The sequence below is a fragment of the Magnolia sinica genome, chromosome 11, assembly GCF_029962835.1.
Source record: "Magnolia sinica isolate HGM2019 chromosome 11, MsV1, whole genome shotgun sequence".
NCBI lineage: Eukaryota > Viridiplantae > Streptophyta > Magnoliopsida > Magnoliales > Magnoliaceae > Magnolia > Magnolia sinica.
Window position 1 is genome coordinate 84,958,247 of NC_080583.1, and position 72,089 is coordinate 85,030,335.

The 72,089-nt window shown below is 40.2% G+C and overlaps 3 protein-coding genes across 4 annotated transcripts; all 3 read right to left on the bottom strand.

The window, feature by feature from the left end:
- Window positions 1-1,503: 1,503 nt before the first annotated feature.
- On the bottom strand, window positions 1,504-15,604 carry LOC131219603 (triacylglycerol lipase 2-like). Its single transcript, XM_058214842.1, has 9 exons — window positions 14,962-15,604; window positions 14,488-14,595; window positions 5,788-5,928; window positions 5,589-5,699; window positions 4,992-5,135; window positions 4,866-4,906; window positions 2,648-2,727; window positions 2,461-2,556; window positions 1,504-2,123 (listed from the first exon to the last, which is right to left on the bottom strand). Exons 1-9 carry the CDS (start codon window positions 15,151-15,153, stop codon window positions 1,795-1,797), a joined length of 1,242 nt encoding a protein of 413 aa, XP_058070825.1. The 5' UTR covers window positions 15,154-15,604; the 3' UTR covers window positions 1,504-1,794.
- Window positions 15,605-17,062: 1,458 nt separating this feature from the next.
- LOC131219602 (triacylglycerol lipase 2-like) lies at window positions 17,063-31,302 on the bottom strand. 2 transcript variants are annotated; one of them, XM_058214841.1, is made up of 13 exons: window positions 31,021-31,302; window positions 30,746-30,818; window positions 29,674-29,738; window positions 27,040-27,149; window positions 23,907-24,020; window positions 21,390-21,498; window positions 21,168-21,308; window positions 20,971-21,081; window positions 20,449-20,592; window positions 20,325-20,365; window positions 18,160-18,239; window positions 17,973-18,068; window positions 17,159-17,634 (listed from the first exon to the last, which is right to left on the bottom strand). In XM_058214841.1, exons 1-13 carry the CDS (start codon window positions 31,132-31,134, stop codon window positions 17,306-17,308), a joined length of 1,527 nt encoding a protein of 508 aa, XP_058070824.1. In that variant the 5' UTR covers window positions 31,135-31,302; the 3' UTR covers window positions 17,159-17,305. The 2 variants fall into 2 exon arrangements, with proteins under 2 accessions (XP_058070823.1, XP_058070824.1); XM_058214840.1 differs by lacking the exons at window positions 23,907-24,020; window positions 27,040-27,149; window positions 29,674-29,738; window positions 30,746-30,818; window positions 31,021-31,302 and adding an exon at window positions 21,878-22,121 and having other exon boundaries at window positions 17,063-17,634; window positions 21,390-21,497.
- Window positions 31,303-44,397: 13,095 nt separating this feature from the next.
- LOC131219604 (ethylene-responsive transcription factor 3-like) lies at window positions 44,398-45,546 on the bottom strand. Its single transcript, XM_058214843.1, has one exon. The coding sequence runs from the start codon at window positions 45,309-45,311 to the stop codon at window positions 44,700-44,702; it is 612 nt and encodes a 203-aa protein (XP_058070826.1). The 5' UTR covers window positions 45,312-45,546; the 3' UTR covers window positions 44,398-44,699.
- Between the last annotated feature and the right edge of the window lie 26,543 nt (window positions 45,547-72,089).

Here is a 72,089-nt window from a genome sequence, read left to right on the forward strand (position 1 = left end):
AAACAAGTATCGAACTCAGTTTGTATGTCAAGCCTTTGTCTACGGCACTACGGCCACCAATAACATGAAATAGGTTGGCTATTTCATCTAATACACCATTTGGAAACCTAAAACAGATTAGGGTTAGGATTTCTTACCTAAGAATGGAACCAGAATCACCGGTATGGTGACACGGTAGTGGTGTTTCGATACTTAGAGCGGCAGGGATCTCTGTAGCAAAACCCTAACTTCCCTCACACTTTCTCTCTCTTTCCTTCTCTCTATCTTTTTTTTTTCTTCTCTCACCTGGGTTAGCAAATTCATATGGAGTGAGAGAGAGGGGGGTTTTAAGCCTTTATATAGGCCCAGGACTGATGGAAATGGCCCCAGGGCCAAAGTATACTTAGGTTATATCCAAAGGGCGTCTGTTTCAGTCCAACGGAGTACTTCTGGTGGCCCTTTTTCTGCATGCGGTCGGACTTAAGCTTCCTGACGTTGGATCTAGGTCGAGTTAAGTTTTCGGTCCGATCGGATTTACAGATCGACCGTGGCGGATCAGTTTCAGTTCAACGGTCACCGGTACTCGATTAGGGCCACGAGTTCACTGACACGTGTTGAAAATTTTCCCTGATCCGAGAGTATAATTGGGTCTGAATCCTTATATTTGGCCTGCAAGTGAACGACTCAATTCACTTAAATCTGGGTTCGTTTTCTAAAGATATTCGCGTTTCTCACACACTTTGCTCTGGGCTCAAGTTGTGCGTTTCTGAATACTATTAGGACTTGATTTCTAATGTGGATGTCAAGTCCAGTAAGGCGGTCCTAACCCTATGGTTTCGCAGTAATCGGACTTTCGATGCGTGGTCCAGGTCCAATACGGAGTTTCAAGGTGCTCCTGAGAGTAACTGGGTCTAGAGATTGATTCTAGATTTCAGGGTAAAGTAGCGACAATGATTCTGCACGTTTTGGGTCTTGTAGATCATATTTAAAGTGATTAGTGCTAATTTTATAGGTACTCTAGTGTAGCACTAGCTAATTCTCGTCTAATTTATAAAGGATTTGGTCCTGAGTAATTTCTGCCTGAGGTGATACTCGGGTCCTTGTACGGATTTTTTCGAGACGTTACATTATGCCTAACCTTAGATAACTATTTTAGTATTTATTGCCACACTAAATATAATTAAATACGAGTTGATTCTTTGAGTTAACCTGACAGACTAGACATTGAATCAAGTTGAGTTTTTGAACTATGTTTTCAGGAGCACCGTTTCCAACTTTGGTGATTAATTTTCTACAGATAGGGCTGTGTAGATACTAATTCAGCTAACCCCATTTAGCTGGGAGAAGGATAAGATGATGCCGACACCGATAGTGATGATTTCGTAGATAAGCATTCATGTTCAATTTATGGGTTCAACACATGATCATAAGGGTGCGGCGTTTCGGGCCGTGGCTAAGTCAATGAGGTTACTCATCCTGCTCTTTTGATGCAGCTTTTCCATACAAGCAAATCAATACAACACTTGACTATTTTTTAGAACTAGTTATTAGAGAAGTAGCTTTCCTAAGAAAACAATACATTTAGGTATTGGATTGCAACTTTGATAGTAGCTGTTGGCAAGTAATGAATACAAACAACCATGCTAATAATACAGGGACTGATATTTGCACCCTTTCCCTTCCCATAAATACACCTTCTTATCTAGTTTCCTGCATACAATAATTCTTGTTTGTACTGTTGTATTGCCAAACTTGAAACCCGGTGTGTATATTGAAATGGCAGCTCATATAACAATTACAGATGGAAGACGATAATTACTTTGACAATTGGAGCTTGAAGAAGGCAATCATGGGCTCATAAACGACTTGATTAGCATTTACACCCATAACAAAATCTGCATGAGCGTAGTCATCCCGATACTGAACCGTGAGCTTGTCACTGTTGTGAGATTTGAGGATTTCCAGTAAGAGCTCGACGTCTTTGACGTCAGAGAGTGCATCTTTCCCTCCATAGCTGAGGAAGAGAGGGATGTTGTGCGGGATGTTGGTCATGTCATAGACAGGAGGCTTTGGCTGTCCATAGCGTTTCGTGTTATTATCATTGTCACCGTAATCGTACATTGCTATTGTGCCGTCTCGAATCACTATAGAGGGAGGAAAACCATGGTTAAATCGTCAGCTCGGGAGGCTGTATCTTTTATAAGTGAGAATGCCATTGTTTACACTAATAAGTATAGATTTAGTTGCCCATCCAGCTTGTTCAACATTAGTTGCTTGACAGGGCACACATAGCTACATGGGTCAATGATTTGAACCGTCCATCTGATGGGTACTATAAAATATCAGCCATGGTCCAAACATCATGTGAATTGGACATAAGATCAATGACAATTCTCCAGCAAAATGTGGACCATTTACTATTACGACTCCATGCAACAGCCACCCAACTCAGGCAATATGTATTGAAGCTTTTGGACTTACTCTGAGAAATGTGGATAAGGTTCTTTGTCGCCGTCGGCTGAGGCTGGTGGTCGAGGAAAAGTTCAGCGGTGGAAGAGTTGAGGCAGCAGTTCGGACCTTGAATCAGTGAGTTGAGCACAGGGTCAATATAAGAGGAGGAAGAAATTGAGTTAGGTAGTAAACGGAAGAAGGGATTTGTGCATATTACCTGTAAAACCTGTCATCAAGTCGTAGCAATTGACGCCCTTTTTCTTGCAATAAACTTTGAGATATTCGCCTATACCATTCCTGTACGTGCAGGGAAAACTACAATTTGTAGTACCAGAACTAACCGACTTTTTTTTTTCTTTCTTACACACGCACACAGACCCCCACACACTCACCCTGTATTGGGATTTCACCACCTATGGATACTCGAACCCTTGACTGGGTGTTGAAACTCCTAAGAGTCTACCACCCGAGCAAGAGTAACTTGACTAATGAATTTCGAGTCAAGACCCCCAGCTAGGACTCGGTCAATTCAACTCACCAAGACTCGACTGTCTTGTTAGGTTCCCACAGAAAGAGGGTTTTTTTTTTCCTATACCCACAAGGTATTGTGGTAGACCCTTAAAAAGTCACTTTAAAAAAAAAATTTCTTTATTTTTCTACACACCTGGCACCTTTTTGAAATTTGTTGGGACAAAAATGCCTGGCATCGAGCCTTGCGTTTGTAAAGACTATTGGACCTTGTTTTATTACTACTCCAACTAACCCCTTTTACTACTACATATCAGTGATTTTCCGTGCTTTTTGACTATTCTTCGACAATTTTTTGTGCTTTTTGATTGCTTTTTTTGGCATAAACTCTTACTTCAGAAAAATGAGTTCTGTAACTTGTTCAGAAAGAAAATGTGAGGAAATGAAATAAAAAAAAAATTGCAAAAATTTCAATTTTAAAAAATGAGTTCTTCTTTCTTTAAAAGATTCTTTTTAGATGGATATTTTGCTAAGAACAAGATAGAAGGAAAGAAAGAGAAAGCAAAAACTCCACTTTCTGACTAACATGCTCGGTTTGTGAGCTGAGCTTTGGCTTTAGTTTTAAAAGGTTAAACGGTGTCCATATGAGATGATTCCGGACTCATTTAAAAACTCGTCTAATTATCTTTCCAATGAGCCTAAAATCACCCCGATCCATTTTGTAACGAGGGAGTTATGATTGTTTTTGTGAGATATTGCGATGTTGAAAATGATACCGAATAGTTCGCGAATGCCATCATGAATTTTGGGCTCACTTTTAAAAGGTCAAATGATGTACAAATGAGATGATTCCGGTCCCATTTAAAAGGTTGTTGAATTATCTTTCTAATGAGCCCAAGATCACTCCGATCTGACTTGTAACAAAGGAGTTATGACTGTTTTCCTGGGATCGTGTAGTGTTGGAAATGAATGCGAAATTGAATGTGCACACAACGCAAGTGCTCGCATCACACGATCTGACGAAAATGGTCATAATTCCCTCGTTGTAAGTCGGATCAAAGCGATCTCAGGGTTATTGGAAAGAAAATTTGATGACTTTTCAAATGTGTATGGAATCATCTCATTTGGACAACATTTGATCTTTTACAAGTTGCACAAAGTCCATGATGACATTTGTGAACTGTTCAATCTCATTTTTATCATTGCATGTTTCTATGAAAATAGTCATAACTCCGTTCTCACAAGTTAAATAGGGGCGATTTTGAACTCGTTGGAAAGATAATTTAATGAGCTTTCAAATCGGATTGGAATTATCTTATTTGAACATCGTTTGAATTTTTAAAACTAGGCTCAAAATCCAGCTCGTGAACAATACATGCTAGTCGGAAAGTGAAAATTTTGCTCTCTTTTCTTTCCTTTTATCTATTTTTTGACAAAAGACTCGTTTAAGTAGAATCTTTTGAAGAAAGAAGAACACATCTTCTAAAATTAAAATATTTGCAATATTTTTTTTAAATTTCACTTTCTTTCCAAACATGCTCAAAACCAATCTTCCTGAAGTGGGAATTTCTGCCTAATAGAGTAGTTAGAAAGCACAAAAAAATTATCGAAGAATAGTTGGAAAACATGAAAGATTGTCTGAGTGCAATGGTAAAAGAAGAGTTAGTTGGAGAATAGCAATGAAAAAAGATCCAAGGGCTTTTATAGACACAAGGCTTGATGCAAGATGCTTTTAACCCAACAAATTAAAAAACGTGTAGAAAAGTAAAGATTTAAAAAGAGTGGCCAAAAAAAAAACAGTTGAAATTTTAAAGAAGAGAGACTTATTTTGAAAGAATTTAAAACAAAAAGGAAAAAAGAAAAAGAGAGTTAAGGACATGCTATAAATAAAGGAATAAAACTATAAATCCAATCGACACCGATTCGAGTTGGGTTTTCAGTTTGTAATGAGACAGGCGACAACTCACCCTTTTAAATCGAATTCAACCATACCCGTCTTGTGTAATGTCTGTGAGAAAAGATTATTGTTAGAAACTGCATTCAATGAGAGACTGGTTAAAACAATGGTTTTTTTTTTTTGGGTATGCTTTTACCTCTGCAACAAAGTTCTTAGCGGCAGACACTGTGACAGGAGATGTCATCTGACCCACGTAAGCAATTGGGCTCAGCAAGGCTGTTGATTGGATCATGTTCAACAACTTCTTCTGGGAGAAGGATGCCAAAGCAAGCAAAGTTCCCTGAGAAATGATACCCATGTTACAAACTCTGTACCACTACTACAATGATTGTTTGAACTAAACGGCGTCTTGTTTCTCGATGCAGTGACCATACATTTGGGGCCCATTGTTCATCTGGTGGCCCCATCATGCATTAACCATGCCACAAAAATCTCCTACACTGGATGATGTTTGCTCTTTTATCTGGGACCTGCAAATGAGCAGTTACCAGAGAAAGCCGAATAACAGTACACTGAGGATTCTAATAGGAAGGAAGAATTTTGGGTTATGACTCATTTGAGATGGGGCCCACCAAAGACACAAGGTGAATGGTCTTGATCACAAAAGAATGTATAACAACATATACAGTGGTGACCCGAAAAAGAAAAAGAAAAGCCATTTTGCTCTATGGAAACGTTGTAGATTTTGCTCATATTGCATATTTAGAGTGACCCAAGGAGCACAGGAATTCACCAAGGAGTGTCCAACATAGTTCAGTTTCTGGCCCGTCTGGTCATTAACATACGTGACGAAAGCGGGAAGATCGTATGCGGCCATTTCATCCCATGTCCAATCCCAATAGGCCTACAAAGAAACCCACAAAACAAATTAATCTCTGGAAGAACACAACATCATGCAATGAAGGATCATGATATGCAAAGAGTATACAAACCGGATCATTTGGACCGAGCGATGTATGACCTCTACTCCATTTGGTCCCACGACTATTGGCGATCCACACATCGAACCCACTATCTGCTAGGATGAACGATAAGGATTGGTCCGGGGAATTGAGAAGCCATGTTATCCCATCCTGCCACCCCACCATACTTTCTCAGTGCATCTATTGATCCATACATTCATAAACAGATGCATTTGCAGAAGTCATACTTGTTGGACGTAGGCCGGTGGGGCCCACTGGTGAGCAATCACTAGTGGGTGGGTCCCACATGTTTAGGCATCTTCCGGCCTTTCTCCTTTTCTGTTATATTTCAAATTCAAATTGAATTTGATTTATGATAGGAGATAGGAATAAGACCAGATGATATGGTCTCATCCAAACTCCTCTCCTTTCCTATAAAAAGGCATGCGCTCTCTCTCGCATAAAGATATATATACAAAATACTGAGAGTATACGGAGAGAGAAACATTGTGCACGAGAGTCTGTCCATCTTAGCTTGTCCTTGGGACGATCTGATCCATAGATCGCAATCCGGGACCACTATATACCGTAGGATCAGAGGTGTGAATAGTTCCATCTGCTCCAGTAGTAGATAGGCGGGCCGTTGGAGTACCGTTCTTCTGCTTTGTAAAGGTTCCAAACATCGTGTAGACCGTCAGATCTTGAGGGCTCACCTTCCGCGCTTCCCAACATTGGTATCAAAGCATATTTAACGGCGGATCTCCGATTACATTCATCTAAAAAGGTAAGTAACCCATTTTTTTTGGATTGGAATCCATGTGTATGGTGGATTAGATTTGAATTTTGTATACACGTATGCCATGTTCAAATGAACCCGACAATGATGGACCAAGGTGATCATGTAGACCTTTAAGATTCCATACACCTTGTGTACACATATGGAGTACTACATGTGGACCTTTCCATAAACAAATAACATGGCATACATGAATTGCTTGTGACATATCTCCACTTAAATACGTGTAAACATAAATACTTGAGTGATGTGCACGTGTACACAACAGACCCATGTGTACACGTGTTCACACATCAGTCCCATGATTACACGAATTGGATATTGTTGGATGATGTATACATGTGTTGGCAGCTGTACATGCACATGAATTGGCTGCTGGATATATGCACATGAGTTGGCAGCTGTATACATGTGTTGGTGTTGGCAGCTGTACATGCACACGAATTGTACATGCACACATATATGGCTATACACGTGTTATATATGGCTGATGTACAAGTGGGCCCATGTGTCATATATGATTGTCGCATAGGCTGATATGCTTATCCATGTTGTATTGAACTACACCACTGCTGTTGTACTTATCCATTTGTATTGAACTACACCACTGCTGTATACATGTGTTGGCAGTATCCATTTGTATTGCAGTGATGGACAATGACATAAGTTGTATCCATACCGTCCATCATGACCAATGGATACAATGGTATAAGTTGTATCAAAACAGTCAAAAGATACACATGTTATTCTATATACGTGTTGTTTTGTACAGACGGTACACACGTTGGCTGTACATGCAATAGTACAAGCAATAACTAATCTGTACACGTGTTGACATATGTGTGAAGCAGATCTGCAATAGCTAATCTGCAAGTACCGTGTGAAGCAGATCTGCAAAAGCTAATCTGCAATAGCTTATCTGCATTAGCTAATGTTGTACACGTGTTGTACACGTGTTATTTATAAGACTCATGAGATGCCAGATTAGCTAATGTTGTACACGTGTCTTCTAGATTAGCTAATGTTGTACACGTGTTATTTAGCTACCATACATGTGTAAGCTTCTGTACGTGCATTAGCTATTGTACATGTTGTACATGTGTTGTACACATACAAGTTAACACGTGCTGTACATGAGCACCGTTGTACACATACAAGTTAACACGTGTTGTACAAGTTAACACGTGTTGTATACATACAAGTTCACACGTGCTGTACATGTTGTACACGTGTTATACATGCTGTACATGTTGTACACGTGTTGGTACTATACATGTGTTAGCCACTGTACATGTGTAAGTTGCTGTACGTGCATAAGCTGCTGTACATGTTGTACATGTGTTGTAAGCTAATGTAGATTACATATGTACATACATGTGTACACATGTTGGCTACCCTACATTTGTTACCTACTGTACATGTGTTGTAATCTGCATTAGCTAATGTATACAGTATACACATACAAGATAGCTACTGCATACATGTCTAATAGAATCTGCGATACACATGTGTACACGTGTTGTCTTATGTACACATGGCTTTTGTACACATGTTAGCATGTATACACATATCAGCCAATCCGTAGCTATTTTTTTTAATCTAATTCTTTATGAGTAGATCTGTTGAAGGATGATGGACTCATATCAAAAATATAGTTTCCTTTATAATATCTTCTTCACTGTTGATCTATTGCTCATTAGTGAACGAAACGATCATCAACCATGATGATCAATGTTGATGAAAGGATCCATCATCAACAATGATCATTATCGGTAATGATCGGATCCATCACTAATAGTCATGATCACAGGTGAAGATTGTACTCTCTTTATATCTAAGCACTTATTTTTTCCTTTCTGATGATGATGTTAATATGCATGAAAGTATTCGGCTTGATGTGTTTAGATCTAAGCCCCCTTATTTTTCATTGGAAAATATAGAAAAACTTAGTACTTAGGTACTCCCTATACACAAATAAACCTGAGTGGGAGTTTATTCTCCTACACCAAATGATGCATGCAACCATGTAATGGAAGGTTGCACGTTATATAAATTTATTCTTATAAAAGCATTAAGTCTCATCTTAATTAGAGAACTTGATTGTTCTACACCGCCCATACGGGTATGTGGACTTTCAGATCTCATTAAGATGTGTTAACTGCTTTTATACTTTGAAATTTTATATAACATGTAGAAATGCTGATGATTAATGTCAATACCTTAGATCATAGCTAAGTAGTGATACTCATGCAATGTAGAGATGACCACCAAAGCGTTAATCGCTGAACAACTAAAAGGACAACATTTCGATGGCAACAACTACGAAGACTGGTCTCGAGCAAAGCGATGCCTTCTAGACGAGGACGACATATCTCACACACTCGATGTAGTTTAAGAGGAACCCATCCTGGCTGAAAACGGAAATTTACAAGAACATAGGGTTGCGATGACTCGCTATAATAAGTGGCGAAAACAAAATCGTTCAGCCCGTAATGTCCTTCTTAGCACTATGCATAAAGAACTCATACCTACGTATGAATTGCATGAAACCGCTAAGGGAATCTGGGAAGCACTGACAGATGCCTATGCGTAGAAGTCAGATGCGAGAGTTAGGGCAATGAAATTGGAATTCCAGGAGTACAGGATGCCTGTTGGCTACCCCATCAAAGATCATATTCGTAGGATGGAGCAAATGATAGGTGCCCTTAGGAATGTTGGGTGCAAATTGACTGAAAATCAGAAGATTATAGCCATGCACCGTTCCTTGCCTGAATCTTGGGCCCAAATCAAAAGAATTCTGAACCATACTGATTCTATCACAACGTTCAGAGACTTTTGTGGCCACTTGGTACGTGAGGTTGAAATGAATGCAATTCAGCCAGGTTCGGCTAAGGCCTTTGTAGCAGAGACCCATAAGCGAAAAGCTAATAATAAACGGTCCAAAGCTCGCAAGAAGGCGAAGAAGAATAATCAAGAACAGAAGACCACAACACCTCCTCCAAATCTCAAGAAGGGGAATGGAAAGAAGAAGCAGAAAAAGACAAAAATAATCTGCTTTGTCTGTGAAAATTTCGGCCATTATGCTCGGCAGTGTGCCCACATTTCTCAGTCACAAGAGACTTTGTATGTAGGCGTTTGTTCTGAAATCCTTTCCGTTAATACTATATCTAACGAGTGGATTTTAGATTCAGGCGCAACAAAGCACGTGACACAGAGTCGTCGAGGACTCGAGGAATTTCAGTCTGTAACCAAAGGAAGTTACAAGCTGTACATGGGCACTAACGCTGTTGAAGACGTACTAGGGATTGGCGTTCTTCATCTCCGTATGCGCATAGGGCAAACAATAATCCTTCGTGATACTCTTTTTGCACCGGGGATGCGTCGAAATTTAATTTCTATTTCTAAGTTATTATTTGATGGTTTCGATATTCGATTTTCTGGGACTAGAGTTTCTTTGAGACAAAATGACCTCATCTTTGCATGGGGAAATTTAATTTCAGATTTATTTATTCTAGACGTAGATTGTGATAATGCCCATCTTGCTTTATCTGCTATGTCGAATAAAAATGTAGCATCTGAATCTCAAAAATGGCACGCGAGGTTAGGTCACATCGGAAAGGATCGTATGACAAGACTAGTACGTTCTGGTCTGTTAGACTCCTTATCCAAAGTTGATTTGCCATTTTGTGAACATTGTGTGTTCGGAAAGACATTGAAGATACCATTTCCCAAAGCGACTAGGTCTAAGGGCACACTAGAGATAATCCATTCAGATATCTGTGGACCCTTTAATGTACATGCCAGAAACGGATGTCAATACTTTGTCACTTTCATTGACGATTACTCGTGCTATGGATATGTGTATCTCATCTCACATAAATCTGAGGTTTTTGATTGTTTTCTTAAATATAAAGCTGAAGTGGAAAATCAGCTTGAGAAAAAGATTAAAACCCTTCGATCTGATAGAGATGGCGAGTATACATCTGAAACGTTTAAATCATATTGTGAAAACGTTGGAATTGTTCGACAGTACACAATGGCTTACACTCCACAATAAAACGGTGTTGCAGAGAGAAGGAATAGGACACTATTGGACATGGTTAGATCGATGATGGCACAAGCCAATCTCTCTACCATATTCTGGGGAGACGCACTGTTAACAGCCGTCTACGTCCTTAATAGAGTCCCATCCAAATCCATTCCTAAGACTCCATATGAGATGTGGTCTAGGAGGCCTCCTTCTTTAACCCACCTACGCCCTTGGGGATCATTGGCATATGTTTTGCTACCTACTCAACATAGAGGTAAACTTGATAGTAAAATCATTGAATGCGTGTTCATTAGGTACCCTATGCATTCAAAGGGATACGTTCTAGTTTATGAGGACCATGGACGATGGATTGAGATAGAATCCCGAGACGTGACCTTCGTTGAAGATAGATACCCAAGCCGAATGAAGCAAAAGGTTCCAATAGAACTTTTTAAAATACCTGATGTATCTCAGGAGAGTGGGAGTTCTGCTCCTCAAGATGAAGATGCTCCTATAGTTCACCAGGACAGTGGGAGGACATCTCAGCAGGCTCCTGAGTTACGTCGAAGCGAAAGAGGATTGATTCCCCGAAGATACTTCGATATTGAGGGGCAAACATTTTCTTGCGTTGCAGTTGATGATGATGAACCTAATTCATATCATGATGCATTATTATCTTCTAACTCGGCCGATTGGGTAAATGCTATGGACGAAGAGATCGCCTCCATGGAGAAGAATAAAGTCTGGGAACTTGTTGATCTGCCTTCCAATCGCAAAGCGATAGGTAATAAATGGGTACTTAAGATCAAAAGAAAGGCAGATGGTACAGTGGACAAGTATAAAGCACGATTAGTTGCTAAATGTTTTACACAGCAAGAAGGCATTGATTACGAGGAGACCTTTTCACTTGTTGCAAAGTTCTCCTCAATCCGCATGATCTTGTCCATTGTCGCAAGTTTGAACTTAGAGTTATACCAGATGGATGTAAAGACCGCATTCTTAAATGGTGACTTGGATGAAGAGATATACATGCAACAACCCATGGGTTATGTGGACAAAAAGCATCCAAAGAAAGTCTACAAGTTGTTAAAATCTATCTATGGGCTGAAGCAATCTTCAAGACAGTGGTACATGAGGTTCCACTTGGCCATTACCACTTTTGGATTCACGATGAGTGAAGAAGATCATTGTGTATACATGAAACGATCTGGAAGATCTTTTCTGATACTATCTCTATATGTAGACGATATCCTATTAGCTGGTAATGACATGCAATTGTTAATATTGACTAAAGATTGGCTATTCTCGAACTTTGAGATGAAAGACCTCGGTGAAGCCAACTTTATTCTTGGGGTAAAAATCATCAGGGATCGCCCTAAGAAATTTTTAGGCTTGTCTCAAGCAACCTATATACAAAAGATCTTAGAGTGGTTCAGGATGAAAAATTCAAAAGCTGTTGAAACCCCAATGGATAAAGCTACCAAGCTAGACAGGAAATCGTGTCCCCAGACTGAAGCCGAGAAATTGGCTATGTCCTCAGTACCTTATGCAAGTGCAGTAGGGAGCTTAATGTATGCTATGCTTTGCACCAGACCGGATATTAGCTATGCAGTTGGCATAGTCAGCCGTTATCAGAGTAACCCGGGACAGTCTCATTGGCAAGCCGTCAAACGTATATTCCGCTATCTCAGAGGAACAAAAGATCTAATGTTGTGTTTTGAAGGAACAAGCCTCGAGCTCAAAGGATATTCAGATGCTGCTTGGGGTAATGACGCCGACGAGGGAAAGTCTACTTCAGGATATGTATTCTTACTCGGAGGAGGAGCTATCTCATGGTTGAGTAAGAAACAGACATCCACAACTCTTTCATCTATGGAGGCCGAGTACATTGCATGTTGTGCTGCAGTTCAGGAGTGTGTATGGGTTCGCAGATTTCTAATGAGTCTGGGTATTGTACCGAGTGTTCGTCAGCCTATATCGCTGAAGATAGACAATACTTCTGCCATTGACTTGACTAAGGACCCAAAACACCACCAGAAATCTAAGCACATTGAAATCAAGTATCATTACGTCCGTGATCAAGTAAGAGATAAGAAGGTCGCCCTCAGCTACATTCCTACTAAGGAGATGATGGCTGATCCCATGACGAAACCTATAGCTAGAGATCTATTTCAGGTTCACGTCAAGCAGATGGGATTGAGGAAAGCTTGACTGATGTACTTGTTTTGTAGTACCTTTGAGCTTTCATTAATGAATATTATATTCCTTTTTATTCACTATTGAACTCTAATATAACTAGGTATGAAGATCATCAGCATTTACCTTGAAATCATGTAGGATTTCTATTTTTTTGTCGGCAGGCCGGTCACCCACTCGCACGGGTTGACCAACCTTGAATGTACAAGAGAGGTACATTTAGGGCTATGTTTATACATTGATGTATGAACTTCCCTTTATTGTGAATAATAAAGGATGAGGATATGAGTGAGTCGTATCCGCCTACAATCTTATAAAGATTGAAGATGAGACTGATAAAGTCAAATAACATAATCGCACCATTCCGTTACATGCGATCAATGTTATGGCCTGAAATTAAAGCCAGGTTATGAGGTTATGAGATGAGTCGTACTTTATGTAGAATGACCTGCGTATTGTAGACCCGACATTCACCTAGTATTGTCTACTTTACGACGTGGATTGTAGCCACGTGCTGGGACCTATTACCTACAGATTGCTTTGATTCGATCTAATCATTGCAACGTGCGAGTAGCCAGTCCCGTAGGTGACTCTTTGTGTCCTTAGCTACCCTCCTCTTGTGTATATGAGGATAAGATTGAGTGTTGCTACTTTAGTGTACGATGACGAAAGGTCCTTGATTGGCCAGACTCAGTTACGCTAGGAAAGCAGCTTGATTAATTCCAAATTACACATCTGCGTGGGGAAGATCCCGTGACAGCTACACCAAGTTTCTAGAACTATAAATATGCACTTGAAGACTTATCCGCCGGCAGTATCGAGTTATTTTTATTAGACTTTTACAAACAGTATTTTTCTTAAAAAGCATATATATATAAGTATTGCTTTGAATTGGTTTTATTCGAAGTTTGTGAAAATCAAGTTTTCAGAATAACTCAATAAGTTGGATAAGTGCGTATGTTGGCCGAGTACTCCAGGTCGGGAGTTAACTCCATCCGGTGTGGTCATGCGGACTAGGACAGGCATTGCAAAGCTTGGATTATTGAGTACTAGTCAGGTGGTCACTTAGTACTTAAGCACCTGTGAGAAGATAATGGTGATCCAGCTGGTCTCACGCCTCTGATTCTTTTGATCGCGATGTTTGGTTTTATGATTGTTATTAGGCAAGTTAGATGGACAAATTTATGTGCCTATCCCACAATGTGATTGAGTGGGAGATGTTGGACGTAGGCCGGTGGGGCCCACTGGTGAGCAATCACTAGTGGGTGGGTCCCACATGTTTAGGCATCTTCTGGCCTTTCTCCTTTTCTGTTATATTTCAAATTCAAATTGAATTTGATTTATGATAGGAGATAGGGATAAGACCGGATGATATGGTCTCATCCAAACTCCTCTCCTTTCCTATAAAAAGGCATGCGCTCTCTCTCGCATAAAGATATATATACAAAATACTGAGAGTATACGGAGAGAGAAACATTGTGCACGAGAGTCTGTCCATCTTAGCTTGTCCTTGGGACGATCTGATCCATAGATCGCAATCCGGGACCACTATATACCGTAGGATCAGAGGTGTGAATAGTTCCATCTGCTCCAGTAGTAGATAGGCGGGCCGTTGGAGTACCGTTCTTCTGCTTTGTAAAGGTTCCAAACATCGTGTAGACCGTCAGATCTTGAGGGCTCACCTTCCGCGCTTCCCAACAATACTTACCATCAAGACCCCATGTTGTAACAGGACCGGCGGCCGGCTTCCTGTTGTCTCAGAACAGCCCTTTGGGATTCTTTGCATGCTGAGAATGTAACCGTCTTTCATTGTAACCTGTAAAGGCCAACCAATAGAGGTGGTATGCTCCACATCTGAGCAAAGGGGAATGGTAAATGTGGGGTCCACTTGAAAGAGAAAGGTGTGGACCCAGCCATCCGTTCATTAGTTTGGCCCCACCATGTATTTTCCTGGCTCGAAAACCAGGCTAGTCTGGTCATCAGTGGTCTGAATGTATCTGAGAAAAAAGGACATTTAAAAAGGATTGATCAACAGTTCACATTGGAACATCAGGCCTTGCACACCTGATGATTGGACGAGCCTGATTTCCAAGACAGCAAAGTGGGGTCCACCAGACGAACGGTCAGGGTCATGGACAGCCTCCTACTCTCAAGAAAAATATAGGAGGGGCAAGCACATTACAGTATGTTCTTGACATTCATAGCCATATCTCTCCACCATGGATGAGCATGTGCCATTAGGACCTGGGGCCAATGCACCCACATCTTTCAGGCTATCGTTCGACGACGGCCCATTCCTTGCGGCAAAACCACATCTGATTGCCAATCCCAAACATAGAACCACACCAAAAACCCATGTCAAACTGCTAGCCATGTCAGGCTGTGTTTGTTTCACTTAATCAACCATTCAATTCCCCTCCATTTTAAAGAAGGGTAGATACCTTCAAAACTGAGAATATGCAATGGTTAGCTGAAGCTTTCTATGTGAAGCAAATGCATTTGTCTGTAAGCGTTTGCACCAACGACTACGGAATCCGCTGCCTCATTCTCATCACCAACCAAAGAAGATTAAGCATAGATATCGACGTTGAAACTGATCATGTTTTTAAAATGGATTTGGGACTGCTCAAAGAGGTTTAAATACAATCTTCACACTTTTGTCTCTACCAGCAGATGTTGAGAGAGTAGTTCCAAGACATAGTAATATAAAACTAAGAATCATTGTTCTGCTTTATATAGATTTTAATTAAAGAAAAAAAGACAATGACTTCAATTTTGAGAACATGATTGAAACAGATATAAAGATTCAAACAGAGTGAATAAATCAAGGCTATTAAGATTCCCATTGTTATTATCAAATGTTTAGCATAACATTCGATGGAGATGGGATCATAGGTGGTCCGTCGAATCCCATGTACCAATGTAGCACACATGTGACATCTGAGCCATACAGCAGGTGGGAACCGCCATATAGATGACCGGGCGAGTACGCTTGTCAGGTGGGCCATTTCGTGTGAAATGAATAGCTGCTTTAAATAATTGGTGTAGCAATGTATTTTGTTTTATACTCTGGCCCATCTGATGAGTGGACCTTGTCGATCTTTTGGGGCCCACCCTGTATAAGTCGGGTGTTCATACTTTGGACGGCGAGGATACCATGAGGCACACAAATTGGATCTTATGTCTTACCTGAATTTTCAGGGGTAGTTTCAGTATGTAAGGTACGGGAAAAACTGTGCAATTTTAAGACCAAAAGATATGGAGTTGCATTGGGACACTTGGATAATCCAATCGATCAATCTAGACTGTTCGTTGAGACCAGCACGGATTTCATAGGATACCATGCCTATGGTAACAATCTGATCATTAGCCTATAATATGGATGGTCAAGATCATTTACACAAAAAATAGGTCCAATCAAAAAATTGACCAATCTACTAATTGGGGAAATAAGGACAAATCAGGGATGTGTGTAAAATGTTAAATGGAGTTTTCTTTGTAAAATGTTTCTCATTTTCTTGCACTGTGCCAGAACTGTCTGTCCATTTGGTTAAAATATGATTCAGGCATAGTTCTAAAACTCGGTGAGTCGACTTGAAACTTAGCTAACTCGACTCGGGAAGATTTCGATCCAAGTTACTAGAAAGTTGTTCTTGTAGTTGACTCGACCTCGATTCGATAAGACTTGTTGAGGTGATCGGCCAACTCGACATGACTCATATCAACTCAAATAACTCTAGAAAAGTAAAAATTTGAATTTCAGAGCATGATTCAAACCTTTAACTACCCTTTTGAGGACCATTGAATCTAACCAAGAGAGAATAATGAAGTTTCAATGATTCTTATGCCTAACCTTAGATAACTATTTAAATATTTATTGCCACACTAAATATAATTAAATAGCAAGTTGAGTCTTTGAGTTAACCTGACCGACCAGACATCGAATCAAGTTGAGTTTTTGAACTATGTTTTCAGGAACACCATTTCCTACTATGGTGATTAATTTTCTACAGATACAGGGCTGTAGATACTAATTCAGCTAAACCCCATTTAGCTGGGAGAAGGATAAGATGATGCCGATGCCAATGGTGATGATTTCATAGATAAGCATTCATGTTCAATTTACGGGTTCAACACATGATCATAAGGGTGCAGCTTTTTGGGCCGTGGCTAAGTCAATGAGGTTACTCATCCTGCTCTTTTGATGCAGCTTTTCCATACAAGCAAATCAATGCAACACTTCCCTATTTTTTTTTTTTTTAGAACTAGTTATTAGAGAAGTAGCTTTAATAAGAAAACAATACATTTAAGAATTGGATTGCAACTTTGATAGTAACTGTTGGCAAGTAATGAATACAACCATGCTAATAATACAGGGACCATCCCTTAAATACACCTTATCTAGTTTCCTGCATACGATAATTCTTGTTTGTAATGTTGTATTACCAAAACTTGAAACCGGGTGTGTATATCCAATCGGCGGTGAAATGGTGGCTCGTATAACAATTACAGATGGAAGTTGATAATTACTTTGACAATTGGAGCTTGAAGAAGCTAATCATGGGCTCGTAAACTACTTGATTAGCATTTACACCCATAACGAAATCTGCATGAGCATAGTCATCCCGATACTGAACTGTGAGCTTGTCGCTGTTATGAGATTTGAGGATTTCCAATAAGATCTCGACGTCTTTGACGTCAGAGAGTGCATCCTTCCCTCCATAGCTGAGGAAGAGAGGGGTGTTGTCCGGGATGTTGGTCATGTCGTAGATGGGAGGCTTTGGCTGTCCATAGTGTTTTGTGTTATCATCATCATCACCGTAATCGTACATTGCTATTGTGCCGTCTCGAATCACTATAGAGGGAGGTAAACCATAGTTGAATCATCAGTGCCAGAGGCTGTATCTTTCATAGGGTTGGCATTTTTTTCACACTAATAAGCATATGTTTAGTTGCCAATCGGGCTTGTCCAACATTAATTGTTTCACAGGGCACACACAGCTGCATGGGTCAATGACCTGAACTGTTCATCTGATGGGTACTATAAAATATCGGCCATGATCCAAAAATCATGTGAATTGGACATAAGATCAATGAAAATTCTCCAGCTAAATGTGGACCATTTACTATTAGGCTCCATCCAGCAGCCACCCAACTCATGCATGCAAAATGGATTGAAGTTTTTGGACTTACTCTGAGACATGTGGATCATGTTCTTTGTCGCTGTCGGCTGAGGCTCATGTTCGAGGAAAAGTTGAATGGTGGAAGAGTTGAGGCAGCAGTTCGGGCCTTGAATCAGTGAGTTGAGCACCGAGTCAATATAACAGGAGGAAGAAATTGAGTTAGGTACTAAATGGAAGAAGGGATATGTGCATATTACCTGTAAAAGATGCCATTAAGTCGTAGCAATTGATGCCATTTTTCTTGCAAAGATCTTTGAGAATTTTACCTATGACCTTCCTGTACATGCAGGGAATACTACAGTTTTTAGTACCAGAACTGACCGACTTGCTCATGAATTTCTAGTTTGAATCCCCCTGCCAGGACTGGGTCGATTCAACTCACCAAGATTTGACTCTATCTTGTTAGATTCCAATAAAAAAGGGGGCTTTTTCCCTATATATCCCTAGGTATTGTGGGAGCCCCTAAATAGTTGCCTTTTTTTAAGTCTTTACTTTTCTACACATCTGACACCTGTTTGAAGTTTGTCTGGATGAAAATGCCCTGCATTGAGCTTTGTATCTATGAAGGTTCATGGACCTTCTTTTATCACTACTCTCCAACTAATAATTTTTTACCATTACACTCCGGTGATCTTTCATGCTTTTCGACTATTCTCTGGCAATATTTCATGCTTTCTGACTACTCTCTCCAACATAAACTCCTACTCCAGAAAAATTTGTTTTGAACTTGTTTAGAAAGAAAATAAGAGAAAATGAGATGAAAAAAATATTACAACTATTTTAATTTTGGAAGACGAGCTCTTTTTTTTTTTATTTTTCAAAAGATTCTTCTTCGATGGATCTTTTGCTAAGAAATGAATAGAAGCAAAGAAAAGATATAGTAAAAACTTCACTTTTTGACTAGCATGCACTGTTCGAAGGCTGGACTTTGGGCTCAGTTTTAAGAAATGATGTCCAAATAAGACGATTCCGGTCCCATTTAAAAGTTCGTCGAATTATCTTTCCAACGAGCTCAAGATTGCCTTGATTCATTTTGTAACAAGGGAGTTATGACCATTTTTATAGAATTGCATGATGTTGGAAACGAGACTGAATGGTTTGCGAATGCTATCATGAACTTTGGGCCCATTTTTAAGAAGTCAAATGGTGTTCAAAAGAAATGATTTCAGTTCTATTTAAAAGGTTGTCGAACTATCTTTTAAATGAGCCCAATATCACCCTAATCCGACTTGTAATGAGAGTTTTGACTATTTTGTGGGATCACGTGATGCTGGAAATGAACATGAAAGCGAGTGTGTATTGAACGCGGGTGCTTGCATTTGTGTTCATTTCTGGCATCGTACGATTCCATGAAAACGATCATAATTCCCTCATTACAGGTCAGATTAGGACAATCTTAGGCTCATTGGAAAAAGAATTCGATGACCTTTCAAATGTGTCTGGAATCATCTCATTTAGACATGATTTGATTTTTCAAAAGTGGGCCCAAAGTCCATGATGGCATTCGCAAACTGTTCGGTCTCATTTTCAGCATCGCATGTTTCTACGAAAATGGTGATATAACTCCCTCGTTATAGGTTAGGTAGGGGCGATCTTGGGTTTGTTGGAAAGATAATTTGACAAGCTTTCACATGAAACTGAAATAATCTTATTTGGACATTGTTTGACTTTTCAAAACCAATCCCAAAGTCCAATTTGCAAATGGTAAATGCTAGTTAGAAAGTGGAGATTTGCTCTTTCTCTTCTTTCTTTCTATCTATTCCTCGACAAAACACTAATTTAAGTAGAAGCTTTTAAAGTAAGAAGAACAACCCATCTTTTAAAATTAGAATATTTGTAATATTTTTTTTCTCATTTTTTTTTTCCTGAACAAGCTTAAAACCCATCTTTCTGAGGTGAGAGTTTCTACCGAGTAATTGGAAAGCACGAAAGATTGTCGGAGAATAGTCTGAAAGCACGAAAGATCACCAGAGTATAGTAGTAAAAGAAGAGTTAGCTGGAAAGTAGTGATAAAAGAAGGTTTTAGGGGTATTTATAGACACAAAGCTCGATGCAAGGCACTTTCGTCCCCCGCTATGTAGAAAAGTAAAGATCTAAGAAGGGTGGTTATTTAGGAGCTCCCGCTTGGGAGTATATAGGGTAAAAAAAAAAAACTCCCCCCCCCCCACAAAGGTTAAAATTTTAAAGGAGATGTATTTTGAAAGAATAAAAAAAGAGGGTTAAGGACATGCTGTAAATAAAGGAATAAAACTATAAATCCAAATACTTATATAGCGAGTTTGAGTCTTGGAGTCCACTCAACTCGAATGGACACCCATTCGAGTTGGATTTTCAATTTCTAATGAAAGAGGCGACAACTCACCCTTTTGGATCAAATTCAACCATACCCATCTTGTATAATGTCTGTTAGAAAATATTATTGTAAGAAACTGCATTCAATTGAGAGACTGCTTAAAAGAATGTATTTTTTTTTGGTATGCATTTACCTCCGCGACAAAGCTCTTAGCGGCAGCCTGTGTGATGGGCGATGTCATCTGACCCACATAAGCAATTGGGCTCAGCAAGGCTGTTGATTGGATCATGTTCAACAACTTCTTCTGGGAGAAGGATGCCAAAGCAAGCAAAGTTCCCTGAGAAATGATACCCATGTTATAAACTATGTACCGCTACTACAATGATTGTTTGAACTAAACGGCATTTTGTTTCTGGATGTAACAACCGTACAGGTGGGGCCCAATTCCATGTTCTATATTGTTCATCTGGTGGCCCCATCATGCATTAACCATGTCACAAAAATCTCCTACACTGGACGAATTTTGGGATATGACCCACTTGAGATGGGGCCCACCCACAGACAACAGGTGAATGGTCTTGATCACAAAAGAATGTAACAAATTGTATGGGTCCGACCTAAACAAAGAAAAAAAAATGCCATTTTGCTCTGCCAAACATTTTAGATTTTGCTCATATGGTATATTCAGAATGACCCAAGGAGCACATGAATTCACCAGGGAGTGTCCAACATAGTTCAGTTTCTGGCCCGTCTGGTCATTAACATATGTGACGAAAGCGGGAAGATCGTATGCGACCATTTCGTCCCATGTCCAATCCCAATAGGCCTATGAAGAAACCCAAAACAAATTAATCTCAGGAAGAACACAACATCATGCAATGAAGGATCATGACATGTGAAGAGTAAACAAACCGGATCATTTGGGTCAAGCGACGTATGACCGCTGCTCCATTTGGTCCCGCGACTATTGGCGATCCACACATCGAATCCATTATCTGCCAAGATGAATGCTAAGGATTGGTCCGGGGAATTGAGCAGCCATGTTATCCCATCCTGCCACCCCAACATACTTTCTCAGTGCATCTATTGATCCATACGTCCATCAATGGATGCATTTGCAGAATTCATACTTACCATTATGACCCCATGTTGTAACAGGACCGGCTGCCGACTTCCTGTTGTCTCAGCACGGCCCTTTGGGATTCTTTGCATGCTGAGGATGTAACCGTCTTTCGTTGTAACCTGTAAAGGCCAACCAATAGAGGTGGTATGCTCCACATTTGAGCAAAGAGGAATGGTAAATGTGGGGTCCACTTGAGAGAGCAAGGTGTAACATGCTTGTGAGACCCAGCCATCCGTTCATTGCGGTTGGCTCCACCATGTATTTTCCTGGCTTGAAAACCAGGCCAGTCTGGTCATCAGTGGGCTAAATGTATATGAGGAAAGAAGGACAGTTAAAAAGGATTGATCAACAGTCCACATTGGAACCGCAGGCCTTGCACATCTGATGACTGGACCAGCCTGATTTCCAAAACAGTAAAGTGGGGTCCACCAAATGAAAGGCCATGGTCATGCACAGCCTCCTACTCTCAGGAAAAATATAGGAGAGGCAAGCACATTACAGTATGTTCTTGACAGTCATAGCCATGTATCTCCACCATGGATGAGCAAGTGCCATCAGGACCTGGGGCCAATGAACCCACATCTTTCAGATCATCGTTCGATAACAGCCCATTCCTCACCGCAAAACCACATCTGATTGCCAATCCAAAAAATACAACCACACCAAAAACCCATGTCAAATTGCTAGCCATGTCAAGATGTGTTTGTTTCACTTAATCTCTCATTCAATTCCCCTCCATTTTAAAGGAGAAGGGTAGAAACCTTCAAAACTGAGAATGTGCAATAGCTAGCTGAAGCTCTCTATGTGAAGCCAACACATTTCTGTCCATAAGTGTTTGCACCAATGACGTACGGAATCCGTTGCCTCATTCTCATCACCAACCAAAGAAGATCGAGCATAGATTTCGACGTCCAAACCAATCATGGTTTTAAAATGGATTTGGGACTGTTCAAAGAGGTTTTGGATGTTGTAAAAACACTGAAAACATAGTCTTCTCACTTTTGTCTCTACCATAATATGTTGAGAGAGTAGTTCCAAGACATAGTAATATAAAACTAAGAATCATTGCTTCTGCTTTATATAGATTTGAATTAAAAAAAGGACAATGACTTCAATTTTGAGAACATGATTGAAACAGATATAAAGATTCAAACAGAGAGAATAAATCAAGGTTATTAAGATTATTCCAATGTTTAGCATAACATTCTATGGAGATGGGATCATAGGCTGATTGCCGAATCCCATTGCCAATGTGGTACACATGTCGACATCTGAGCCATACAGCGGGTGGGAACCGCCATGTAGATGACCGGGCGAGTATGCTTGTCAGGTGGGTCATTTCATGTGAAATGAGTAGCTGATTTAAATAACTGGTGTGGCAATGTATTTTGTTTTATATTCTGGACCATCTGATGAGTGGACCTTGTCGATCTTTTGAGGCCCATCCTGTACAAGTCAGGTGTCCATACTTTGGACGGTGAGGATAGGCTGAGCCACACAAATTGTATCTTATGTCTTATCTGAATTTTCAGTGGTAGTTTCAGTGTGTAATGGGAAATTTTTGCGATATTAAGACTAAAATATATGGAGAAAGTGTTCCTAGTTGCATTGGGACACTTGCACAATCCAATCGATCGATCTAGACTGTTCATTGGGGCCAACACAGATTTCATAGGCTACCATGCCTATAGTAACAATCTGATCATTAGCCTTTAATATGGATAGTCAAGATCATTTATATGAAAATAGGTCCAATCAACAATTTAACCAATCTATTTGTTGGGGACCATCATAGATTGCATATGATTCTATAGAGTCATTTTTGTTAGGCAATCCTAACCATCACAAACATGCTCGGCAAAAAAGGATGGATTGGTTCATCTGATCAGTGTGACTTTTGCATAACATCCATAAAACGTGTTTTGGACTTGATAGACGGTTCAGATCAATCTATTGGACTGTCCAAGTGGCTAGATGCAACTAGCAGCACTATAACTTAATAGTACTCTGAGTACACTGGAGCATCTCTCAAAGATATGAAAGCATCATTTTGCCTCTTAACAGTAGCATAGATATCCATAAAAAGAATTTTCAACTGCAACTTTGAAATGAAACAATTCCCAAAATACCTCTCCATCGGATTGCCACTATGCAACCCCATCTGATTGTTTATGTTGTTTATTCCCAAGATACACTAATCCAACAGATTACAAATATACCATTTACTACCAAAATTGTTAATTTCCAAACTGTTCATAACATTTCTACCATGTTCACTGAATTATCGATATGTGATTTGCGACATGTAAAAGGTTGGTCGATCTCAAAATGGGTTATGGCATGTAAAATTGTTATCATTTACAAATTTCTTTTTGGCCGCAAGCAATACAAGTATCTGAACATTGTAATGCTGCTTTGGTTGTCAACAAGATTGGCCTGCTTGCTGGGAACCAAGCGTGGCAGTTGTGTCCCTCCGCGTGATTTCGGAACCTCTGTGGGTGGTTTCAGAGATTTTGGATCTCATTAGTCGCCCTCGTAAGAATTGCCACCTCGGAGGCTTTATTTGCCCCAGCAATTTCATCTGCTCTTTTCGGAATTTCCTGTTTGCATACCATTTTCCACCTCGCCAACCCAGTCCATACCTGCAATTGGTAAAATCTCATGTAAGCAAAAGATCACTCTCATCTGTTCATAGGCATTCATTGAGTAAAGAAAGAAACAAGGAGGAAATTATGGGGCCATCTACATTAGAACATGTAAAAGGATCTGATGCTATCACTTGTGTCCAAGTTGGTTATCATGTCCTCATCTCTGTATGCGTGGCTCGTGTGTATGAGATCTTGGGCCATTTATCTACTGACCCCTACTATAGAAGGGCCACACCCCAATAAAAACACAGTCCGATAATGCTAGCCACCAAATGGATGGTTAGTTAGGAAGAAATCTAACCAACAGTCAGCATTCAACATGCAGAAGGCCTCCAATCTGCAGCTAAGATCATCTGAATTGGGTTTTACATGGCATGATGGCATGATAGATGAGTGGTCTGGATCCCATGCATGAGTTCCACATGTATGAAGATGGGTTGCTTAATATCTGACACAGATGAGGGACTTAAGCAGCCAATCTTTGCCCTCAGAAGGTGATCAACGATATAGCTGATAAACAAGCACATACAAAGAACACGAAGATAGGAATATTGTTACAAGTCGTATGTGCATGTATCATTAGTTGCACGGACCACCTTTTTAGATCCTAAAGACTTTTGTATGTTTTGGGCTGCTGAACATGTAACCCTAGATTTAGCTATAGAGTTGATCAATCACAACAGATGAGAACTTGGACAGGTCATATTTAAGAAATTTTCACTTACAGAATATAAGGCCTTAGGACTTTTGGCGAGAAAAGGATTAATAAGCTGACTCCAAATAGCAATAAAAGACAATGGTGACGATGATGACAAACTGCCACAGCAGACTCCTCTTTTGAATGTGACCGCTAGTCAGTGCAGTGCATGAATTGAATTTGTCACAATTTTTTGGAGAATGTAAAAGCAGGGTTATTTCCAGATAAGTGGAGGGTCCGAAATGCAAGAAAAACATTATTCTTGTAGCTTTCTTTCCTACTAATTTTCTTTGAACTTGATCACAAAAAGACGTGTATGAGAGTAAACTCCAATCCCAGTTGCAGATAAGGCTTCACAGTGAAGAAGAATGGCTTATCAGAGAAAATAAGTCACAATTTCTCAGTGATGCATTGCTGTTAGCAGTCTTGATCTTACATAAGAAATGAACGAGGCAACACATACATAAGAAATGGATACAAAATAACCACAACTATCGAAATTTGACCAAAAGAGTCTTGATCAATCACAACAGACGAGAACTTGATCTTACATAAGAAATGAAAGAGGCAACACATACATAAGAAATGGATACAAAATAACCACAACTATCGTAATTACAGTAAATAAAATTTGACCAAAAGAGTCTATCGATGTAAAATGCTGGCGGCAATGCCAGAGTCCAATATCTCCCACTTGGCCCAAATTTTACATGTTTTCTTTGATGAAGGCGATTTACACATGACGAAGCTCCACCCCTTTAGAAAGCAACACAAAAGCCACCCAGAAACAAAGTGGAATTAATCATTCACTTGTGGGTAGATGACTCATGACCCTCATTTTCTCATCAATGTAGTGGTAACTCAGTTCCAATATGCTTTGGTCAAATACAACTTTAGGATCTTCAATAGTTTCAAGGACAAATGTAACCGCCACAAAATGGACCGACTGAATCACTTGCACATGTTGAATGTTGGATTTCTCAAAATTTTGAAAAGAGAATAATCTCCTGGGCTACTTCAAGCATGCAATATACATGACCCCAAGATCACACTTCCTCCAAACATGGATAGTGTAAATTTGGAACTATCTATTCTGGACCAACGTATTATGAAATGGTATCAGCCAGCTTACCGGCCTGAGCATTGGTGATTTTTTTTTTTTTTTGGTGGGAGTGGGGGGATGTTAAAAATTATTGGTAAAACTATACTTTTTTTTAAAAAAGTTTTTGGATGTGCATTTGATGGTTTAATGGGCCATTATTTGGTGAGAATGCAGTTTGTTGGGCAGTATCAGCTTGACCTGCTGAAAGTTGACCAAACAGGCCCTACTTAAAAACACGTCAAGCAGGATTTGGTGGATTAAGGTCCATTACATAAATACAGCAACAACAAAAAAAAGAAAGATGGAAAAAAAAAAAAGCAACGATGGTTTACCTCCGATATTTACCACAATGGTCCACTTCACTTTCACTCATTGAATCCCACTTAAAATTTGTGTTTTGATCCTCAAAATAGGCCTAGATACTAGTCTAAAATTTGTCTCTAAGACAAACATGCACACGTACGTGTAACAGCCGTTATGGTTGTAACGTTAACTATATTTCAGAAAGAAACACAAGGGAAGTTTGTCCCTTCTACTCCACCATGTGGTGATCCAGACAGTTCATCTAGAAGGTTCCACAGTAGATGGGCCTCATGGAAAACATCTCACTAAACAGAGATCCTCGCCATCCCGTGCAAAGGTTGGTTAGACACTGGTCCAGGTGTCAACACATGTATGGATGATGAAGATCTCTAACCAGCAGGATTTTCGCCATGCCATTCATGGTGGGACTACTACATGAACTGGGGGGAGCTCTACTTGAGCCTCTATTTCAAGATAGAATATGGATATTAATACATAATATACTTGGCAGGCATATCGAACTAGCAGGCCTCTGCCATTGCCATGTCTAGCACCGAGACATGTGGTGGACTAATCGATAAACCATATCTACGAAGTAAACTCACTTAAAAAGAGAAATCAATAAACCATTTTTTGGAAAAGCCTATGGACTATTTGTGAGACATGTAAACAAATAAATATCAATATGGCAAAATGTTGCCAATTTTATTAACCAACAGGCTAAATCTTGATGTGTCCTTAGTCCTTAAATTAAAAAGCTTGCCAATTTTATTAACCAACAGGCTAAATCTCAATGTGTCCTTACATAAATTTAAAAGGGAATTCTGTTTTCTAATCTCTTGAGCTACAAAGTCATTAACCAACAGGCTAACAATGTGTCCTTAAAAAGAAGAATACATTTAAGAACAGACCCGATAATTAAAGTGGTTCCTGCAGTGGCAACACATGCCGCAATGCTGACACTTCCAGAATTGACGATCTTTTTCATCTCTTCACGCTCAACATGATAATTGCTTTTCATCTGCTAGCAAAACAAGAACATGGTTAATTCAGGTCATGAAAAACTATAAAAGATATGGTTAGAACAGCATACGACAATACACAAGGGTAAAGAGACTTAAGGTTATGATTTCACAACAAAAAATCCAATAAATATTGTCATAATAGATACAATGACAGCAAAAGAGGTTTACATTAAATAATGTCTTCAGTGATAAACCATTAAGTGAGGATAATCATTATCAGAGAAGATGCGATTAGTCAACTGTTTAATTTCAAATGATAATGGCTAAGACCAAATAAAATACAGAGTCTTACCATTGAAGTAGGCATAGAGGTGGCCTTAGCAAATCATATGAGAAACATGAAGAAAAACTTGAAAGCTATTCTACAAGGTTTTACGGGCAATAAAACCACACAAACAAGACATGGGACATGGGCGGACCCTATATTAAAGTAAGCACATGAGTTTCGTTTCACTACTAAATTGTTGATTGCTCTTTAAAAGAAAAAAAAAAGGGGGAAGAAGAAAAGAAGAAAAAAGAAAAAACATGGAGATACCAATGCCTTGACTGTTCCATAATAGAATGTCTCATAATCACTTAAAAAAAAAAAAAAGAAAGAAGAAGAAAAAGAAAGAGTTTAAAGCACGGCAGAAAAGTTGAGTGGTGCAACCCGATTATCAAGTCAACGAGATCTCACCACACAAATCGCAAGAAATGGACAGGAGTATGCACACATGAATAATGGAGTAAAGAGGGAGAAATAATACTATCAATATCGAACTTGTTATAATAGCTAAGAAAACTCACAGTTAGAAACCCCCCTTATAGATCCTAATTGATCTTCAATGAGAATCTCCCAACAACTAAGATGATTAAATCTTAATAATAGCAAAAGTAAATCTAGAAAATAATCATCCAATTTTTTAATCACATCTTTAAAATAGCCCCTATATCTTCAACACATCTCCCCATATTTCTAATCACATTTTTAAATCAGCTCCCATGTTTTTCACAAATAGTAAATTGCAAATTTGATATGTAGGCTCCAAGTTTATAAATAAAGAGTCCAAAATCAACACATGTTAGGCCCTCCCATGGGTCATGGCCCTACATCAATTCTCCCTGGCTTTTTACAATTTTACAATACATAAGAAACCTCACACTTAAAAAAATTTGGAATGCTACCTCCTACATTTAGAAAATTTTGAAATCCTTCCTCCTACAATTCGAGTATGGGTGAAAGAGGACACCTATCATGTTCTTGAGTATTTGAGTATCAAAGTCAAGTATATCGAAGGTGTATAAAAAGGGAGAAAACAGCTTAACGAGAGAAGCATAACCTGTAGACATGTGATATGTACAATATCCAGAATGGATCAAAGATACAATAGATTCCTTTTTCTATATGACCTGCGATAATTTGGCAGCGATTTTATGGCATTGGATGACACTGTTGTCGAGCTGAATGTTAATCCACAATAAACGAACATGCCTACTTCCGTAGCTACTAACAGTACCAGAAAGAATCCTTTCACATGTTTAAATTGCACTTTTCTATATAATATATTTGCAATTTACAACCGCAAAATTAATATTGTTGAAAACTGAAAGTTTTCTTATCCATGTAGAGGTGATAGTCAAGACTCAAGGTAACGGTAACAGTGGCAAACGAATAAAATGAGATTACCAATAAATAAATAATAATACTGGTGATTACAATGCTGATAACCAAAACTGAAGAGCCATGACTCCAATAATAATCTCAGCGATGAGGGCAACTAGACCAAGAGCCACAAGAGCGGAGTATTCTGTTTTTTGCTGTTGAGATCTTCCAATGCAAAACCACCAGTTGGCATGGTCATACAATTTCGAACCAAACCATCAAGAAAAAGTATTAATGGAGAACCATTTTGCCTGTAAGCCTTCCATTTCAAACTGAAGATGCTTGATCATCATCATCTAACCTTTATCCCAACTAACTAGGGTCGGCTACATGAATCCTTTTCTGCCATTCCAATCTATGAAGGGCCAGATCTTCAGTTAGTCAGTCCATAGGTCATCAAGTATTTTCTTACTACCTCCATCGACGTCCTTTTGGCCTTCCGCTTGCCATTTTGGAGACTTAAACTTGCACCAACTTACTCCTAACCAGTGCAGTTCTTGGTCTCCATTGCACATGACCAAATTGAAGATGCTTGATGAAATTCTTATATCCTACAGGTTATCCTGAAATTCCAAAGGTGTTTCATGAGAAGGAGGGTGTTATTGTGTAATCATCTGTTAGCATATAGGATTAACAGGAGAGAGTTATTTTCTTTAACTTTATTCGGGTCATTCTTCAGTCAATGCTATAACATTGATTCAATTCAATCACTGTAATTGTAGTGCAGAACATAACAAAACCAAGGAAAGTGGTACACAGTTTTAAAATTTAAAGACTGGTACGTAGTGCTGAGAGCGAATATGGATGAGATGAGGAAGTCACAAACACAAGTGCAAAAAAATTGGTATGGAAAGAATATCAATACAATAAACACTCACTGCATTCTCAATGGATTCAAGCCTCTCTTCAACTTTTGTTTGATGAACGTAGCGCAAAGAATAACCTGTCCCAGCAAGACATAGTTAGGAAGCACAATGGTAGACAAGGCATGTTTCAACATCGAAGCTTCGGGTTCAAACCCATATTACCTATCAAAAAGTATGTAATTGTTAGGAAGTGATTTAATGCACCCATCTTAACCATTCATATTTGTTTATGTGCGTGTGAGAACATGTGTGTGTTTAAGACATGGCATGCAGAGAGATAAAAGGACATGTCCTAGATGATTCTCTCCTTTTGTTTTGAAGCTTGATTTCTCTGTTTATTTTCTTCCTCCTTTTTCTGTTGATAGCATTGAAGCGTAAGAGTTACCTTAAAGGTGCAACTATCGCAGTAGGACTTGTAGGTGAGACAAACAATCCAAAGAGAACTACTTATAAGCTTCTCTTATCTTGCAGAAATTCAATGCCTAAATCAAAGCATCAATGTCTCTCAAGTGAAGTTTTCAAATCATCAATGTTTGAAACCCATTTTAAGTAAAACTCTAAGCACCACTCTTTTCACAAAGTAAACAGATTCCTGATCCAGCGAACATATCTGGCTGTGTACATCCTCCAACTGATTAACGTGCAAAGAAGGTGATCAATTACTTCAAACTAACATTCAATTGAATTGTGAGAACAGTATTCCCCCCACCCCAAAAGAGATGAGGAAAAAAAAAAACCCAAGCTATTGTGAATTCTCCAAGTGCTTGGCTGCGATTGTGCTGTTGAAATTATGCAATGTTATTTCTTCTTTCAAATTATAGTCTTGTATTGAATCAAATGCTCCTTGTTTGAGTAATGGGAGCCATAGTTTCTTCTTCACCATTACTTCTTTTCTTAAATTTGTGGAACATTCAGTATCGAATTCGATTTCTGTTCACTGCTAATAAGCAATAACCAGATCAATAACCAGATTGTAGGTAGTTTAATTCCAGTCAAATGTTACAAACTATTAGAAATCCATACAAAACATAACAAAATAGGAACTCAAATCGACATCGAGAGTTACAATAGTAATTCAACTCACCTGCCCATGCGGTTGCAACCGACGCTATAGAAGTAGAGATTGTGAAGACCACCCTATGTCTCTCAAAAACATCCTTCAAAATCACAAAGAAAAACCCCATCAACTCACTCTCTATAAAAATCCCAAAAAAAGAAGAATAAAAATTCATCAATTCAGTCAGCGTAAAAAGGCGAGAAAAAAAGACCCATATGAATCAAAGGCAAGGAAAGGTGCAAACAATCAAAACCCATCAATTGAATTACTAAAGAAAGAGGATAGAAATGAAAAGAAGGTACCTTGGTTGAAAGATAAGTGTCTTGGATAGCAGACCATGAATTCAAAGCTTTCCTTCTCAAGCTGGGGGCTGCTACTGCACTGAAAATACTCTCAGACCTTCTTAGCCGCTGCATTTTTCACTCAAGAATAACCCGTTCTTGATTTTTTATTTATTTATTTTTACCTAAAATCTCATCAATAAAAGCAAAAATAATAATAATATATATTTAAAAATTAAAAAGAGAGAGATTAAAAAAAAAAAAACAGGAGAAGGAAGAAAGGGCAGTGGAGTTTCTTTCGGGAAGGGAAGCCTTTCTTTCTCCGTAAGAAATGCTGCTGCGTGGGAACGCGGATTGCCTGGTGACCCGACTCTGTGGGGCCCACCGTGATGTATGTGTTTAATCCACGCCGTCCATCCGTTTTACCAGATCATTTTAATTTGTAATGAAAAAATTTATTTAGATCCAAATCTCAAGTGGACCACACCACGGGAAAAAGTGGGAGTAATGATGACCACCGTTGAAAATTTCCTAGGGCCCGGCATGATGTTTATTTGCCATCACATGTTCATAAGATCACAAATACATGGATGATGGGAAAACGCAAATATCAGCCAGATCCAAAGCTTCTGTGGCCCCCACGAAGTTTTCAACGGTATATATTGAATCTCCACTGTTCCTGTGGTGTGGTTCACTTAAGACTTGGATCTGCCTCATTTTTTGGATCATGATCTAAAATGAACTGGAAAAACGGGTGGACGGCGTAGATATAGAAAATAAATCTCGTTGGGCCCCACAGAGTCGAGTAAACAGGCAATCGGCGTCCCGTGAGTGAAATCTTTAACGTACACTCACTTCATGCGTGTACCCGATTCACACGTGCGGATAGTCAGAAGTCCTCGTTGGGTGGGGTCCATGTATCTTAAAACAGGCAATCGTGATCACCAGGTGGGCCAATCAAGTACAAATAATTTGAACCGTTGGTCAATTTCTCTTAACCGTTTATTTGTTTTGTACCTGTGTGGCGCACCTGATGACATGGTAGGCCTGATTCTCAGATATGGCGTCTACTGACGACCGGATCTGATTTTTCACACGTGCGATTCATCGTGCACTCGAGCGACTACAATTTGCATTTCTCTTTTTTTGACCTTTTTTTTAAAAAAAAAAAAAAAAAATTTTAAATTTTATTTAATATTTTAAAATTTCCTTAGCGCAGCGTAATTGCCCTATGCTTGCGGTTCACGCCAAAATACACGGTTTGTGTCTATCCCGGCTCTTGACGGTTGAGATTAAGCATGGCTAAGGCAAAACAAAGATACAACCGTTGATGTAAAGCATGTGTAGTGGAGATCTCCTTCCATTAAAATTGTGTCTTTGAAAGGTCAACTCGGGAATAAGGGCCGGACTGGTCCGGGCCCACAAAGTGTCACCAGATTTGGGCTGAGGCTTGGACGAGTTCAGGGCCAGATAACAGGCTGGCCTTAGGTTTGTTAATGCCCAACACACCACAGCCTGGCCAGCCTGATTTTATGCTGTTGGAATTGGTGTGGCAATGGGCGGCTTTGGGCCAAACAGGATGGGCCTGGGCCTTAGCCAATCTGACCTGACTTAACTCAGAAAATTGATAAAATTTCTCCTGATCTATATATTTATCAAATGGTCCACGCATGTAAAAATATAAATATTTTAGGTTAATGAAATTGATGGTCCATGTTACAGGTAAAATCGAACTAATTAAGTAACCTAATTGAGAGAGAAAACAAAGAAAAGAAGAAGATGAGCTCGCCCTGATTGTCGAGCACAAGCTCCATGAACAGCTCGAGTGAAGATCGTTAGTAGTGGTTTGGGCCTCGGCATTTTGTTATTGCGACCATTGAACGACTTCGGGTATTGACCTGACCTCAACAATACGCCCTGACCATGATTGACCGTTCAACTTGGTTTGTAAGATCTCGGCCAATCCGACCAGGACGTCAGCCCTGGCCAATCCGACTTGGGGGTCGGCCTCAGCCTATCTATCACGATATCCCTGAAAACCGACGACCAGAGGATCTCCTTTGTATACGAGGGGGATTACTTCCCTGATATCCTCATTGAGAATTCCGCAACCTTCGCACCGTATTCGGTGTTTGCGCACGATCCTAAGCCAGGTCCCGCGCACCGACGTCGGCTCGATCCAAAACTTATGTCTTGGTGATCGCGTCGTCACCGCGGTTCCAACGCCGTGACTTGCGCACCGAATCGATACCCAGGCAAGAAGATGCCGATCAGCGTTATTCCGAAGAAACACCGCGCGTTGCGGATTTCGAGGGAATCTCTACACAATTAGTCCCATTAATCAACCATAAATGCAACCCTACATCAAGTACATCAACCCATCCCCTCCTTTTTCAAAAATCTACCATCTTTCCACCTCACCACTCCTCTTTTTCCCATTTTCAACATCAACCATACACCTTTACATTTTTTTCAACCCAACCCATCACTCCATCACCTCACCTCACCCCTCCCGAGCTGCTGTCTCTCGCTCATTTCTCATATCTCTCCCAAGCAACTCAACCCCCTCACGTCCAAGCTTTCTCTCCCTCTCAAGTGTGGTCCACCTTCCATCTTCCATCTACACCCTCTCATCTCTAATCTCAACCATTCATCTTTCATCAACCTCCATTAAAAGTGAAGGTAAGGAGCTAAGGAGTCCAAGGGAACAAGGAGAAGGAAGACAAGGTGGGTGATTTGTCATTATTTTAAATTTTAGGGCCCACTTGTTGGTGGGGCCCATTTTGTTGTATTTGATTTAATCAAGAGGGGCCCATAGTGGCGGGGTCCCTCTGTCTCACCGTATCTCTCTCTCTTTCTTTGTAATGGTGTGGATCCCACCACTATGTGTTACATCTACCCCGTCCATCTACATCAGACGGTGTGGCCCACTCTATTGCAGGTGATGATCCACACCATCCATTGTTTAGATGGCCCAATGTTTTTTTTATATATATATATATATATATATATATATATATACACATATATATATATATATATATATGTTATATAAAATATATATAATATAATATGTATCATATATATAATATAATATATATTATATACATATATGATGGTGGGCCACATCTACGTGGGACCCACCATAGCAATGTAATCAGAAGTTTGGTCCCTGGACGTTGGAAGTGAGGTGTGTGCACTGACGTGGATGTGTACCAGCAAACACAAAAAAAAAAAGAAGAAGAAAAGGGGTTAGTTGCCTTTTTGGGATGAGCCACCTATGTAGGCCCCACCTTGATGTATGTGCTCAATCCAATCCGTCCATCCTCCTCTCCACTCATTTTAGGCGTTGAGCCGAATTTTGAGGGTAATCTGATTCTGGTGGGCCATACCATAAGAAATAGCGGTATCACCCTTGAAAACCACCTAGATCCTTTTTCGCCAAAAACAAGCCGTATAGAAGAGTGAGAGTGTGAGAGAGTAAAAAAGGGGGAAAAGAAAAGCTATTTGCTGCCACAAGTTATAAATAATAAATAAATAAATAGAAGAAAGAAGAAGCAGCAGCTACCCATAAGGGTGTATCCAAAAAGGCACAAAGTGCTTTTGTTTATTCTAGGGGAGCAAATGGGCTAGGTGAGCTAGTCTGGCCATGTCCAACACCAGTTTGGCAAGAGCCTTGAAACTATTTGATGGACTGGCACTCGAGTTTTGTGCATGATAACTAGTTCGGCTTGCCTGGGCTCTCATGTAGTCAAAGGCCCAATGAGTAGATCTGGCCTCGCCCCGAGTTTTGGATGCCTCTGAAACTTGGCATGGACCGTCAGTTAGGTGGGACTCACATGTTGGATGGGCTGGATTTGTGAACCACATTCGGTGGACCCCACATCTGTCCCAAGGTCCAATGACCTCTTCAACAGGTTGGACGTCAACGGGCAGCACGGTGGGCTCCCTGCCCACACAGATTAGATGGCAAATAAACATGCAGCGGGCCCCAGTTCAGTGGGCCTTCCTCTGGTCCTCACGACCCGTGGATAGTTTGGATGGTAAGCAAATAAACATTTCAGAGCCATTTTGATATATATATATATATATATATATATATATATATATATATATATATATATATATATATATATATATATATATATATATATATAAAAAAAATAAAAAAACAAAAAATCTCAGTGGGCAAATTTTGTGTGAAACATAAGTATAAGAGGGACCTATCCAGGTCCACGTGACCTTATGGATAGATTGGATGATAAAAAAAATAATAAAAAATAAAATAAAATATATACAATGGGCTCTACCCTAGTCCACATGACCCTATGAATAGTTGGGTGGAAAATAAACATCATATTGGGCCTTAGGCTGGGTGGAAAATGAGCATTTTGGTGGGCCCCACTTATGTAAGTATTGTAAACCACACCTTCTATTAGTGTGGGCTCCATCATAATGTATGTGTTTCATCCAACTATCCAACTTTTTGGAGATAATTTAAAGCCCATTATGGAGGCCCATCTTCATGCATTAGTGGTCCTTGTTAAGGCCCACCTTGATTTGTATTAGGCCCATATTATGAGGCCCATTGAGGCCCACCTTGATATAGATATGGGGCTCATGTTATGTAGCCCATTTGATGTAGTTGGGTCCTTGGGTCAAGGCCCAATTAGATGTACAAAAGGCCCATTACAATATGTGATTCATGGAAGGCCATTCTTTGGGAGCAATGTCGGTTTGATGTCCACATTGAATGGATAATGTTGGTTAAATGTCCGCATTATAACTCTCCCTAAGGCCCACTGATAGGCCCAAAATTATGGTAAGAAGGCCGCCTAGGGCCATCTCCATTATATCTAGAGCTCATCTCTTTATACATGTTTAGTATAGATCCATGATTCATGATCATTCGCACCATATGTATGCCTGATGTGAGGGTGACCGATCATAGCATATACCTTTGGATAGACTATTTATGGGCTCCCTGATAGGCGGAGTTGCCTCATATAAGTGCATGGTATATACAGGACTGTTGCATGACTGATAGTGTGACTCATGCACTTGCATTTGTGTGATTGTAGTTACTGTATGCCCTAACGACATCAGGGCCATAGCCTCCATAGACACATCGTGGATGGTTGGGTTGGATACCGAAAATATTTGGTTCTAGCATACGGGCGCCATAGACGTCCCTGGGTGAAAATCCCTAAACCCGATGGTACCAGAGGATGACTCCAACGTCGAGACCGAGTGGATATACGAGCGCATGAGGGCCGAATACCAGGAGGCCGCGTCTCCCACTGTGTCGTGGTCGGTTGGAAAGGAGTGTGGCCTTACTCGCCCGAGGGTAGGGGGCAATACTAGGCTGAGTTTGACCAGCTCGCGAATGGGTCCGCTATCGACGTGCCGGATAGGTATTGGCAGACTATTGGTCAGGCGGATAGTGAGGTTTCTTACGCTCACTTGGACTGTGCGGCTAGGAGAGCGACAGTGCCATTTGGAGTGTATTGAACCCCGGTGATTATCCAGAATGAGAACTGTACTGATACATGATGAGGATTGGCATGCTTGAGTTGCATCTCGCATCGCATGGCCGTATTATGGCCGATAGCATTCATATCTTGTACCGCATAGCCTTGGTACGGCTGATTGCATTCATGAGCTCATTACCATGATTTCCGCATTACTCTGACCTTGCATTTTGAGCATGTTTATATTGCGCACACACTTACACCACCCTCTAAGCTTTCTATAAGCTTATGCACGATTGATGCGTGCGGGAGACTCTAGGTAGGCGCCAAAGTAGCAGAGCGTGGAGTAGAGCTTCCGGAGTTTTGTTTCTTTTGTTGCATTGTATTTCCCCTTTCTGCCGCATTGTACTCAAAAGTTTTTGATCATAGTGGATTTTGTGGTGGTGTTCTTGTGGTTATTGTTTGTGGGTTATGCTTTTGTTATGCTCATTATGAATCAGACTGATGACTTGAAATCCTCCTTGTAGTATCCCAGGATCGGAACCGGTGAATGGGTCCCGGATCCGAAATGGGGTTCTACGGAGCTGTCGGCGCCGGATTCGGCGATCGGGAATTTTGTGAGCCCGGTTTCCGAGTTCGGGCGTGACAGAAGCCTCGTTCTTAAAGACCCATAATTGCCTGATATCCTCATTGAGAATTGCACTAAGGATTACGCCATGTATCTCAGGAAAGATCCCTTGCACAATGCACGACTGCATGGTAGATTCATTATCATATACAAAAAGAGAATTAAGAGACTATAAATAAGTATCCTATCTATGATAGAAGGTATGCATAAAAGCCCTAAGTTCTACTAAACTCAGAGTACCTGTCTTGACTTTGACATTGGAGAGTCCCCTGCAGCAAACAGGGCTCCCATTGTGGTTTGGTTTTACAGGGCGCGGCGGTCTAATGAGGACAACTAGATTTCCGCATCAACAGTCCACATTCAAGATAGATGGTTGCTTAAGGATTAAAATAGTATAATTATAGATCATAAAACATGTATATAAAAAATCAGGCCGAACTGGATTGAGTAGGGTGAGATAGGACAAAATTGAGTTGAACCCAAGCCAGCGCAGCCCACAGGCCATGCTAGAAAATCTAAGTCCGGCCCAAAGCCAGGTCAGGCAGGTTATCCAACGAATTGCCACCCTTATGTTGTAATGATCGCCTGGTATGATGGGCTGGATTGGATCAAGATCCTACACACTGGTATTTAGCTAATCGCCTGCGGGCCAGATGAGCCTCATCACGTCCGTTAATATCCCTTGGAGCAGCCCACTTGTCATGGTGGATGCATCGACCTTGACTGGATGGTTATGATCATCACCTACAATGGATTGGATGGTCAAGATCATGGAGGGGAAGATTGAACCATCAATCTTTGATGGACCACGCAATGGATTGCTTAGATCTCGTGAGGATTACTCTGATCAAACTGATCCTGACCATCAAACCTGTGGCTTTTGAAACCTAACTTTAGGAAAAGAAAAAACTCCAAATAGATGTCTAGTCATGTTGAGTTGACTCAAAGCCCTTTTAAAGCAACAACGTGGGAGGACAATTGGTTAGGTGATGACTTTGGCCAAAAAATAAATAAATAAAATGTATTACTTTGGACGACTTTACTTTTTCTTTTAACTTTTAATTATTCACAGCAATTGACTCAGCACGAGTTGTTATGAGTCGCGTCAAGTTCACTCAGCTGAGTAAACAGGTCGATTTGATGAGTCTTATTGAGTCAAGACCGAATCAAACTCAGTAGCAAGAATCCTAGGGCTTGAAATGTATGTGAGTTGAGTTGAGTTGAGTTAGCTGAGTTACCAGGTTTTGAAACTAAGATTTGATTAAATTGCTTATGAACTTTTGTCCAACAACTTCAAATGATAATGAAATTATTATGGCTCTTGATAGAATGAAATATCAGACTATGATTCATGTAACTGGCCCCAATTAGTTGGGACAACGCCTGGATGATGGTGGTGTATTAAAAATGATGAATTCAATTTCAACTTAGAATTTTGCTCATAATCAAAGCTAATTCAATCAAACCAAAAAAGAAAAAAAAATAAAAATAAAAATGCTCACATCTGATTTTTTATTTTTTATTTTTTTTTCAAATGAGCCATAATAGTTTAATAGTGAATTATAACCCTTTACCAAAGGTCTTGAAAATAAAAATAAAATTAAAAAATTAAAAAATTAGAGTTGATGGCCCACCAAAATCATTCTCTCTCTCTCTCTCTCTCTCTCTCTCTCTCTCTCTCTCTCTCTCTCTCTCTCTCTCTCTCTCTCTCTCTCTCTTTATATATATATATATGCTCTTCAAATTGGTGTAATATTCCACAAAAAGCTTGATAATACCTGGCCATACACCTTAAAATACGACATCTGACGTCAATGGTACGGCTAAGTAACATCAATGACCACCTATTAGGACTTGAAATCTTGCGGTCTGCATTTAGTCTTTTGGATCAAAGCTTTGATACAATCCTGAAAGATACTTAATGATTAGAAAAGAGATTACAAGGGAAAAAAAAAAAGAAAAGAAAAAGAAAAAGAAGATTTGAAGATAAAAGCATGATAATTAGTCTCCAGTATTGGACGACTAATTATTTCCTTTTTGTACTATTTGGAAGAAGAAGAAAAAAACAATGCTCCTATTGAGGAACATAATTTCAACCATGCTAACTACCCAATTTTAATTACTCAACGCCGTATAAGACAATACATACTTTCAACCTAAGAATCCTATGATTCTTCAAAAACATGCGTAGCTTCACCTACAATCTTCTAAATAAGAGATGCTATCAAAATCATGAATTTAAGATTAAATCTCGAGTAACTTTTTTATGTTATAATGTCCACAATGGGACTAAAATGTGAAACTACATTCATTGATTGAAATCATACATTGTCCAATGGCCCACATTAACAAATTTTACTACTCTTTAAATTTTATCATGTTTATTAAAATAGTCTTTAATATTTGTTTGGGGGAATAGGGGAGAAAGCAAGAGAAAAAGAGAATTTTGGTGTAACCTCTCACACCTTTAGCCTCTCTACTTTATTATTAGGCTTTCGTTAAAAAAAAAAAAAAAAACCCCTTCCATACTTAAGTTATTAAGTAAGCAAAGTTCATAAGTCTAAACTCTATTCTAACACATATTTCAGCTAAATGATAATGAGAAACCACGCATGAAATCATCACAATTCACCAACTACCAGCATTTAATTACATCAACGGAAAAAAGTTCTTAGTACAAGAAATGGATGAGACTAATTAACTCACACGGCAGATAATTTCTTAGTCACCTCTAAGAATATTATTATTATTATTATTATTTTTGCAAAGATGGTATCTCATATTTCGTGATAAGCGTTAAAGATGTGATTCACTAAATGATAAAGGGAATTGCAAATTGAAACCTTTTTGTTAAGGGTTTTGATATTTAAACCCACCCTTATTATTGGAGGATCCACACATACTCTCTCTCTGTTGCCTTTGCCTACTTTTTGTAACTACTTATTCAACATCTTATTATTTCATAAGAAATGGTGTTCTGCAGCCACCATTGTCAGAGTTCTACGCATCTTCCTCATTGTAACACATGAAAATATGTAGGGTGTTTGGGACAATTGATCTAGTGGGCCATAATTTTGTTAATTTTGATTTGAATATTATCTCAAATGAACAACTCAATTGCATCGATGAGGAACAATTCTTAATTATCAAATGGTTATCTTGTAAAGAACATTTAGTCATTGACTAATAAAGGAAACAATCTTCTGAAAGAAATGGAGGAGTCCATTACCGACGCAGGAAAAGACATGAGCTCGAGCACCATTTACCTCAAGAGGATAACCATTTTGAATCCACAGAACTTCTTTGGACTTCTCACAGAGACTTCTTGAATCTATGAGGAAAGAAAGCAGAAAATAGAAATAAATTCTAATAAATTCGAAATTGATTAATGAATTATTGATAATCGTTTAATGTATCTCCTTACACCATTAATAAAGAAAAAATAAACTAAAATTTGTAATTACCAAAAATAGCAAAATTCTAACTCTAATAAAAATCCTAATTCTGATAAAACTCTTTTAATGCATAATTTCTAAAAATAAAAATTTCAAATAAACTTTCTTTAGAAGAGTCCTAGTATAATTAAAAGTTATCTCTAAAAGGGAAGAAAATCTAAAACTCTAAAAATAGAAAAAAAAAAATTAAAAAATTGAAATTACTAAAAATAGTAAAATTTTTCTAAAAATTTGTTTTTGAGCTGAAAGCGCCCATTTTCTGACGAAACGGACAAATGCGACCCACTTTACCTCGAATGGCCCGTTTCAGTAAAGATTGATAGGTTGTTCGCCTCGTAACTACACCTGGATCAAAAGTTATGGTCAATTTACAGTCCGTCTTCTTTTAGCCCAACCATACTAGGAACATATGTGTGACACATTTAAGATTAGCAAACAGATACTCATGTCTCATTAAAAATGTAATTCTCCAACTGTAATAAAGAGAGTTACAGGTTAAAATTAATTTTCTAGGGATTCAACATTTATACTAGTAATTGTTGATGGATGTATCCTCTCTCTCTCTCTCTCTCTCTCTCTCTCTCTCTCTCTCTCTCCTTTTTACTTCCAATTATACACACACAACTGTAAATTGTATGCGGAATTGTAAAGGACCTTGCCGTGCATTGAATATGGAGATCAAATAAACTAAATAGTGTACTTGTTGGGATGCTATTGCTGTATGATTGATGTCGCAGTCTTTCTCTCCTTATACCCTTCGAGAAGCCCTAGGATGAGAATTCTAATTTCTGTTGATATGTAAGATTAGAGACCCAACTATGTTTATATAGATTAGATGGTTGAGGAGTTTAGAATCCATCAAAACTCATCTCCCTATAACTTCACATGAATTTGGTAATCCCAGTTCAATTAAAACACAATGCATATACCATAATTGTAGTACACTACTCTTTAACACGATTTTGCATGTATCATAATTGTAGTACACTACCCCTTACACGATTTTGCATGTATCACAACTGTGTGGAGTCCACTGGTACACCTGATTATATTATCCAACCCTTAAAACAATCTAGACCGTTGATCAATAAGGCCCACCTTATAGAAGTCTTACAACTTGGTATTATTCCACAATAAATGGTGTTCAACATTGTTTCGAAAGGTTGCTTCGCCGGAGTTTTGCAGGTGAACAGTGAAATTGCTTGCCACATTTATTGATTTGTGGACTAGTCCAATTAAACTAGAAGCTCTTACCTTTCTTAAAGAGTATCAAGATTGTCAGGGAAGTGAACATTTCGAAGTTGATGGTTGAGGGGATTGCCTGACCTCAAGGAAGAGATTATCACCCCTATGGAAATCTCTAATGACTTGTCTTTTTCAAGGACCTTATCTGGGTAGGATGGAGGAGTAGGGAGCTAGCCGTGTCGGCAAGGGAAGGAATTTTATTGGGGTGACAAGATTAGACAACCGCTCACATTTGGTGGGATAATCTTCCTAATTTTTTGCACATAACTTGTTAAGTGTGAATGTTTCATGGATGATTGTAATTATTACTGGTGGACCATGTGCGGGCCATGTATGTAAATATCTGATCTATCTTGGATTTCTTTTTAAATGTTTATATATATGATTTGTTTGATAAAAAGCATTAAAAATTTGATTATACAAGTGGATAATAAAGAGAGTTGCAGCTTTGTACTATTTTTCTCAGGGATGAGACATTTGCTCTTACCCATGTAGAGGACACTCTTTCAATAGTGCATATGCAACTTCATGTTGTTTCACAAGAAAAAGTGTTATGCAGCTTTGATTGAGATCATTTGTCTAATGGGACACCTTGTGGATACACGGTAATCCAAAAATTCTACTTTATAGCTTTTACTAAAGCCTGTTTGGTTGTCACTTAAAAATGAGTTCATCTCATTTTAGTTAATTTCAATTACATATTAGAGATCATATTTTATTTAAATTGCCTGTCATTTTTTAATCCCTACCAAAAAATTGCTCTCTATTACAGAATTAGGATTACATAAAATGAGATGAAATTATTTTTAAGTGGCAACCAAACAGTACAGTTGCCTACCAAAACAACTGCAATATTAAGGATAGGATGAAGTCGATGATTAAGTCTTATTTAAGATTTTCCTATATATTAGTTTTGTGGACAAATCCATCTTGCACAGATGCTGTGATAATACCATTTGCAAATGTATTTCATTGCATTTGCTACAGATTGAAAGAGTCACAGGAAAATGGTTTTTTTTTTCAAGGCATACACAGCAATCTACCACAAAAATGGTAGTAGACCACTTAAAGGTTATAAAACAAAAATATGTTGTAATCCCATTAATCTGCACAGAAGGCATTGTAACCCTACAACAATGATATTAGTGCCTGTATATTAGATATTGGACCCAGGTAGCACCTGCCATGGTTGTAGTTGAAAACTAGAAGATGTCCAGCGTCAAAGTTCTTGTCCAGCAGACCATGACATCACATCCACCATCTCCTATAGCCTGTGGTTGCACTACCAATCTCAATGTTCATGAGAATGCCCAGACAAATGCAGCAGAAGCAGCAATTCTAGCCATTTTGAGTCCCCTCAACAAGGAGACCTAAGAAGCCCATGGGGAGAGAGGTGCTTAAAACAATGAGCTTGACGGATTTCTAATACCATTTGCCAGTTTTCATTCTCTTTTACCAGCTGTGAGCTATTTGCTAGTTTTCAATCTTCTCATTTACCACCTGTAAGCTGTCATTGTCGAAGCATTTGTAAATAGAGCATTCATCGTCCTATTATCAATGCTTGTGGTAGCCAAAGATCTTACAACATAATCTTCATCATGTTGGGGGTCCTCACTAGTTGTTCAGCTCATTGAACAAATTCAATTTTAATCAGGAGTTTAATAAAAGGGCCCTTGTCGCCATGATCTTCAACAAAATGAATATACAAAATGAGGGGTGTTTTTCGCATGGCCCCACAAGGAACCCACCAAAAGGAAAGCAGTCGAATCGATGGGGGGGGAAATGTTGCAAGTCTGCCATCATCTCTACGTTCAATAATACAACCCGAAACGGGATTACTAATAATCTCATGCGAAAATAAAATACCAAATCTACAGTAGTAACAAAATGCTTCATTAAATCCCACCCACCCATGGATCCAAATGAAAAGAAACTGAGTTCTAAAAAAAAACAGAATAGTAGAAAAGGTCCATTTCCAAATTCCCATCATAACATGACATTGATTTAGGGATTATGATGAGCCCAAACCCCATGAAGGAAAAGTAAGAAGACCTTCAGTACCACAAAACAAATCCAGCCAATGAACCACAGAGGCCCATGTGCTATGATGGGTGCACCATAAATGTTTTAGGTGGGATGATTATGCAAAAACATCTCAAATGATGGTAGAAGAGCAGTCTCTACTCTATCACATTCGAACAGACGCATGTGCTTACCACTCAATCCACATGGGGTCATTTCACATGGGACCGTCCATGGCTCTCTCTCTCTCTCTCTCTCTCTCTCTCTATGTATGCGCGCGCGCGTGGTTTTCTAACAGCCTATCAACTACATTTGCAATATGAGGTCTAAAATGATTCTGTTTCAACATCATCAATTACAATTGCTTGGAAGATACCACATTACTAGCATTCTTTTGCTTTTTTGTAATGGGAAATGAGAAACTCCCACCAAACAATATTCTACCACAACCACATACCAGCCCAAATCAAACATGAAAAATCAAATCCCATAATTCCCATTTCATATTCCAAACCCAACAAATAAAAATTGAAAAATAAAAAAGACACAAGAAGGTAAAAAAAAAAAAAACAAGGGATGATGATAATGAGAGTTTTAATCACTTTTCTCGTTCATTGGATTAGATTAGATATCCTTTTGTACAGAAATAGCTTGTCTGGGAGAAAGCCCAGATCAGATCCGATACGACCCGGCCCGATCTTCGATGATCTAAATTCAACAAGACAGACCCAATTCAAATCTCATGTAGTTGAAGAAACCCAGATCGCAAAAGCGCTCATACACCAATCCCACATATATAATCTAACACAAAATAGGGCGAAAAAGGAGGAAGCCCAAAAAAAAAGCCCTTTTTTTGCTCATCTTATCTCATAATCAGAATCAGAGGCAGAGAGCCGTGGAGTGAAAATCGTCGGTGTCGTCGGCAGCAGGAAGGACGTTGAGATCGAACGGTAAGGGTTTGCGGAACGACGAAGAAGCCATGTCGCCATGGTCGTCGTTGTCAACGACGGAAGACGAAGAGTCACAGTCGCTCCGGCAGTCGTCGGGAGGTGGCGGGGGGTGTCGTCGATGGGCAGAGACCGCAGGTGGGGTTGAGATCTTTGGGCCGCTGAAGGATTCAACGGTACTGCTGTGGCTGCTGCTGGTGGGCCGCTGATGGGGGTGAGGGTGGTGGGGGTGAGGATGGAAGGGTAGATTCGGGAAAGGAGGGGAAGGGTAGATTGGGAAATTGGTTTTTGCCTTGGGTCCGCGGAGTGCTCGGGCGGCGGTGTCGTAAGCTCGAGCAGCGTCCTCGGCCGAGTCGAAAGTACCGAGCCAGACTCGGGTCTTCTTCCACGGGTCTCTGATCTCCGCTGCGAATCTTCCCCACGGCCGCTTCCGTACGCCGCGGAAGCGGGTCTCTTTCAGTGCTGGTAACCCGGATCCGACGGCCGTTGGTGGTTGGGGTGTGGTTGTTGGCGCTGCGGTTGCGGTTCCTCTCCCTTTCCGCATGGCCTCGGAAGGGGATTGGGAAGGGCAGATGATCGGACGGTAGATAAGGTGCGAACGAGCGAACGAGAGAGAGAGAAAAGGGAAACGTCCGATGTTAAGATGGACGGCTGGGATTGAGGTGGAGAAGGGTCGGGAGGAATCAGTACCTTGAAATCCTCTCCCCTCTTTCTTCCCTTTCTTCTCTCTCCCTCTTCTCTTTCTCCTCTCTTTGGGTGAGAAATGTGAGAAAGAAAGAAAGAGAGGGAGAGAGAGGTCTGTCTATCTGCTCTCGGCCCACATACCGACCTGATGGCTTTCTTGGTCGCTTCGTTTTTTTTTTTTTCTTTTAATAATATGAATTTACGAAAATGCCAGTTTTGCTACTCTAGCAGAGTACGATGTTTGATACACAGGCACTTGAAATTTGTGTTAGAAAAGGTCACATGAGGTCGAGTCCTGTGGACCCCACTGTAATTATTTTAATAAATCCAAACCATCAGTTAGATGCATCATTACATCATAGGTCATTTACTTAAAAATCAAGAAAATCTGTGACATATATGGGTCACACCATAGACAACAGTTGAGAGTGAAAGCCTACCCATTGAAACGTTCCGGATTCTTTACAAGGCCCACTTAGAAATGTTTCAGACATCCAACCCGTTCTTTGTGTCTCTCCCAATTGAATGTGGGGAAAACTAAATTTCTGACCATTTAAAAACTCATGTGGGCCCACCAAGTTGTTATAAATGTATTTTACATGATTTCAAAATTGTGTGGCCCACCTGAGTTTCGAATACAGTTAATCTTTGAGACATACGGTGAAGTAAAGGAGACCCACCAAATGAACGGTGTAAATGTCAAGCATGCATCACGGCGTGGCCCATGATAAGTTCTCATGAGGTTGACCTTATATTACCATTTCTCAATTTGTGCACATGGTATCCAAGAAACTGATGTTAGACTGTCCACATTGTGAGGACTAATAAATAGTAGGTCATAGACTAAAATTTACACAGATTTGGTTAATTAATCACTCGATTTTAGGACATTTATTGGACGGTTGATATGAGAGATGAATTTGCAAAAAGAGTGCCCACCCATCTGAAGTTTACATTTTTAGACCCATCTGATATTGGGAACTGGCATATCTACATTGGTACCTACAATGGGGACAGTTTGATTTGGGTTCTGGTGTGCTGGGTGTTAAAATCTCAGAGTAGATGTGTATCGACCATGACGGTCTGGCAGAGTATCAAATAACTCCGGTACATGTAATTGCAAGCGACGAAAGCGAGTGATTTTCTTTATTTTACGGTGCGGGTGTACGGGGATAGAGCGGGAGTATCTGTATATCTACTGCAGTATTTAATAGACTGGAAAAAAACTCTGCAACGACTGTTGTATGCAGCGGGTAAAATACCCAAGATCTGTGCACTCACCATGTTTTTCATGAAAAATCTAATCCGTCCATCACATGAGACTTCTCATTTCCACCGTTGAAATCAAAAATAATTTTATTGAAAACCCAGGTGGGTCACACCACCGGATAAAATACAAAATCAATCCTCTAGCCACTACGTTCAAGTTACTAGACTTATTTTTGGCTTGTATATTAATCCTGGTGAGATTCACTGAATGAACGGGTAAGATGTAATGTGAAATAATTGTGAGCTCCAGGAATAAATCTATGGTTAGCACCATCATCCCATTATTGTCTGTTGTGTGGCCCATATGAATGTTACATGTAGATAATTTTTCTCTTCAACGGTTAATATTGAGGGGCTCACCTGATTAACGGAATGGATTCTATCCTTAGAATACAGTTGCCTCACGTAGCTTTGGTGTTTTCCGCGTTACGTAAAACAGGTGTTGCAGAGGACTCCGTTCGGTATTGTACTAAGCAAGCAAGCCTGGGAGTGGTCCTCTGCTTCAGTGGAATGACCAAACTGCCCTTGATTGATATGAGTGTATGTTGGGAGGTTCGCATGCTGCCGCCTCTGCAAGAATGCCACGTGTGTGTGACATCTGAGCCGTACATCAGGTGGTCCTCGTGGTGTTTGTGTCATCGTTCGAGAATCAGGCAAATCCACTCGTAAAGCTCTGCACGCTGGAGGTTTGGCATGTGCAACAGCAAGCGTGTGGAGAGATATGGTGTTTGTACGGATGCGCGTGCGAAGCTAAAAGTTTGGTACGCTAATCTTTACTATAGGCACACAGGGAAAATCTATCTGACGATCAGGACCGTTGATCTGGTTCTCCACACTATTGATGAGTTGTCTGAGGCCCAATCAACTCATTAATCGGGGCAATCCTAACCATCCAATTAATGGAACTCGCTCGCTGATTACGGGTGGACAGTTTGGTCATTTTGTTCACATAACATGTCCATCATGATTAGGGACAATATGGTAATTTGGTTATAACATGCAGGTTGGCGTGTGATGACGATGAATACATAACATGAGAGTTACAGGAGGCGACTTGTCCAGAGTTCAAGAAAAATGACAGGTATTGCCCCTTATATTTTTAAATTGACAGAAATACCCCTCATTTCTCGTAATAACTGGAAAAAAGATGGGGATTACCTACAACATGCAGGTAGCAGTATTTATTTATTATTTTTTAAGGTAAAGCTCTTCACGCGCCGATGTCAACATCGTGTGACATCCGAGCCGTGCAAAAGGTGGGCCCAACGACGAAAGATCATCGTACGGGTCTAATCATCAGGCGGGTCTCCCTGCACCAAAACAATACAAAATCAGACCCGATAAGGACCTGATTCAGCATACCCATTGGGCCCACCTGATTATTGGAGAGGATCTTTCCTCGATGAATGCTTTCCCGCCAATTCCAGGCAGTGAATATTTGGAACGGTGGAATAGGTGCTAAACTCCTTGGATAGTTCACCATTTTTAAAATGGTGGTGACTAGTCCTCACACGTGGCACTATTGTGCGGATACTTAGCAAATGGTGACCTATATATCTAAAATCACACTGTCAAGCCATTCTAGCCATCCGATCGAGTGCTGCTGCCAAATGGATGGTGAAAGTGAAATAATAAGCAGTCCAGATTGACAGTCGCAAAATCATATGATTATCAGTGTAATTTCTGTTTTCCGCTGCATCCATGATTGTATCAATGATTTGGACGGTCTGGATGGATGTAAATCTATACGATGCCTATGATCGTAGCGTGGCCACCATTTTCTATATGGTGGTGAAATATCACAGAAGAGACGTAGATAGAGTTGACTGGCCGCGAGATCACGTGTAACTGTAGTCCGCATTTTTTCAACCGTTCATTTGAACAAACAAAAATCTGACGAGTGAATTTCAGGCCAGTCTGATGTGCCAGGTGGAGCATGCACTTTGTTATCATAAATGGACCAAAAGAAGTATACCGAGAAATCAACAAAATTCAGTATATTTAGATCCATTAAAGTCGATCGACTAGACTAATCCAGTCGATCTATCAATTGAAATTTACATTTAGGTGAAGAATTTGCTTGATTCTTTTTGCTCCGGTCGATTCATCGGAGGAGATACAATTTTTGGGTTTAAGGCTCTTGATGTATTTGTGTCATTCCTATCAGTCGATCTATTGACGAATGACAAAAATTTGTATGTATTTTAGTTTTTATTTCTTTATTTGTATAGGTCTTTTCTAATTATGTCTTAAGATTTGTTTAAGGGTATTTAAGCATGCAAACTTATTTATTTGGAGATCTATTTAATAAAAATTCTCTAAATTTTTTATTTCTCCCGTGAATTCGATAAATATCTCTTATGGATTCAAGGTGTTTATTGTTCGAGGAAGACGGTGATCATCCTCATCATGCCATTTCTTACGTCACTTTGGTGGAAGTATCAGAGTAAGGCTTCTTCAGATCGATGACTTCTAACGACGGATCGAGCAACAATCACATGGACGGTACTCAGGGAAATTATATTGTAACGACGACGACTTTCGAGGCGGAGTAGCGGGAAAATCGACATGCCATGCAAGGCCTACACAAGCTACTCTCGACCGCTTGACGGAAGCCTTAGGGCAACTCCATGTTCATGACGATAACCCATCTATGGTAGGCGCTAAAATTCACAATCATATTGTTCGTAGTGTGATGTCGGCGCTTAATCGCAGAAACACACTAGATGATAAGGGGTTTAGCGACGAGAAGATCGATGACATGATCCTCCAACACCCCATACGAGGAGGCGATCGGATAGATCGAATGAATAGAGAATCTAAGATGAAAGTCGATCTTCCTGACTTCAACAACCAATTTTACATTAAGGACTTCCTTGATTGGCTCCTTGAAGTCAAGCATTTCTTTGACTACATGATTATTCGTAAGGAGAAGAAAGTTAAACTTTTGGCTTACAAGTTGAAGGGTGAAGCTTCGGCTTGGTGAAAATAACTTCAACTCGCACGGACGAGATATACGAATGCACTAATCTGCACGTGGCGGCAGATGAAACAACTGATGCACATGATTCCTCCCCAGTGATTACGATCAAGTATTGTTCCAACAATAGCAAAATTATCGGTAGGATAGTCGATTGGTGGGAGATTACACAAGGGAATTCTACCATTTAGTGACGTGAAACAATTTAGTTGATACTGAATCATAACAAGTCGTCCAATTCAATCGTGGTTTGTGTGTTGCGATTCAGGATCGAGTTCAAATGTAGCCCATTTGGACGATGAACGAAGCAATCAAGCTAGACACCTGAGCGGGAACACAGCTTGAGCAATCTAACACATGGGCCTATCTTACTAATAGGGTAGCCATTGCGGGTCCTTTGCAGAGAGCACTACAAACCGGGGGGAAGAACTTGTAGGGGGCATCCTCAACTTCCTACACTTATGAACCGAGAGTCAACGAGTGGATAGGCGAAACCCCAAAGAGTAGCGACCACTACCGTTGGTCTAAACATGATCCCGAACCTCTATGGTTGGCCAAGGTTATACTAACGTTACGGATATGGCCAGTTAGGTCACCTATCAAATGTGTGCTCTTAATAGCAAGTGACTAACCTCGCTATTAATGATGGAAACACTAAAAATGCATATGAAGACCCAGAGATTAATAAAGCAAAACACGCTGTGAATGATGAAACAGACGAAGCAGATTGGGTTCCGCAAGGTCATGGTAAATCTCTAATAGTGATGTGACTATTATATACGTCAAAGAAGGATATACACCCATAATGACATAACATCTTTCGAACAATGTGTATAGTGAATCGGAAAGTCTGTGATATGATCATAGATAGTGGGAACACAAGAATATCGTCTCTAAAATCATGGTTGAGAAGTTGCAGCTAAAAACAGAAAGACATCATTCCCTATATACAATCGATTAGATTAAGAATGTCAGCGAGACGAATGTAACTGAACAATGCACTATCTTTTTTTCAATTGGTAAACATTATGAAAAGCAAATAGTATGTGACATAGTTGACATGGAGGCTTGTCATATATTACTCGGCCGGTTGTAACAATCAAATCGTGACGACACTTATAATGGATGAGATAATGTATACATTTTTGTCAAGGATGACCGAAAAACTATACTTGCCCCTATGGACCAAGATGAGCAATCCGAAACTTCTAAAGTGGAGGGGCGTTCTCTCCTAGCCATGCATATAGGACTTTGTGGAGTCCAAATAGATGAGAAAAGTCTGTGTATTGATTGTGAAGGGTGAAGAGGTAGAGCCCATGATTATTATCAAAAAATTAAACTTGTTTTTGTGAGAATTTAAAACAATCTAGCCCGATGAACTTCCCGATGGGTTACCTCCCATGCAGGATATACAATACCATTTTGACATTATCCTAGGGGCTAGCCTACCCAATCACCCTCAGTATTGGATGAGTCCGAAATAGTACGATATTTTACAAAGGGCAAGTGGAGGAATTAATATGTAAGGGTCTAGTGCAAGAAAGTATGAGTCCATGTGACGTACTAGCTCTATTAACATCTAAGAAGGATGTGAATTGGAGCATGTGTATCAACAGAGTAATAAATAAAATAACCGTATAGTACAAATTTCATATACCACGGTTGGACGATATGTTTGACATTCTAAAGGGGGCGAAACTGTTTTCCAAAATGTATTTGAGAAGCGGCTACTCTTAAATCCCCTACCATGCAAGGGCAAGTGGATGAATTGATCCATGTTGATGAAAAGAATGTGAAAACCATCAAAGAATGGTTAGTTCCGACGAACATTCATAAGGTGCAAAGTTTTCATGTATTGGCGATGTTCTATCATCGGTTCATAAGAAACTTTAGTACCATCGTTGCACCGATCACCAATTGCATGAACAATGGACATTTTCAGTAGACCAACAAGGCCAACAGAAGTTTTGCTGAAAATTAAGAGGTTTGTCCACTATTCTGGTACTCATACTTCCCAGCTTTGATAAAATATTTGAAGTTGAATGCGATGTTCGTATGTTGGCATTTGGAGTGTGTTGTCTCAAGAGGGCAGGCTGGCAACCTTCAACAACGAGAAACTTAGTGATGCTCGGAAGATATGGTCGATGTATGTATTTGAATTGTACGCAGTAATTTAGGCTTTATGGGATTTGAGGCATTAATTGATTTAGCGGAAATTTGTACTCTATACGGACCACCAGGCCCTCAAGTTTATTAACAGCCAGTCTAATGTTAATTGTGTGCATGTTATGTTGATTCCTTTATTACAAGAATTCACATTTATGCTGAAGCATAAGGCCGGGCAGCAAAACAAAGTGGCTGATGCACTTAGACGACGTGCAGCCTTGTTGGTCACCATGAGCAATAAGGTTATCAAGTTTGAGTACCTCAAGGACCTATATGCCGATGACAACGACTTCAAGGATGCATGCGTTAAATGTAGGGAGGGTCAGTCTAGTGACATCTATATTCAGGACATTTATTTTTTAACGGAAATTGGTTGTGCATTCCACATAGTTAATTGTGGAAGCATGTCATCTACGATTTACATGAAGGTGGCATGGGCGGTCACTTAGGGTAAGACAAGACAATAAATCCCATGGATGAGCGTTACTATTGGCCACAACTGAAACAGGATGTTGGAAAATTGGTGCAGAGATGTCATACATGCCAAGCATCTAATTCACAGTCACAAAACACAAGCTTATACACTTAATTATCAGTACCTGACGATCCTTGGGAGAATTTGTACATGGACTTTATGCTAGGTCTTCCATGGACCCAACATGGAATAGAATTAGTGTTTATTATGGTCGATAGATTTTCCAAAATGGCTCATTTCATATCGTGCAAAAAGACTCTCGACACTACACTTGTCACAAATTCGTTCTTCCAAGAGGTTGTATGATTATATGATGTCTCAAAATCTATCACCTCATATCATGACACTAAGTTCCTTGGCCACTTTTAGAGGATTTTGTGGAGGCGATTTGACACCAAGCTATAGTTCAACAATGCATATCATCCGCAAATAGATGGGCAAACTAAGGTAGTGAATCGTACGCTCGAGAACCTTATACGATACATCTCAGCAAATAAGCCAAAAACCCTGGCCTAGGCGAAATTCGTGTTCAACAATATGAAAAATCATTCCACCGGGAAGTTCCTATTTGAAGTTGTGTACGGACGAGTACCTAAGCATACTCTTGATTTGGTTCCATTACCTGAGCTTACAAGTGTAAGCGTTATTGCAGAACATATGACAGATCGAATCATAAGTGTATATGCTAATGTTTCGGCCTAGTTGCAAGCATCCGACGACAAATATAAGGAAATAACTTGCACACATTTGGTGTCTGAAGGTGTTTAATGTGGGCGACAATGTTATGCTCTACCTGCGTAAGGAGATATTCTTGACTATAACGTATAACAAACTGAAGAATAAGAAGATTGGGCTAGTATTTATATTCCGTAAGATCAATGACAATACTTATGTTGTTGATATTCCTAAAAACACGGAGATCTCAAGCACATTCAGTGTAGCAGACCTATACAAGTATCATGATCCGAAGCTGGAGGATAACTCGGGGATGATTTTTTATTTTTTTTTCAAGTGGATGAGATTTGATGTATGACGTGGAGCAAATACTTACCTATCACGAATGGACCGGAAGAAGTCCAAAGAGAAATCAACAAAATTCAACATAATTTGATTGATTGTAGTCGATTGAGCAAACTGATCAAGTTGATCATGTTGATCGATCAATGGAAATTCGAATGTAGGTGAAATGTTTGGTGGACATTTTTTGCCTAAGCCACAAATACATTTTTTAGATTTTAGTTCGTGGATGTTTTTGATCTTGTGCGTTATTTAATTTTTGTTTCTTTATTTATTTAGGTCTTCTAATTATGTATTAAGATTTGTTTAAGGGTATTTTAGTGTACAACCTCATTTATTTTGATAGCTTTTCAGTAAAAATTTTCTAAATTTTTTATTTCCCCTGTGAATTTAAGATTATTATTATTTTAATTCCAAAAGACCTTGTAAATTCAAGATATTTATGGTTGGAAGAAGACAGTGATGATCCTTATCACACCCTTGCGTGAGGGTCCACAAGAACATTTCTGATCACGGAGCATGTGCACAACCCAAGTGCTGGTAGTGTAACCATTTATTTCTTTATATTTATTTATTTTTGCAAATGGATAATATATAAAATTTTCTTAAGCCATATGAACATGTCCACCTTCAACTCACGTGGGCCGACGTGCATATTAGGTGGTCCCCACAAAGTAGACGTGATCATGTAATCAGGACCGTTAATTGCCGGGCCACCACCCGCGGTTCATGGATATCCATATTTTAAACCGTTCATTGTTTTACATACAGCCGTGCTTCACCAGATGAATCGACCCGGTTATTTTTGGGTTCAGATCAGGCCGTTTATCCTCCTGATGCACGGCTGGGATATCAGCCACGTTGACACATGTAGCAAAAGCTCGAAACTTGAAATGTTGGCCATGAAAAGAAGGATATGCGGCCACATATTCTTCCCATGAAAATAATAATAATCACACAGCCACTAGCTATGCCTGAGTTACATTCATCACCTTTTTTCTCTGCCAAACTGTGACATTTAACCCATCTTAGCCATGTAAATATGGGATCCCACATAAGTATCCGTTTCCTTGAAAATCAACCTAATTCCTACATTAATCAGAACACACCAGTTGAAATTAATGGACGGCCAACGATATGAACTGGTATATATATCTAGTCCATCTGATGATTTACTAGAACCAAATTTGGAAGTGATGATCAAATTTGTGGGACCCACATTTTTCACGGATTGGATTCTCTTCATATGCTGGCGGGAAGAAAGATGCGGTATGAAAACACAGGAATGAGTATGTGTGGAATTTAATTTGATAATCCACGTTAGAACGAATTCGAGTAGAAAACACACGCGGTAGTGGTCCCTCCCACCGCTTTTGTTTTTCTCTGGGTGTTGATTAATACTCCGTTGCGTGCCGCACTTGATACGCATGAGCTCAGAAATTGTGTACGGAACGTAGATTGAACCGAATAAAATGTCGAACTTTTACTATCGCTTAAGTCAAAGACTCAAAATCAAATTCATTGAGCAATCATGACCTTTGGTTCGTGAAAACTTATGCTGAAATTGGACCATTGGATACTTTTCATATGAACCGTCCAATAGTTGTCTACCAATCCGGTAGTCTGATAATCAAATGAGCGAAAATTTTAAGGATAAAATAGCCCTACACTGAGACCCTTGATTTAGACAGTTTAATTTAAATGATTCACACTCCAAGTATGCAATGACTAAGTAAATTATAAGTTGTTGTGTTTCATACATCAGACTCTGTCAGAGTATCAAAGTTTTTCTCTCGTTTTTATTTTATTTATTTATTTTAACCATTATTTAGCTGGAGAAAGACATGTGGCCTACCATATCACTCCCATTCGTGACCTGTCACAATTACTACCACACATGGGTGGGCCCCACTTTCGATCAGAACGATCTACGGTGATGTTTACCAACCGGATGATTGAAACAAGAGGGCAATTTACTCTCGCTTTCAACCGTTGGTTCGCCCACCCATCTTTTGATGTGTGGTGGGGAAAAATGCCCATACCCAGAGGGTCAATGGGCCCCACAGTTTTGAAAGGTTGAATTAGTGGGTGCCACGTGGAAAATGGCACTCGAGGTGCTGTTATTACTCCCATGTGAGACCACATGATATTGCCAAGGTGCTGCTATTTTCACCGCATTAGCTACTGCGGCGTGTCCCACTTTCTTTGGCAAATCAGATCTTTGGTGGGTGCCAGGACTACGGTGATCATAAATGATCCCTTCTCAAAATGTTTTGACGGTCCACCACATGCTTGGCATATCCTGACCGTTCAATTCCTCTGGCACTTTTCAGATGTAGTATCACACCATCTGAACCACCACATGGCGACTACCAAATGATGTATTAAAAATAATAATCGCGCAGCGTTGGAATCGAACAGGCTAAGGTATTTATGCTCAGGGGTGTACATCGACCGACACGAACGGAGTCGAGTTGGCCTCAGTTCGACTCGGCTCCAACAGTTGCTGACCTCAGCTTGAACTTGGCATGGCTTGGTACTTGAGCTTGATTGGCCAGCTCAGGCTGAGTTCGAGCCAAGATTGAATCGAGCTCACCGTTGAGGCATTTTCACGGACACCTGAACTACAATTTTAAAATCCCACTGTTTTATAAACAAAGGCAATGATTTTTTAAATATTTTCTCAAACACCTTTTAAGTAATTAAAAAAAAGAAACTAAAGAGAAAAAAAATAATTGTTTCATGTACATACCTTTCTTGCTACCTTGCCACCAGCTACATTTCGTTGAGTCATTTTATCAAACAATTAATGAGCAACATCAATGACAAAGTAATCAAGTCACCAAGCTAGTTTGATTCGAGCTGGATTCCATTCAAGTCAAGTCGAGCTGGGGCATACTCAAACTCGACTTGAACCCATTTTCGAGCTCAAAAAATCAGCTTGACTCGACTCGAACTCAGCTTCAAACCGAGTCAAATTGAGCTTTTTTGAGTCAAGTCGAGCGAGCTAACAAAGCTAGATCGATTCATGTACACCCCTAGTTATGCCTACTTAGTGAGGTGGAAACGGATTGACTACTTCCCCCGCCACCAGCCAATGGCTGGTGGTCGGTGCTCTGTGGCCCCACTATGATTTATGTATTTCATCCATTCTATCCATCTATTTTTATAAATCATTTTATGGTATGAGACCAAAAATGAGGTATATCCTAATCTCAAGTGGACCACATTACAGACAGTGTTGAATGAATGTCCACTATTAAAAACTTTTTGGGGGCCATAAAAGTTCTGGATCAAGCTGATCTTTGGTTTTTCCCTGCATCTGGGTCACCTAATCAACATATTGGATGTCAAATAAATAGTACAGTGGGCCTCAGGAAGATTTTAATGGTGGATATCCAATCACTATTGTTTTTCTGTGGTGTGGGCTACCCGAGACTTATATCCCTCTCAATTTTGGGATCAAACCCTAAAATGATCTGAAAAAATGGATGAATGGCATGGATGAAACACACACATCATGGTGGTGCCCGCAGAGCACCTACCATCAGCCACAAGGCCGGTGGCAAGGGTAGTAGCCAATCCGTTTTCGTTTTTGTGGGCATTCTCCTTCGAAAATGGGTACCACATTGTGGACGGTCTGGATCGTATCACCACCATTTGAACATACTAATTGCCTGTAGCCCTTGGCCGAGAAAGTGGAAATTTAAAAGTAATTATTTTTACCTTGAGATTGTAGCCGTTGGATTTTTTGGTCATGGTTCAATGATACAAATTGTTCATGATGGATGGATGGTGGATGATCAATGGCCAAAAAACGAGATTGGAGATCCTATCAGGCTATAGAAACCAACAATTCAGGAATATTTAAATGATCAAAGAGTTGAAATTATATAATTGAGAGTTTTTAAGTTGGCACCGTTGTCCACCGTGAGGCCCATCATTTAAACGGTTGGGATAATCGAATATTACCTGTTGCATTCAAAGCTGGATGCGGTCTGGCTAGTGACCCCAATACCAGCCAGCTGGTCAAAGTTCTATGGCCATGAGTTCATTTTATCGGCTTACTTCAGGGAAGGAGAGAAATCCAAATCTCAGGTGTACTGTACCACTGAAAACAATCTTGATTGATCATCCACCGTTAAAAAATTTCTAGCACATCCAAACTGTTGAGAAGGTTCCATGGACCCGGATGAAGGGAAAACACAAATATCAGCTTGATGCAAAACTTCTGTCGCCCTCAAAAAGTTTTCAATGGTAAGCGTTCAATCCTCACTTTTTTATGTAGTGTAGTCCACCTAAGATTTGGATCTTTCTTATTTCTGGGTTCATGTATTAAAATGAGCTGAAAAAATAGATAGATGGATTGGATAAAATACACACATCATGGTGGGGCCCAAAGAGCTTTGATATCAGCTCGCTGCCTAGTGTTGGGGTCACTAGGCAAACCGCTTCCCTAAAGGCTGTGGGCCCTACATAATAAATAAATAAAACGCCGGATGCATTAGAGCAAACCTGTAAATTGTCTCGTGCAATTATGAATCCTACACGCACCCATCTGCATGTAGTCACCACGTGCCAGAACTGCACTTGCACAAGACATCCAAACCGTGGATTAGGTCAGCTCCACCATGTAGGTGATCTGGCCAAAAAGATCATATAGGTCCACTGATGATGTGGTCTGAAATCGTGCATTGACATGAGCCGTTGGATTTTCGGACCAGTTATCGTCTTCAAGCATAGATCTGGCCAGGTTATACATTAAGGGCACCAGATGCATGGCTGCGATCACGTACCACATGGGTATGTGTGATTGAATGCAGATACAATGAGGTCCGGAAAACACCAATTCTGGTGAGTTCGTGACCATCGGCCAACCTTTTAGGCATGTCTTGTATATTCACACGGTCCGTTTAGGGCTTAAGTCAAAAAATGAAGCAAAGATAAATCTCAGTTTGACAACAGCGTATGAAACTGTTATAGGAAAAATGGACCGACCATTAAGAAAAGTTTCAGGTCGGGACTTTGTGTACTTCGCCAGGTTGGATAATGACAAATACGTCTATAGGTTCGTCTTCTAGGCCAGGCTAAGTAAAGAGTGAGGATGAACTTAGTTTCTTGTCAGCAGGTCAAAAGATCTACTGATCTACCCAATGTTAAAAGAAATTTGAACACTACTTGTCGAAGGAGTTAGGTTGGTATAACCGTAGTTCGACACAACTCTTCTTCTGCTGGTTTTGACCTGATTCTGATGGCGTCTACCTGAGATCCCAACTGAGGGTATAGGAAAGCAATCGCAACATGAATTTGCCCGAGATCTTAGCTAAACGTCTTAGAAGATCTTCCCGATATGCACGGGATTCGAATCCTACTACAATATGTTCCTTCTAAACAGAGAGATCTCCTCTACGCCACTGCCTCTTCTCACATATAAATAAGAGCACTTCCAATAATGAAAAGTATGCACAATATCTAACTTAAAACTCCGTTTACAACTAAACTTATACTCCTTATTTAACTTAGGCATTGGAGGGTCTTTTGTACTAGTCAGGGTTTCCTTTGTCTGCTCATTATGTAGGTACTTACAGGTTCAAGAAAGGCTAACTAGTTTTCTGCATCAACAGAAATTGATGCAGGGATGAACGTGATGAGGATAACTACTCCAAATCTACGGAGTTCTCTGGACTCCTCATAGAGACTTCTCAAATCTACAAGGAAAGAAAGCAGAAAATAGAAATAAATTCTAATAAATTCGAAATTGATTAATTGATGAATAAAAACGAGTTCACAACCCTTTAAATATGGGTACCAAGCAATGGGAAAGAAATCAGAATCAAACTACAACTCAAACTCCTAGAATCCGCGACTTACTATAAATAGTAAACTTACTATTTATAAACGGTCGTGATGTCTACTAGTGCACAAGGTTTTCGGCCAAAAATAGTAAGTGTCCTATTTGGCTTCACCAAACCGTTCTCCTAATTATTCTAAGCTCTTTTCACGTTGGGTGCAACTCCTGAAGCCCGACAGATGAAGAGTTATAATCAAACTAAAACTTATTATTTATAGTAAAAACGAAATTAAAACAGGGAAACGACCGTTGATCCAGGGGTTTTTCGCAATTCTAGGTTGGTTGGCTAAAGTAGCTCGTTCTACCCCAAAATCATATATTTTACGTCAGGTAACTCATTCCGAATTGCGAGTGTAACAACCCGTCTAACCAGTACAGTGCCCTGGGGCGTCCACGTAGGATTTTCCACGGGACCGATCGATCAAAACATACGCAGTGGAGGTACCATAAGCAAATTAACCAAGGATTAGCCCATTTGAATGAACCAGACAGGCCATGACAAGACCAAGTGCGGGCCGCCAAGCCGGGTGACCATGTACACTCAGTTACAGCCCGTGCGGGCTGTACCGCGACGCGGGAAGGTCAGAAAAATCTAAAAATTTAGGGAACCATAGAACTCACTAGGCTTGTGGACCATCGCAGACCGCGGACCCAGCAGACACCCAGAAGTGAGATCTGGCACTGACTAAATGCACCCCACCCATGCTAGGGCCAAAATCTGGCGCTTGCAAATGAAACCGAGATACCAGGCTATCCAACCATCGGATCTCTTCCATATTTACGGTGGAGGTCTAATGAATTTTCCTACACCCGTTCACCAACTCTAGGACCCGATCGTGGGACGGTGACCGTCGATCACAAATCGGACTCGTATGACCAAACCCCAAGTCCGATCGTCCCTAAATTTTGCATGGCTCTTCATCGGGCCATGAAGCATCCATCCTAGAAATTTCATAGCTAGAGGACCACCAGAGCTACCCCAATCACCAAAATGGGCCCCTCAGGGCCGTTTAAAGATCAGAACCCTTGACTCAAACCCCACAACCGTCCATTCGTCCGTTCCCAAATTTTACACGGGCCATAGGGCACCTACCCACCGAATTTGGTGGCCAAAGGAGTGTTAGGGCCACTCCAACTCTAAAAATGAGTCCTAGTTGGCTATTTTGGAAATTTGAGGGAACTTAAGGCCAAAGGGCCCAAGTCTAGGGAATAAACCCTATCTCTCATAACTCTCTCTCTCATTTGCTACAACCACCAAGAGAGAAGGAGAGTGAAGGAGAGTAAAGAGGAGAAAGAGAGAAGGAGGAGATCCAAGGTGGACCCTAGATCAAAGTGGGGCCCCAAGAGAGCCAACCCTTCTAACTCTTTGCCTACCTTACAAGGAGAAACTCTCCTCCTTGTCTTCAACAACCGACCGTGGGTTGCCTAGGTAAGGTTTTCACCCATCCTTCATGAAATCTATATAGGAAGGTGGGTTTGGCTTGGAATTCTAACATGCAAGAGCTTGTTGTAGGGATTCTGGCCGATCGAACCGAAAACCCTCTTTCCTAGGGCGTTTTCCAAATATCCAACGAACTATAGGTGCGGACTATTACTCCTAGGTGGCCTAACACCAATTTCAATATGAGTTTAATGATTTTGATTGCCTGGTTGATGCATTTAGAGGATATAGAGAATACCTAGGAATTTATGTTTATTTAGAGTGGTATGGAATTGTATGTTTTATTTGATTTCTTCACATGATGTTGTTCTTGCTTCTTACATGACTTGGTGCAATTTGATGATCATTTGTTGATGTCTTGTTGAATTTGCTCATATGTTGATGCCCTATAGTTTGCGTGCCTTATTAATTCCTGTGTAATTTGTTTCCATGAGTTGTAGGAAGTGAGCAACTTCCTCACCAACACACACAACACACATGCACCATTGCTCACAAATTGTGTTAGCTTGCTTATTAGAAGAATCTGAATTATATGTTGAGGTGTAAGAACATGATGATGATTTTGCTAGTTGATAACCCTGTCCGTTGACATGTTGTGGACCACCATCCAAACCCTAGGGTTGGTCAAGAAAACAAGGAGAGTTAAGGCGGTCCCGTTGGTAGGACCGCCTTGAGGCTAAACCCATGGATTTGGGCGAGTGCGTGTGGGCGACAGTAGTTAGACTACATGGGATGCTTGCACCCGATGTCGTTCCGCCATGCACTTGCCTGGGCTCGTGCGGTCTAGCCTACTATCTGACCAACCTTGATTATTAACCCTGTTTGCTCACACTTGTATGGAACCTGAGACACCCTACAACCGTTGTAGCTCATCAATAACCTACTTGAAATTGGTCCACAACCTCGTGAGCCGGGCATGGTGGAATGGGACACTGTGTCCGAGTTGTCGGCTTACGGTGGGGTATCGCGCCTCCCCGTAGTGACTGCGAGCGATCCCTTTCTCTTGGCACTCCTCATGTGCTTAAAGTCGGAGATGAGGAACCCGACGGGATCACGGACCGCGGGGCCTCGGCCTCACGCATTGGGGGGTCTTGGCCTTGCAACTAGTTTAGGGCGTTGATACGTGGGGTGTACCAGAATCCCCAATCTGCTGGATGAATGGACCTAACTAATAACTCGGCTAACACGATCGCATTTCATCGCACTAGTTAGGTTGCGACTCGGCAGTCGAGGTCGCACTGAGGGAGTGTTGGCATTGGCGATCGTTAGATGGTGTCGCACGAGGGAGCGTTGTGGTGAGGGCACGCATCATGTCATGCTGCATACATGCGCATTAAAAAGATTACTTAAGACGTATGTGATTGTCTGCTTTTCATTAAGATCATATTATAATTGATGCCTGTGATAACTTGAGATTAATAGCACCCACTGAGTTGATCACTCACTCCCACTCTGGGACGGTGTTTTAAAACACCAACCAGACCCATTCATAGATGCAGGTGACTCGGGACTGGAGGAGCCTGGCGAGGCGAGCCTGGACGAGGAGGACGAGCTATCATACTTCCAGCCGATGGAGGGTTCTCCGCCAGCTTGATTGGCGGGATTGGGTCACTGAGCGGGGGAGCTCAGTTCTATTTTTTTGGGGCTTGCTATTCTTTTGAGATATTAATTGGGTAGCGTCATGCGCCCCTTTTGTACTTTTGGACCTGTATATGAATGAATGTTTATTTTTCGCTCATTTCAGTAGACTGGTGTGGTTATGTTTCATGCTCCAGGAACTTCCAAGCTGCGCAACTAAACCTAAATAAATGTATTAACGAAATCGGTTAAAAGTGGCTCTCGGGAACTCGGGAGTTGAGCGTATACGCGACCCCCAATTTTCAGGGCGTTACAGCGAGATACGTCTGATCTAAGGTTTAACAGTCCGGATCACTTCTGTTGTCGACCGGGCCTTTTCTGATCCATCTTGGCCATGAAACTGTCCGCGACCCGCTCTACATCAGTCCCCTCCACTTCAAAAGAACTCGTCCTCGAGTTCTCATCCTGCTCTGGTTCATGATACTCGGTCAGGTCCGCGACGTTGAAAGTCCGTGAGATTGCCATATCATCTGGAAGATCAACAACATAAGCGCTGTCATTGATTTTCAAATGATTGGGATGGGTCTAATTTTCTTATTTTTCAACTCGTTGTACGTCCCGGTCGAAAATCTCTCTTTGCGCAGATGGATCATAATGCGGTCGCCCACCTTGAACACTTTTTGTCGACGATGCTTGTCCGCTTGTTCCTTGTACTTCTCGTTCGAGGCATGTAGCTTGGTCTGCACTTCTACATGAATGTCCATGATCTTGTCTGCCATATGTTCTGCTGCAATGCTCGTGCCTGGGTGCTTGGGTAGAGGGACCAAGTCAAGTGTGTGGCGGGACACTCGTTCGTAGATAATCTGGAACGGTGATCTCCCTGTCTAGCGGTTCACCATGTTGTTGAATGCAAATTCTACTTGAGACAAGGCCAAATCCCACTGCTTCAGTTTTTCTCCTGAAATACAGCGAAGGAGGTTTCCCAACGTGCGATTCACAACTTCGGTCTGCTCATCAGTCTGTGGGTGGTAAGCACTGCTGAATTGAAGTTGTGTATCGAATCTATTGCCTGTGTAGCCGTACGACCACCCTGAAAAATAGATTCGCCAAGTGTGTTGCATCGAGAGTCTTCTTGCATGGGATAAAGTGCGTCATCTTGGAGAAACGATCTACCACCACGAACACCGAATTCATGCCACGTTGTGTTCGTGGGAGACCAAGCACGAAGTCCATTGATAAATCCTCCCAAGGACCGTCAGGCACAGGTAATGGGGTGTAAAGGCCCGTATTCTGAAATTGTCCTTTGGAGGTCTGGCAAACATAACAACGTTGTACTGCTTTTCCCACATCGCGTATTAATTGCACCCAATAATACCGCTCTTCCACAAGAGCTCTTGTCTTGTCTCGCCCCAGGTGTCCACCGAGGCTACCTCCATGTAGCTTCTGAATAATCTGCTCCCTCAAAGAACTTTGGGGGATGCACAATCAGTTTCCTTTGAAGAGAAAATCGTCATGTATATGAAGATCACTAGGGTGACCTTCTTGACACTTCATCGAAGAATCTTTGAAGTCTTCATCCTCAGCATACAGCTCCTTGAGACAGTCGAAGCCGACCACCTCGTTGCTCATCGTAATAAGTAGTGATTTAAGACGGCTAAGTGCATCAGCCACCTTGTTCTGCTGCCCTGACTTATGCTTCAAAACAAACGTGAATTTCTATAAAAACGCAACCCATCTAATATGCACACGATTCACGTTAGTCTAACTATTAATAAACTTTAATGCTTGATGGTTAGTGTACAAAACAAACTCTCTTTGAATCAGATAATGTCGCCAATGTCGTAGCGCCTAAACAACTGCGTACAACTCAAGCTCATAAGTCGACCACTTCTTTCGGGCTTCGCTGAGCTTCTTGCTGTAAAAGGCTATCGGCCTGCCTTCCTATGATAATACTCCTTCAATTCCAATGTATGAAGCGTCACACTCAACCTCAAACAATTTGTCGAAATTAGGAAGCACCAAGACCGGTGTTGTAGAAAAATGATGCTTGATCTCATGAAAGCTCTTGTCAGCTTTATCGGTCCGCTGGAACGGTCCTTTTTTCATGCAATCTGTTATAGGCGGACTATGAAGCTAAAATCTCGCACAAATCGATGATAGAAAGTCGCCAACCCATAAAAACTCCTCACCTCATAAATGTTTGTCGGGATCGGCCATTCCCCAATAGCTCACACATTTTCATCGTCCACACGAATGCCTGTGGACGTTACAACAAATCCTATAAACAACAGGCTGTCAGTTAAAAAACCACACTTCTTCTAGTTGAGGTACAACTTGTTAATTTGTAGGACCTGCAGCACCTGCCTGAGATGTTTCCTGTGGTCTGCCTCATCCTGGCTATATATCAATATGTCATCAAAATATAATACCACAAATCGGCCAGTAAACGGTTTTAGAACTTGATTCATCAAACGCATTAAAGTACTTGGTGCGTTCGATAGGCCGAAGGGCATGACCAGCCACTCATAAACCCTTCCTTGGTCTTGAATGCCGTTTTCCACTCATCACCGCGTCGAATACGAATCTGATGGTACCCGCTCCTTAGATCTAGTTTAGAGAACACCTTGACCCCTTCTAACATATCGAGCATGTCGTTCAACCGTGGTATTGGGAACTGATATTTGATGGTAATTTTGTTGATTGTCTGGCTGTCGACACACATGTGCCAGCTTCTATCTTTTTTTGGCGTTAATAATGCTGGTACGGTACATGGGCTCATGCTCTCTCTCAAGAGACCCTTACGGATTAATTCCTATACTTGCCCCCGAAGTATCTCACATTCCTTCGGACTCATCCGATAATGAGGGCGGTTAGGCAGGCTAGCCCCAGGGACGAGGTCTATGTGATGTTGGATGTCCCTCATGGGGGGCAATCCATCAGGTAAATCCTCAGGCCAGACTTCTTTGAATTCGTTTAACAACAGTCTTAAACTTGGAAGGATGTTTGAGGGTTCCTCTTCCTCGCCCTTCACTACTACGGCGTATACCTCGCCGGGTTCCTTAGATTCCTCCATGAAATCCCAAATGGTCAAGAGGGAACTCCCTTCCACTTTAGAGGCTTAGGGTGGTTCTCTGGTGCCATAGGGGCAATGATTATTTTTTGACTATCCTTGACGAATATGTAAACATTATCTCATCCCCGATGGGTCGCATCACGGTCCGACTGCCAGGGGCGACCGAGTAACATATGACAAGCTTTCATATCGACCGCGTCACAAGTATTTGATCCTTATAATTTTTACCAATTGAAAATGAGATAGTACATTGTTCAGTTACCTTGGTCTCATTCACCTTTTTTATCCAGCCAATTAAGTATGGGGAAGGATGTTTCATCGTTGGTAGCCGCAACTTATCCACCATCACTTTCGAGACAATGTTCTCGCTACTACCATTTATGATCACATCATAGACCTTTCCGTTGACGGTGCACCGAGTATGAAATATATTGTGTCGCTGTGGATGTAATTCCTTTCGTGGGGCATACAGTAATCGCCTCACAACTAGAAATTCGCCACGATCATCGCCTGTCACTTCATCGTCACCTGCTATTTTTTCAGTGGTTTGTTCATATTCATTAAAGCGATGGTCTTCTTCTGCGGCCTCATCTTCAGTGCCCCCTTCATTTATAGTCAAGTGTACTACGGGACGTTGATGACAAGTGTTTGATAAGTGGCCTGGTTGGCCACAGCGGTAACAATTGTTCGACCTTTGCTGAGCATAAGGATTTAGAATCCTACTTGGACCCGCTGTTGTGGGTGCTGCACATTGAGGTCTGGATGAGCCGCTCCCCGTATCACGGTTTGCGGTTGTAGGAAGTTGAGGTACTGGGTCTTTTCATCGTGGTAGCACTGGATCCTGTATGGGACCCGTCAAGGAGGGTCGAGTTGAAGGCAATGGACGAGCAGGAGCTCTTGCAAGTTGTGTTTCTGTCATACCCGCCAATTAAACTGTTTCATCCACGGTCCCGACTGGTTACATCTGAACTCGGTCCTGAATTGTTGGTCGCAACCCACTTATAAATCGTGCCACCTTCTGTGATTCAGATTCTGATAGATCATTTCGTGTAGCCAACCGTTGGAATTCTTCAGTGTAATCTGTGACAATTCGATTTCCTTGTCTGTAATTTTGATATTACTGGAATAATATCTGCTCATAATCACTGGGGAGAAATCATGATCGAAGAAGACGTCTCATCTGTGACCATGATAAGATGGGCGCCTTGTTCTGGTGGGCTCGTGAGAGTTGTAATTGTTCCCACCATGCAGAAGCACTAGATTTTAATTTAAACGCTACCAATTTTACCCTTTTATGATCTGGCACGTCCATGTAATCAAAATATCTCTCTACTTCGGCTAGCCAATCGAGAAAATCTTCTATACGTAATAAACCGTTAAAACTAGGAAGTTCAGCCTTACCTCGATAGTCTCTTTCAGCACAATCTAGATGATCACCTCCATGGATTGGTCGTCGGGTAAAACTCTCATTAAGGTTCTCGTCGCTAGAACTTGAATCATCTGGTGTAGCCCTACGGTTTGCCACCAGTAGTGCTCTATGAAAATCGTGGTTGCGTCGTACAACAACCATGGGTGGTGGAATCACCATGGGTGGAGGGAGCAACAAAAGGTGGTGGAGCACCGCCTAGGGCTCGGGTGGAAGTAGCAAATCTGTAAAACGGTCGAGAGTTGCCTGCAGCCCTTGCATGGTCAACTGACTCTCCTGGTTGAAAGCTTCCATTCTTTCTGAAAGATAACGAATCCCTGAATCACCGTTAACAAGATTTTGATTCATACTTTCATTGTTTGCCATCGGCCCGAGGGGAATCTTCGCTTTGATACCAATTGACGCAGAGATGAACGTGATGAGGATAACTACTCCGAATCCACGGAGCTTCTCTGGACTTCTCACAGAGATTTCTCGAATCCACGAGGAAAGAAAGCAGAAAATAGAAATAAATTCTAATAAATTCAAAATTGATTAATTGATGAATTAAAACGAGTTCATAACCCTTTAAATAGGGGTACCAAATAATGAGAAAGAAATCAGAATCAAACTATAACTCAAACTCCTAAAATCCGCGACTTACTATAAATAGTAAATTTACTATTTATAGACGGTCGTGATGTCTAATAGTGCACAAGGTTTTCGGCCAAAAATAGTAAGTGTCCTATTTGGCTTCACCAAACCGATCTCCTAATTATTCTAAACTCTTTTCACGTTGGGCACAACTCCTAAAGGCCGACGGATGAAGAGTTATAATCAAACTAAAACTTACTATTTATAGTAAAAACGAAATTAAAACAGGGAAACGACCGTCGATTGGATTTTCGTAATTCCGGGCTGCGCAACCCGGCGTAGCAGGGTTGGTTGGCTAAAGTAGCTCGTTCTACCCCAAAATCATATTTTTACGTTAGATAACTCATTCCGGATTGCGAGATACACCCGATCTAAGATCCGACAGTCCGGATGACTTTTGTCGTCGACCGGGCCTTTTCTGATCCATCTTGGCCATGAAATTGTCCGCGACTCGCTCTACATCAGAAATAATGGTGATTTAAAGCCTATCTTTAAAAACTTTTAGATTGCAGACCACATAAGCATATTGACAATGACTCATTTGGATTAAAATTGCTTAAGATAAATTACTTTTTCTTGCTGCCCTAGTGGTAGACTTATAAGAGTTTTAACACTAGGTAAGGGTTCCAACATTTATAGGTGGCTAAATCTCACTTGAATGTGGGTGTCTCCATGTGAAAAAGAAAAGTTGCTTAAGATAAGTTACCTATGCCACAAATAACTTATCTTAATTTCTACTTAGTAATAAGATAAGTATGTTTGGTACAACTTATCAACTTTTTCTCTATTTCTTCTCTTTTATACCTCTCTTCAATTACTTATGAAAAATAAAAATGCTAAAAAAGAAAATTTAACTAAAGTGATTATGTACTTTTAAATAAAAAAGTTATAACAAATTATAAACAAAGCTAATTACTTATATGAAATAAGTTATTATTTGAGGCTATAAGTTAAAAAAGTAACTTATTAGGTGGTATGCAAACAAGTCATAAGTGTCACACCGGCTTTGGAGGAGTCATGACCATAGCTTCACCTTCATGCACGTGTTGTTTATTAATTTTGTATATGTGTTTTGCCATCTCATTTTAAGATAGAGATTAAAAATAAAGTGAATCCTCACCTTAATTAAACTACATTATGAGAAAATAATGATGATTGAACACCCACCATTTAAAACTTTCTCAAGCTAAGACCGTGACTATATAGTAAGTGTCATGATGAGTGTTATTGAATGCGGATTCCGTAAGGTGGGGGAACATGCCTTCCTTGACAAATGTATTATATATCGGCACTTTTCGTACATTTTGCAATCTCATTTTAAATCTACGGTGGGTCCATCAAAACTAATTTTTAATTGGACCACACTTTAAGAGACGGTGGTGAATGAATGCCCACTATTAAAAGCTTCATGAGCTGCAGCCACAGACCACACGATTGGGTGAGGAGGGGAAACACTAGACGTGATCATGGGGCCCACCTTGCTTATGTGTTGAATATCTGGACGGAGATTAGCTACTGACATGTTGAGTCGGGAGAGTGGCTACTGAAGTGACATCACCACGTAGCATGATGTATGTGTTGTATCCACACCGTCGTTCCATTCGGAGAGGTCATTTTATGGGCAGATGCAAAGCTATATTGGACCCCACCACAGAAAATAGTGGGGAGAGTGACGGCCACCGTTGAAACCTTCCTAGGGCCCACCGTGATGTTTATTTGAGATCTAACCTGTTCTTAAATTTAAAAAAAAAAAAGACATGAAAGAGTGGAAAACACAAATATCAGCTTCATCGAAAACTTCGGTAGCCTTTAGAATTTTTTAATGGTTGGAGTTCAATCTCTACAGTTTTTTTAATTTTTGATGAGGTTCATTCTAGCTTTGGATCTGCCTCATTCTTTGGTTCATGCCCTAAAATGATCTCTCCAAATGGATGGACGGTGTGGATAAAAAACATACAACATGATGGGCCCCACATAACTTGCTGACGTCACATCAGTACTACCTAATCCACGTCGCACCACAGGAGACAAGGATGATTGAATGCCCACCGTTAAAAAAAATACTTCTTTGGGCTGCAGTCACATGCAACACGAGTAAGTATTATTGGGTATAATTGGGTGATGCAAGGAAACACGGACTTCTCATGGGTCACATCTGGATGTATGTGTTGTATATCCACACCGTCCATCCATTTTACTTCCTCATTTAAAGGCATGAGCTAAAAGAGGAAGCATATCTAAATCTCAATTGAACGACACTAAAGGAAACTATGGTGATTGATCACCTACCATTAAAAACTTTCTAAGTCCATCGTAATGTCTATTTGCCGTCCAACCTGTTGACAAGGTCACACATAAGTGGATGAAGAGAAAACACAAATACCAGCTTGATTAAAAAAAAAAAAAACAAAGAGAGTTAATGTTGGGCATTCAATCACCACCGTTTCCTGTGGTGTGGTCCACCTGAGATTTGGACTGGCTTCATAAAACTTTTCTAGAAAAAACGGATGCAGGAGGTGCTTGTGGATTACCAAATGATGCCTGCAGCCGGCTGCATGCAGTCCCCTCTTTCCTGTTGACATGACACATGTGTAGGAAATCCAAGCCATGGAAATGGTGGGCCCTGCACTGAAGATAAACTGACCTTAAAAGCATGTCGGACCAGTAATCAGGTAGGTGAAACATTCAAAATAAATGGTCGACCAATGGTCAGAGTCAATGTACAGGTTTGGTACAACCAATGAGCAGATTGGCCTCATTTTTTTTTTTTTAAAAAAAAACTAATTTTCATAGATGGGCCCACCTTTTGAATGGCTCAGATATCCTATATAAGCGACAAGTTTCTTGGAAAATGGGTTTGTATTAAAAATTAGCATGCAACTGGGTGTAGGTGTTCACTTGTTTTTAATACATTTAGATCCTTCTCATTAAAAGAGAAAGTTAGACACTCTTCCTTTGGCGTTTGTGGGTGGCCCACCTCAATCAAAACAAAACAGGTAGCTCATGTGTGTTGTTCGGCTACAATGCACCCGCGAGAGGGCGTCTGTATCTGATCACATCCCTCCCTTTCCTCTCCAAAAAACAACAAAAAAGATAATATCCACATTTATTACATGCTGATACTCTACTGGAGCATGATTGTACATATACATGCATTCTAAACTGAGAAATACTTTGATGCTCAGCCAGAGGTGATGGATGATACACGTGCAATTCGAAATTGCTGAGAAACTTCTTACGAGGCATACAATTAATCCAAACCAACTGTCCAATTGGCACTAATTTATATTTATCAAGCACAAGAAATTCTATTATATGATAATCTATTAGATTGCTGTACATTTACCGCACAGTTAAAATGAAATATCCAACAATCTTAGTTCTAGCAACAAGTGTCCACTAATCATATGTTATGATCGTTCAACCAATTTAATTTTTACATTCTATATTGTTAATACACAGCGTATCTTGTTTAAATGAAATGGAAGATATTATCTATAAATAAAAGTACATCTTAGTGATATTTTAAAAATATTTGATCATCATTCATCAATCAAACCAACTTTCTCAGACCATGTAATGTGTGCGGGTGATCCGGGCCAGTTGGACGACCTGAAGGCTAATTGGTTGGACATAAGTTATAATATGCTCAGCTGATAATTAATTAAGAGACTGTAACATCCAATCTGTCGAATAAGTTAGCCCAATCACAAGGATCACCTTGTTAAAAAATCAGCCTCATTTATTTGTTGGGTAGTAGGGTTAGGTTGACCTAACCATGTGGATTGTCTTCTTAAAAATGGTTTCTAAATTTTAATCATTGATAAATAGCAAAATACAAGTATGGTCCATCTGATAAGTAAATATGGCTGATTTTTGCTGAAGGTGATCCTCCTTGTGATGGAATATAGGTTGGATGATGCGCAAATATCAAAGGTTTGAAGTTATCTGCTGATATCATTCAAAAACTAAGGCTGTGTTTTGGTGTGTCAAATATTATGAAATTTCATAGTAATTAATCTAAATTAGTGCAAAATATCACAATTTTTCGTGATATTTGGTGCAACCAAACGCAACCAAAAGATATTCATGTATGATTATTAATATCTTTAAACTTTTATTACTAGTTGGATTTTTTATTTTTTCTTTATATGATGTCTCTACAAATAGTTCAAAATTTGAGAATCTTATGACAAATTTCCGGGAATGAAATGTGTCGCTGTCTACTGTTCACTACTTTTCATCTTAGCCATCCGTTGGATAATTAGATGTTAACCGAACCAGTTAGAGAACAAGTTCGACACAGTTTTGACTAAGTGACTCATATAAAGTGAATCTAGATGGTTGAATTTCGAGATGCATGCATTCCAGTTCTACGATTTCTGAGAGCACGTGTATAAACAAGTTCATTCTGCCCGAGCAATCAAAGCTTCTTCACTTTGTTATCTCTGTTGGGCCCACTGTGAATGTATGTGGTTTATCCACTCCGTCCATCCATTTTATCATCTCATTTTAAAGGTTAAGCCCAAAATTGAAGCATATCCAAGCTCAAATGGACCACATCACATGAAACAATGGGAATAATTATTTCCATTGTTGAAACCTTGCTAGGGCCCACAGTGATATTTATTTTTCATCCAATATATTCATAAGATCACACAGACATGGATGAAAGGAAAAAACAAATATCAGCTTAACCCAAAACTCTATGGCCTGAAGATTTTTTTCA

Coding starts and splice junctions, on each gene's coding strand:
- LOC131219602 (XM_058214841.1), bottom strand. CDS start 31,134: ATGCAGCGGCTAAGAAGGTCTGAGAGTATTTTCAGTGCAGTAGCAGCC. Junction 21,499..23,906: donor TGGCAATTCTTACGAGGGCG/ACTAATGAGATC, acceptor TTGGCCTTTACA/GGTTACAACGAAAGACGGTT. Junction 20,593..20,970: donor ACTATGTTGGACACTCCCTG/GTGAATTCATGT, acceptor ATCATTTCTCAG/GGAACTTTGCTTGCTTTGGC.
- LOC131219603 (XM_058214842.1), bottom strand. CDS start 15,153: ATGGCTAGCAGTTTGACATGGGTTTTTGGTGTGGTTCTATGTTTGGGA. Junction 2,557..2,647: donor CTTGATGACAGGTTTTACAG/GTAATATGCACA, acceptor CACTGATTCAAG/GTCCGAACTGCTGCCTCAAC. Junction 2,124..2,460: donor CCTTATCCACATTTCTCAGA/GTAAGTCCAAAA, acceptor CTCCCTCTATAG/TGATTCGAGACGGCACAATA.
- LOC131219604 (XM_058214843.1), bottom strand. CDS start 45,311: ATGCGGAAAGGGAGAGGAACCGCAACCGCAGCGCCAACAACCACACCC.